The following is a 72,089-nucleotide window of genomic DNA, read 5'->3' as shown; positions in this document are numbered from 1 at the left end:
ATGAAACACGTATGAAGCCAAGATGTGTTCCATGGCCAAAACGGACACAACCGATAAAACAAAATGGAAATGGAAGAAAGGTTATCATGTGGGTACAGTTGTCTGGGTTTACATGAACCGCGAAGAAGTTCAAGACATCACGTTCACTTCGTGGCATAGTAAATCCGATTGTATTCCACTAAGGAAGGTTCAAAGCCAAAAGCCACCTCTCCTGATGTGATAATTTTTCGTATATACTCTCTCTTATGCATCACGAGCAATCATGCATTAATTTCATTCATGTGGGGGATTGTTGGAAAATTTTGATGCTTAATGAATGAAAATTAAGCAAATAAATCAATGTGTTTGATTGGAAAAATTCGAAACGAAAAACGAAGCTTAATGAACGAATATTAAGGTCGGTGGTTCTGAATAAAACTCGCAAAGAGGTCATCAAATGTTGAAAGAAACTCAAACGAGTAGTCGGAACATGTAAGGGACGAATATGAAAAAAAAAAAAATTCGGCCGTGAACAGTGGCAGGCGACGCGCGCTTGCCAGTGGCAGGTGCACATGCGCGCGGACCTGCGCACATGTGCGCGCGCCTGCCGAGAGCTCTCGGCAGGCGCTCGGCAGCGCGCGCGCGCGCGCAGGCGCTAGCGGGCACCCCTGCAGGCCTTCGTGTCCCTTCGAATTTTTCTTGAATTTTTTCATTTTTTTGGCATTGTTTGATGATTGTGATCAGTTACAATGGCCAAGGGACATCCCTATGAATGAAAGATCATGTCTCTTCATTTGAAAAACATTAAATATTTGATTTATTGTAAATCAAAAACACATTTTTTTACATCTTTTTCATCTCCTTCTTCCTTCTTCTAAAAGAGAGAGTTTTATTCATTTCCTTGTGATAGAACTTGAATATTTGAGTGCTCATTATTCAAGTGTTGTAGTTGTATCTTGGGAGAAGATTGCCACAAACTCTAGCACATTGTGAGTGCAAATTCTTCTTAAGGAGAAAGTGTTCAACACTTGCCTCTACAAAACCATTTTCATTGTTTTCTTCTTGCTTTCTCTCATATTTGAATACCCCAAACAACAACAACAACAACATGTTTTTTGGAAAGTGATTGAAAACATGAATATTTAATTATTTATCAATATATACCAGGTTTAAAGAAAATCAGCAAAAGAAACAATCGCTACAAGAGGGCATGAAAGTCCAACCAATGTTTTTAAAATAAGACAGGTTCGACTGGATCGATCGGTTCGATCAGAAATCGATCATGTGTCAAGTCCTGAAGAATCCTATAAACCATTAAAATGGTCAAACAGGTATGAACGGTAAAAAATCGGTTCATTGGTTCAAGACTAGTCCAATTGATTCTCCCATTTTTATAAATTTTAAAATTTAAGTTTTTTATTTTCTTTTTCAAAAAATTTTTCTTATATTTAAAATTTCAATTATTTTTGTTATATATATAATTATTTGGATTTTGAAATTTTTTTTAAAAAGACTTTGAACTTTAATAAAAATATTATTTTAGTAACATTATACATTTTATTTATTTATTTTTTAAAAATATAGATATGATCATAGGTTTATTTTTTATATTTTAAACTTGAATAAATATATTTTTTATTATTTATTTTTACATTTAATATATTTAAAATTTAAAACTAAATATTTACTATATTATATTATTATTTTATATGATATAATAATTTTCCAATCCGATTAATCGATTTGTTTTTAAAATAAATCAATTCGATTATAAAAACATTGAATCCAAATTGAACCAGAAAATAGTCCACATGAATTTCGACAATATAAATTACACAAAAACTCTTATGAGACGATCTCACAGATGAATTTCGTGGATGAAATATCTTATTTGGATCATCCATGAAAAAATATTACTTTTTATGCTAATATTACTTTTTATGCTAAGAATATTACTTTTTATTGTGAATATCGGTAAAATTGAACCATCTCACAAATAAAAATTCGTGAAACCGCCTCACAAAAAACTTACTCTATAAATTAAAACTTGCTCTATAAATTAAATGTACCCTCCCGAATCTCCTTATTCATCGTTACCCATGCGAAAAATAAAATAAAGATATAACGATAAAAACTTAAGTATTTACAAGAGTTAATTCCTAACTTTGATCATCAGTTTCCCGAGGATGTATTTGATAACCATTCCATTCTGAACCCCGAAATCATAATATTTAGATGTGTATACTAATATTCAAGATATCACAATAAATGTTAGAATAATGGTCTAATCATCCTCTTAAAATAATCTTGAATGTGAAACTGCTGAGCACCATGTCAAACCTGTTATGGAATTGGACTTGATACGAATCAAAATATTTAGAATACTGAATCTTCAGCGAATTCCAAACGACCCTATAGTCAATAAAGCTAATTAAATATCTAATAATGCTACATATAATCAACACATTCATCCAGGATATTGGTAAAACCCTTCCAAAAAGAAAAGCTTTCAGATCAACGTCAACTGGCTGCTTCAATTAAAATTCTTCTCCATTCCGTACCCCTTCGACACCAGAAACTGCGGCACCTTCTGTTGCTCCTGCAGCTGCCATCACCTCTCCGGGAGGGGGGTGGTCAAACTTGCATGTTGCTCCGAATTTGCACGCTCCAGTCTTCATGTAATATGGGCAATGTATAGCACCCTATAAAAATGCTCGAAAGGCTATTGATTTCATAATAAAACGAGTAGCATTACGGGGAAGGAAATTATGAAAAACAAACAGAATTAAAAAAAAAAAATGTTAGAGATAAGAAGCAATACACGAGCCTGGAACTTTGGACTTTCAACCAGAAATACCTAATGAGGAATAAAACCATTCCCTCTAAGAATTGATAGCTACTACATTTAAATGTAAGAGAAGTAGAAGCAGTTATATTTGTTAGATCCTCAGCCTTAACTTCTTACGTTAATACAGACCAATAAAAAGATTCGTAGTGGCCTTTCAACATAGGTTAAAAAATACCTCTCTCCTCGGTAGCCCAGCAAGAGTGAACTTCATTGCTGTGCGATCAATAGGGTGGTGAAACTTGCAGCTATCTCCAAACTTGCATATCCCAGTTTTCATGTAGTACTTTTAACCAAAGAAATTAAATAAATAAATAAATAAGATGCAAAGCAGGAATAAACGTGCATAATTCCTTCTAAAGATATTATGGGATAAGCACAAAAAGGTTAAGAAGCAAGCCGGGTGTATATTTTAATCTAGAGGTTAAAAACCGTCACACGAATCATCAAGAGAAACCACACAACAAAAAGTCACACAACTTGTGCATAGCGACTAATCTTTGATGTTCAAGGGCTGTCGAATGACATGGAAGTGTTCCTCATAAGGGATATCAAGGTGAAAAATATGTATGGACAAGCTAGAATAAATGAACGAATGAAATAGTCATATTGGACGAAATATTTGATAACTAAAAACGCACATCACATTCCTGTTGTCCAGGTCGTTGAGGGTAAACAGACGCTCCAAATCCAAGCTGCAAAAAGCAAATGAATGAAAATTCATAAGACGACAAGAACAACTTAAAAAATATGTATGGGGAATTTGGTTGAGCAAAAAATAACACAAAACTCGGAGCAAGCAGAAGAAATATGAGCAATTGTAATATAGCTTCGCATGTGAAGTTTGATAGTCTCCATTCCAAAAAATTCAGGCACGTGATGATGTGAAGCATGAGAAAAGTTAAAAAAAGAAACAAAATCAGCGGTCTAAACAACATTAGAGTGAAACACAAAGATAGCCCCCAAACTAAGCACTCCTGGGCGTTCACACTAAAATTGCATGTGAAACCACCAAAAAACATAAAAGTTTTTCCAACTTACCATTGTTTGAGTCAGCCTTGGATCAAAAGCTGGCAGGAGGGATGCTGCCGAAGCAACAGCACCAATGTTGAAATGTGCTGAGGAAGAAGTTAGAAGACTAGGGGCTATGGCAGTAGAAAGTGGGTAGGCCGCTACATAAATTTTTATCGTTTTATAGTTAAAAATTTAATTAACCAAATTGACCTTGACCAAGGTGACTTTAACTCTCTTACCATTTCGCTCTGGATGATTGTAGCGGCAAGTGGCCCCATATTTGCAGCTGATTTAATGCAATGAGTAACAAAAGGTTATTTCTGGAATTATTCAGATGTACACATAAAGCAAAATGAGAGGTGTTTAATACATTTAAAAAATAATAATAATAAACTGACCTGCCAGTTTTTAGATAGAATGGGCAATCTTCTCCATCCTGTCAACAATGATAGGCGCACAAAAACCAATTTGTTTACCAAAGAGAAGGAATAAAAATTTGACAAGATCAAAGACAATAACATCTTACAAGACAATAAATGAATCAAATTCCTAGTTCAATAGAGCAGTAATGGAGGTAATCATAGTCAAGATAAAAAGGTCCGGTGGTCTGCAAGCCTCCTAATACACAATTTTGAGAGTCTTGTGAATGTCATCAATTCTTTCAGATTTGACTCTTGAGGTTTATTCATTTTGGCATTAAAGTTCGGGTATTAAATTGCTTTCCACTCCCGCCCCTTCCCAAAAAAAAGACTTAGGCCAATCACTATTTTGTAGACTGGGAATCCCAACATGAGCCATACATTAAGTAATAAAGCAAAGAATGATGACGTGCTGCAGAATTTTTACTAGCATGTGAACCAAAATATTCAGTAAAAGTCAACTACAATCATCAAAAATAGTTTATTCTTGTTACAATCTTCAAATGTTTACCCTAATCTGAAACCCAACTTGAGCCATAAAATTAAGTGATGGAGCAACAAATGATGACGTGCTGGAATTATAACTAACATGTGAATCTAAATATTCAGCACAAGTCAATTAAAATCATCAAACATAGTTTATTGTTGTTACAATCTTATAATGTTTACCTAATCTGAAATCCAAACATGAGTCATATATTAAGTGATAAAGCAAAGAATGATGACATGCTGCAGAATATTTATTAACAGATGAATCTAAATACTCAGCACAAATCAATTATAATCATCAAACATAGTTTATTCTTGTTACAATCTTACAGTGTTTACCCTAATCTGAAATCCATTCAATTAAATTAAAAAGGCAGAACAATTCAATCCCAGTTGCCCAATATTGGTTAATGAAATTCTAATCTTAAAATACACATACCGATCTTATTGGGAGGCCTTTGGAATTGTGTGACAATGCTGGTGTGAAAATCGGGGATTTTCCGTCTCCAGATATCTTTTGCTGCAACCCAGCACCAATTTCTTCTCCAGCTGATTGTATTTGCAAACCTTTGGGATGATGAAATTTGCAGGTCACACCAAATTTACAATTTCCAGTCTTCATATAGAACTGTTAAAAAGCATCAAATTAAATTACTAAATTGACATTATATCCACCAAGCGATCTTGTGTCAAAAATCTTACAGCACATGGAGGTTCTGATGGCCTTTCTGGTAAGACAGAGACATCAGTATCCCCTGGAGCCCCCTAAAATCAAGTTAACAAAGCAATAAGTTGAAAACACAAGACAAGAAATTGTCCCATTTAAAATGACTAGGAATAAACCTCGACAGAGAATTACCTGGAGTGCTTCTTTCGGATGGTTGAATTTGCATCTTACACCGAACTTGCATCGTTGAGTCTTGAGAAAGTACTGGAACAACAAACCAAAATAAGTGTAAGGATCCTAATAATCACCAAATGCTGTAATAAAAGTATATACATTAGCTTACAGGACAATTCAGTTCTCCTGGTCTTTCAGGAAGGGATTCACTTAGTACAAGTGGAACCTGAAAAGAAAATAAAGCAATTGTGATTAATCCTTCATGAATATGGGATAATATCTGCAACATTTCGTGAGAAAGGAACAAGCTCAAGTAAAACTGTCATGGGAAAGAAAAACTATTTCTATTTGTCCAAAAAAATGTCAGTTCAAGTTAATTGGCCATTGGAAGCCATAAACCATGTTAATTCATATTAAATAACTGAATTAATTGACAGGTTGAGAAGCGTTTCTTGACAAAACCCCTGCTGTATAGAGTAGAAAAACCCAACAAAATTTATTAATTAGGCCCTCGGAGAATTAGACCGTCAGAGTTCTCTAATTCTAATCATGCTCATGCATGCACATGGTAAAGAGATCCATGCATCATGAAAATGCACATGTAATTAAGTATTATGGTGCGCAGACCAACTCACACTAATTAAAGAAGTTAACTCTTTAACATAGGTAACTAGTCAAGTAACATAGTCTTATATTGCACAACTAGGTGCAAATAGGTAAAAGCAAAAGAAAACAATGTAGAATAAGGTTCCCTATTTTGCACGGGGAAGCCATCACCATGGAACAATATTTGGTTTCAAGATACTAATGTATCATGCTAGAAATATCGTATATATATGTTGTCCAAACATAGACACAATCTTACAGGCGTAGCATTACTGCAGTACCAATAAGGATGGTAACACAAACAGACCTATTGTAGACAAAAAGTTCCGAGTTTCAGGATAGAGAAAGTACTGAGTGGTCGAAGTTCACCAGAACTTATGTGATAACCATGTACCGTATTCCACTCACTCACTTACTATGACCCCCCCAAAAATAAATCATAACAATAAGCTCAAGAAAAATTCGAAGAGAAAAGAGAGAGAGTTGAATAAATTGGACCGAAGTATCAACATTAGCATCTCTCTAATCCCATTGATGAAATAAAATAGCATCAAACAATACAAAAGGCAGACGTGAAAATAATGAACCTAATAAAACTAATATTGTCTTGAGCGTAGTGCAAGCCGAAAAAGTAACGGCATTTGTGTGTTGCATGGACCTCTAAATTAAGAAGCGTGATAATAGGATATTTATCATATAGTTTTACTAAATAGTACCATAAACATATTGTAGTAAGGTAAACTAAATTAACAAATAACCAGGTAAAACACCAGGGAATCGAGATAGATTTAAAAATAATTGATATATGATAACTAAGTAATGGAGCACTGCTAGATAGTATCAAAGCGGCAAAAAGGATCACCTCTTTCCAATCTGGGATCCCCCTTTCCGGAACCCAAATAGGATGATCAAACTTGCAGCTCTCTCCAAACTTACATGCTCTCGTTTGCATGTAAAATGCACAGTCCTTTTCTCCAGGCCTCTGGGGATAAATGGGCAAATTGCTTGTGCTCTCAAATCTAGAGCGCTTGGCTAAAAGGTCTGCTGAATACCAAGCTTCGGTCTGCCCAATCGTGTAATGGGCACCCAACTGATGATAGAGTGCTAAGTAGATAGTAGACATATAAAAATAAACCAATTACATGCATTACTTTACAAATAAGAGTATGTATATATAATAGAAAAATATGAAGGCAAATATTATTGACCGATAATATTATTGAATTCAAATCTCTACTTAATAGTATTCTCAAAATATAAGTTTGAAACAACTAGTTATTAATATAAATTGATACACTTCATATTTTCATATTAACATTGACAATAGATTAAAGTTTTCAGAAGGGCAATTAAAACTTAACAAAGTCCCCGTGAAACCAGCAACTCACTGAAGAGCGAACTTTTGTACACCCGACACTAACATCTAGCTTTTTCTTTAAACTTTCACTAAGTATATGTTTATTCAAATATACGATATATTATGAAACATAGAAACATCATTTGAGTAGTAATTAGATCCCGAATAAAATCTCGACACACTTGCTCTTGTTCCACTCTCTTATAGTCAAGTGATGTCATGCACCATGCACTTGGTTGTAGAGGATCTCATCTGTTGATGCTTCTGGAAGATAGAAGAAGTGTCTTCTGTTTTACTGTTATAACAGATTGGAGCTTATCTCATTATTATTCATTTATTTTATTCTTATCAATTGTATATAAATACCTCTGTATTGTTTCATTCGGTAATCAATGGAATACAAGATTTCTCACATCTTATTTCTCTAAACTATCATCCCCTTCATTTTCTAACTCTTATCAAGTATCCTTGGATTATGTTTTGATTGACCACATAACATTAATAAGCTATCTAGTTCATTAGTGTAAACCCTTGGATATAGCATCACAAGCAGGTCGATAAGCGAGATATTGCCTTTGCATTTGTTGGATGTTAAGAAGTAATCATTGAAGCAAATGTACTAAGTATATGTGCGAAATTTGGTCCTCAACACAACCTGGCTCTCTTCTTCTATTTATCACAAAATTTGTAGAATCAACCAATAGCTTAGCATAATAACAAAAAAAAAAAAAATAGAACCATTAGTCTAGCACAGCTGAAGTTAAAACACTAAATATATCCTTGTCGGAGCATTCAAGAAAAGTACCCTAGCACGAGTAAATAGGAAGTAGCTAAACAAGTACTGCATTATATATTCAGTAATTTGAAACTCAATGAAACAGATTGGTACAACTAGAGTATGACACTTCATTGTCAATAAAATTAGGTAATCACAACACAAGAATTAAGTAATCCAGAACAAACAAAATATCAACGAAAATAAATCAAGTAGAGAGAAAAAATTACTTACAGTCAGAGGAGGCGCGCTTCAATCCAGCGTAAAGTGAGTCAGTGGACGTAATAGTAGACCCCAGATCGACGCCAGGAGGGGCATACGAACTCGTCGAAGTGGTGACGGATACGCCAGGAATCTTAGTGGAGTAGCTGTCCGGGTTGTAGAGCATTGAAGAAGAGATGGCGGCAGCGGCGGCGGAAAGTGAGTCGGCGCTTAAGAATCTGAAAGCACTGCCGCGCAATGAAGTGTCAGTGGGGAGGTAGGAGTCGGCGATGGATCTAGAGCTGTACATAGAGGTGGTGGCGCCGCCGTAGCTGCTAGGGTTGTAGCCGTAGAGTTGATTCGCCATCTTGAACCACTGTGTTTTCCTGGGCCGACACGATTAATAAGAAGTGGTGATACATTATTATTTGGAATGTGATTTGAGTTTTTCTATGCAATCGTCTATTACCCTTGAGACTTCATTTGTATGCTTTAAAATCAAAATCAAAATCAAAACCAGGAATTGTATTTTTTGTTTTTTGGGTTGGTCAAAATTGGTTTCAATTTTGATTAGATTAAAAATACGTTAAACTTTATCAACCAATTATTTTCTAAAAAGTAAACGCACTTGAATTAATATTTGGTAAATAATTTATAGTCTTCATAAATTTTAATTATTAGATAAAATATAATTATATATGTTAGAATCAGTGGAGGTGTTTAGTAAAAATGAATAAATAGCTTACAAATTTTTCTTCTTCTTTGAGCTAAATAGATCTTGCATTGTTAAAATAGGTTCGACTGACAATTAGAATAATCGGTGCGAAAAAGTTCGGCCGAACTTAGTGAACCAAACACTCATCAAATCAGTAGACCAAAAATCAGTGAACAACTATGGAATAAGATTGCAGCTGAATAAATGACACATGAGATTGTTTATGAAAGTTCGACGAACAAATCTTTTCTACGTCTTCTCTTCTTTTGTTTTCAGAAAAATTTCAGTAAAAGATTTTGATAGCTATAAAAAGTAGAATTACCCCTTTCAATAGGACTTATCATCCTAACTGAAACTCTTATTATCAACTTTACATCACTAAAATGAGATTTTCAGTTACAAAAACTTACACTTGAAACAATAGAAATTTGATACACTCGTGAGTAAAAAGTTCAGTACAAATGATCCTTAAAATATATCGTATATAACTTTAAGAGTGTGCTTGTAAATATTAGCAGAGCTTGAAAATCTCATACAATAGATGAAGCATATTATTGAATGCAGAGAGTTTTTTGAATCTTGAGATGAGCTTACATAGAGAGTTTGCAACGTTCACATTTAAAGGCCATAATCTGGTCTTACTGAGACCATAACAGGAATAGTACTAGATATCACTTGTCATTTATTTTTTTACCAAAAATAGCATGGGGAAATTAATGCCTGCGGAAAATAATATTTAGAGTGCTGATATTAAACGACCACAATATTTTTGTCTTTATTCCCAAGACATTATCTGATAATCGGATTTATTGATTATTTGTTTTCACCATTTAAGAAAACAAATCAGAGAAAATGATTCAGTAGACAGTAGAGAATTTAGATTAATGAGTAATCGCTTCCTTTCTCTTAATTCAATAGACCGAAAAAAACTTAGAAAAGATATTCTAAAATATGCACGAGATTCTTCTAAAATATAGTCCATTGAATTTCTTGTTTATTGAATTTTAACATTTACCTACTTTTACGATTTGTGAGACACCACCAAAACTTATAAATACCCAAAAATTTCTCTTTTTTGTGATACCAAAATTCAGCACAATATGAGTTCCTAATGTGATTTATATAGAAAATCAAAAGATGAGATGATTACACATTATAATAAAAAAAAAAATGAAAGGGTTCTGGTGTAAGATGAATATCCATGGATTAAGCAGGCACCTTTATCTTCTTATCTAGAATTTCTAGTTTTTGAACTCTCGATTCTTTCCCTTTTTTGGCATCAGCCTCTTTGACATATTCGAACAGTCAGAAATCTAAGTAGTGAAAGGGATTTGCATCTGATCCATTTTTTCGACAGTTCTTTATGACTCTCTGCTAATTTTCATCCAATTTGTTCTGATTTTCTGTCAGCTTGGTTTGATTTGTAATCAACCTCTTTGATCAATTGTTCCATAGTCGGCCCATGATGCTCGAGGTCAACCAATTTGGATTCAATAAGAGGAATAAATCGAATTCTGGAGAAAAGATTTATGATGGATATCTTATTCTGTGAAGTACTAGAGCAACCTGAGTTGCATTGGTTTCGATAGTTTCATCAGGATGAATGAAAATGGGGTCGGGATCAGCAATAACTTAAGGAGCAGAGTTGGTAATAAGAGTAAACTCAGCTGATGGCTGAATAATTTCCGCTGAAGTAATCAGTTTTTGAACATGGGATGTTTGCTGAACATCGTCTTCTATAATAGTAGTTGTAGGATTAGATTTTGCAAGGGCAACAACCATAGAAATAACCAAATCTTGTGGTTCATTTTGGGAGAGGATGAAAGAGAGGCGATTCTAAATATCTTTAATTTTTTGCTGATGAGATTCAAAAAAGATACTTAGATCTGGAAGAGAAGAGGTTTGTAACTGAAGTTCAAGAGGAAGAGGAAGAGGAGGAGGAGGAGGAATAGCTTGTTCTTCCAAAACTGTGGTTTGCTAAAGATCAACCATGGGTTCATCAACAGTAAGAGCCACTTTGGTTAGTAGAATTAACTACATCATCCACGTTGGACAATGCTAAATCCTTTGTAGAAAATAAAGAGGAGGACTGTTGGGGCTAAGATTGGATTCACCATCGGAGAAGGTTCAGGAGTACTGAATGCGGTATCTCTAGGAGGAGACTTAGTGATGTGATATATAGGTTGAAGTGTTTATTAGAGACGTTGAATAAACACTTCTTAAATTTTTTTTATCAAAAGTTAATTCAGTCTCGTTCGAAATTGAACTTGATATACTCGATTGTCAATGTTAGTTGGCTAACAAAATATGTACGGAACGAAGCCAAATTGACGTATTAGAACACTTTAAAAAAATGTATTGTCTAAGTAAATTGAATCTGAAAGTAAAATGTACGCAAGTTTATTCTTGGATGTTCAAAGAACTTAAGCTCATACGTCATCCTTTTTTTTCCTTTTGGGAAGGGTCACACTTGAAAGCTTTGATCTTTACAAGAAATTTGCAAAAACTCAATTCAGTTTGAACTTAACACCGTCAAAACTGAAACTCTTAGTATACTCAATTGAACGAAAAAAAAAATATATGAACTATTCTCAAATATAATGAATTACAAAGGAATCCTATAACTTAATGATCCTCAATTATCAGATACAATATTTTGTAAATTTTTCCTTAGTGTATGATAAGTTTTGCTTTAGCTTTGAGACTTGGTAAGTGTTCTTGAAACTTGATAATTTTGTAACTTGGTAATCTCTGCTCAACTGAACTGCATTTTTTTTTATAGATTCCAAATTGCAACGGTATCAAATTTCAAAAAATATATGTTCGATATAATGAAGTCGTTGTTGCGTCTTTTGTCCATATCATCATTCCGGACATCCATACAAAATGTGATGTGGTTGATTCTGGCTGTATCAGCAAGGTACAAAAAAATTTATCCAAAAATCAGTTTAGCTGTCTTTTGTAAACTGATGTCTTTGAGCCTGAATGATGATAAACCAATAAGAGTGTTAAGATCCATTTCAATTTAGGTCCGAGTCGGTTCTGTTTTGACTTGTCCAATTTATGTAAATCAGTTTAGCTTAGCCAGTTCTGTTTGATTTGGAGTTTAGTTCATCTTAGATCAATTTTGCCTTAATTATTTGTTAACACATAAACATAAAAGTTATATTCCAACAATTTCTCTTTTTTTGGTGTTTGACAAAATTAAGTAATTTGTCCGATTTAGTCAATAATAAATTTGATAATCAATTCTTTGAAACTGATAAATTGAAATAAATTGCCCAACAATTTAGACTTTTCAGACTTTTCTTCCCCATTTTTCAGAACCAAGAACAGCCACATATATTTTTATAATGTGCACAACTGAAGTCATCTGGGCTGACATAGTGTCTAACTTTGCTAAAAGTTGAGCGAGAAAGAATCAATCTTGGAATTCAAATTTTCATGAATTAGATCCATCTTCTAAGTAAGAGCATCATGAGAGCTTGATAATTGCAACGTTGAAGCACAATTCTTTTTCATGAAATCTAGTTGGATAAACATGGAGTGGACATCTTTTGATAGATTCTTGATACCATTGACCATTTTTCTTTGAAGTTTTCAATATCAGTATCAGTGAGTTTTTGACATGTCTTTACTTGTGACAAAAGATCATTTATACGATTCGGATTTGAGAGGATGTTGTCCATGGGAAGATCATCTTTTATCTCCAAATTTGGTGATTCAGCAATGATATTCGCCTTGGGATCAAGAAATTTGATCAACTGGCTGCTCGGTCCAACAACATCAACTAACTAAACTATTTCAACAACTCCAGTTTCACTATCCTAAATTACCATTTGTTTCGCTACTGCAACTGACTCTTCAACTATTGGAGGGTTCGGAGAGCCAACTGGTTCCTCACAGATGCAAACATGAAAAATGTTTCAGGAACATCCACTGAAGGAATTTGAATTTCTACTGACTTCACCACTTCAGTTTCATCTTCAATATGTTTCTCAATTTCCATTTTTGATGAAACGTCCATCTCAATCTCTTCATCATGGACCTCTTCAATGTCCTGGTTGACTGTTCTCAAGATCTCATCAACATTAACAAGAGATATCTCCTCAACTGGTTTTGTCGACTTTTGAATTTCTGGTGTTTTAGTAATTGAAGGTTCAGTTTGGTTTAAAATTTGTTTAACTAAATTGGTTGAGGATCTCGCTTTGCTTGATTCTTGTTTAGTTTGATCAATATTTTCCTTCAACACTTGATCTGAAGAGTCCTTCTCGTGTTGTTCCTCTTCAGGCTTTTCCTCTTGTGCAGATTTTTCTTTGGTGAAGTCCTTGGTGGATTTCTTGCTCTTTTGATCCATTGGAATGTATAATTGTTGATCAATTTCCCAGAACTTCACCTTGATTTGAAGAGAACTCAAATATGTATCCAACTGAGTGAAAATTGCTCTGTCATCATGAGTAGTTGGGCACGTAGGATCATAATTTTTCTTCAGTTCTTCACATAACAGTGTTAGATTTTTAATTCTCATAAGATCAAAGAATTATTCCCTTCTCTCCATAGCGTGAGCCACTGTTACTGTTTTAAAAGCCTTCAAGACAGACTTTTCAAGAGCGATGAATTTCTTCAATGTCTCTTTATTTTTCAGTTTTCTTGCAAAAGTAAATGTTCGAAATCAATAGCATTCATCGTGGAATTCAGTTTTGGTATCTGCGTATTCATTTACCTAGTCTATCAAGAAGTCAATTTGGATTTGTACGACAGACATGGGTATGAACTTCTCAGCTTTCCCCATCTTCTATTTGCCTTTCCCCTCTATCTCTTTTGAAATATATTTTGAGACCAGTCCAAATCTGGTATATTCAATGGGATCTCTGATTACTACACATTTTGGCCACCTTGCTAGTATAATGGTCGGTGGAGCAAATTTTTGAATGGGAACAACTATTCCAATCAGAGTCAAATTCTTTGCAGGCTTAGTAAAAACTTCTTTGTCAATTGCCTTAGCATTATTTGTCTTGGCATCAATTTTGGTCAGTTTAGTTTGCTTCGCCTCAATCTTTTTCTCTTCCTTCTTATCTTTGTCTTTTCAACAGGCAGAGGTGCAAACTTACTTAGGGGTGGAAACTGGTTTCGTCTTTGTTGTTTTGGGCTTCTTGATAGGTGAAATAGGTACTTTGTCAGAATCACTTTAATACGTGATTAACTTTCTCTTGCCTATTGGCTTGGGAACTAGACTAATTTTGCTTGTTACAGTCTTAGACTTCTTGGCTAGAGCCATCTATTCTCTTATTTCCTTCTTTACCTTCAACAGATCGTCAGGTGAGAGAGTTGAGGCTTGACTCTTTGGCTTCAAAGCGGAAATGCTTTGTGCATTAAGCATCCTGTGAAACATCTACTACTCGTTTTTCTTTAAAATATACTAGAAATTTTTTTCCATCTCTCTGCCGAACACATGTATATATATATAAATATTTTGCACCATTTTAAAAATAAACCAATCGATTATTGTTTGAAAATCCAAAGAAAGTAATTCAACGCATAAAATCGTAAAACATCAACCAACCTAAACTAACATTAGTTCAAAATAAACTTAACTTTAACATCCTCCCAATATCTCTCAAAATCATCATAAGTCATAAAAATCTTTAAGTAATCATAAATCATAATTTTATTTGCGGAAAATAAGCGCCGGTCCTCGGGTTGTGTGCTCCTTCAGTCCAGCTAGTTCAACCATCAATTCCTCCATTAACATCGACATCATGCTCACCTGCATCGATCACACCTAGTGAGTCTATTGACTCAACAAACCTTAACCATGATTGCAATTAATACATATACAATCACACGCAACAGTGAAAATACTTTTAATAAAATAGATTTTCATGTCTATGCATAAACTTAAACATTTTTTCTTTCAACATATCATATCATATTTTCTCTTATCATATCATATCATATTTCCTTTCATCATATATGTATACGTGTCTCTTTCATTGAATTCAGATCATTAATTGTGACTTTTCACATCAACTGTTAGTCGATGGATCCATCTACTTATACCATGGTACTAGGCGGAGGGGACATCAGCGACACTCTCACCCGTCAACTGAGCCTTGGCCTTACATATCATCATATCATCGTGTCATCGTATTAGTCACAATCAATCCACCTCCTTCAACTTTTCATATTTTCATCACTTATAAAAAATTATGCATATATAAATAATTTTTCTTTTAAACCAAGCATGCAACATGTCTTTTAGCATTAACGTTTCATCATAAAATTCCCTAAACATATAAAATAAACGTTTTACCATATATTATAGCATTCGGAGCACTGTCAGGATGCCTAACCATTTTAGGTGTAAAATGACCGTTTTAACACTAGACGCAAAATTTTCCCTAATTATCCCTAGACCTTGAAACGACGTCCCATGTCATTCCAACTTAACTTATTACCTTAAAACACGCCCTTAAATATCCCTTGGGCTTAAAACTTAGCTTTTCGATAATTTCTTTGATTCGTTCCTAAACTTAGACGTACATCCCGGTTTTGACTCGTATTGATTCGAAACTAAACCAAACTTTACCCAACTTGAACCAAAGCTTAATAACACCTAACTATACCATATTCAACTCAATTCAAGCCCATTAAAGCCTTTGAACACCCTAGGACGGCTACTACCCTTGCCCATATTTTTCGAAACCCTAGTTCCTATGGCCATGCAAGCTTCGACCCTAGCCCTTATCCACAAAGATCAACCCCTAGACCACCCTCATAGGACCATAACCGTGACCCTAGACAACCACAAAACCGAACCTGATGGACCTAGAAGCCCCAGCCCCTCAACCCGATCGCATGGCATGCGCTCGGCTCCCTCACGCCAAGCGATCGTCTTTGCCCTTCGAGCCAACCCTCGTGCAGCCATCTTAGGACTATCATGCAGCCCTCTTTGATCTCCTAGTCATGCTCTAATAGTAGCTAGAAATTGAAACAACCAAGGACTCCTAGCCGAGGACCCTTATCCGCTAGGATTCTACTTTTTTTCCCATGCACGTGTTCGCCCCATGCGGTTGCAGCCCTCGCCTTGCCTTCCATGGACCCTAAACACGTTAGAAAAACGACCCTCCAAGTAACCCTACCATGGCAGCCCCTTTGTGCATAATTAACTTAAGTTTTGAATCACAAACCATTAGTCAGCACTTAAGAATGGCACTACAAATTTTGCAAGATAAAAAATTATTTGCTAAGTTCAGCAAGTGCGGGTTTTGGCTCCAGAGAGTGGCATTTTTAGGCCACATTATTTCTAGAGATGGAGTTGAGGTCGATCCCAACAAAGTCGAGGCAGTTAGAGAATGGCCAGTACCTAAAAGTGTAACCGAGATCCGTAGCTTCTTGGGTCTATCTGACTACTACCGAAATTTTATTCAGAGTTTCTCATCTATTGCGGTACCTTTGACTGCCTTGACAAAGAAGAATGCAACGTTTATTTGGGGATCAGAATGCCAAGAGAATTTTGAGAAACTGAAGCAAGCTTTGACTTCAGCGCCATTTCTATCAATGCCATCGGGCAAGGAGAGTATGTTCTCTACACAGATGCTTCGAAGCTTGGTTTAGGCGCAGTCCTGATGCGGAATGATCGAGTGATAGCTTATGCATTTAGACAGTTGAAGGTTCATGAGAAGAATTACCCGACTCATGACCTCGAGCTTGCAACAGTGGTATTTATATTGAAAATTTGGATACATTACTTATATGGGGAGAAGTGCAAGATTTTCACTGATCATAAAAGCTTGAAGTACTTCTTCACCCAGAAAGAGTTAAATATGATACAACGAAGATGGTTAGAGCTAGTGAAGGATTACGACTGCGATATTAGCTACCATCCGGGAAAGGCTAACGTAGTCGCGAATGTTTTGAGTAGAAATACAGTAGTTATTACTCAATTGACAGTTCAAAGACCATTGAAAGCAGAGATTCAAAGATTTGAGCTTGTATTGTATGCTAGATGTGAGGCCCCTAATCTTTCTACTATGACAATATAGTCGACTCTGAGGGATAAAATCCGTGAAGGTCAGTCTTCTGATGAGCAGTTGCAAAAATGAAGACTGAGAGATGAATATAAAGGTCGGAAGCTGTATTCCGAGGAGGATGACATAGTTCGATATCGAGATCGAATATGTGTTCCTTGTGGCGATTCATTAAGAGAGGTTGTTATGAAGAAAGCTCATAATACTCCGTATTCCATTCATCCTGGAATTATGAAGATGTATAAGGATTTGCAATCATTATATTGGTGGCCAGGCATGAAGCGAGTATTTTGTGTTTTGTGTCCGAGTGTTTGACATACCGGCAAGTTAAGGCAGAGCATCAAAGGCCAGCCGAGAAGCTTATGCGACTTCCTATTCGCGAGTGGAAATAGAAAAACATTACTATGGATTTTTTTGTGGGATTGCTAAGGATTATCAGGGGATTCAATGTCATTTGGGTGATAGTTGATCGTCTTACGAAATCAGCACACTTTCTACCTATCAAGGCGATATTCATCATGACACAGTACGCATAGCTGTACATCCGACAGATAGTCCGACTGCATGGAATTCCAGTATCTATTGTTTTTGACAGAGATCCGAGGTTCACATCATTTTTCTGGAAGAGTCTGCATTCAACGATGAGAATGAAGTTGTTTTTCAGTACAATGTTTCATCATCAAACCGATGGTCAGTCCGAAAGGGTGATTCAAAATTTGGAGGATCTACTCCGAGCTTGTGCGATCGATTTCTAAGTAATTTGAAAATCGAAATTACCTCTAGTGGAGTTTAACTATAACAATAGTTATCAATCGTCCATAGGTAGGACTCCTTAAGAGGCTTTTTATGAGAGAAATTGTAGATCGCCGATACATTGGGACGAGGTTGGTGAAAGACGGGAATTTGGTCCGGACTTGATCAAGCAGACATAAGAGCTAGTAGTCAAAATCTGAGATAGGTTGAAGACTGCTCAAAGCCGCCAGAAAAGCTACGCAGATAAGCGACGAAGGCAGCTAGAGTTTGCAGTGGGTGACTACGTATTTGTGAAAGTAGCACCTATGAAGAGTGTTATGAGATTTTGCAAGAAAGGCAAACTCAGTCCGAGGTTCATAAGACCATTTGAGATTTTGGAAAAGATTGGAACATTAGCTTATAGAGTGGCGTTGCCACCGACGCTAGCTGGAGTGCATAATGTGTTCCATATCTTGATGCTTCAAAAGTACATATCGAATTCTTCACATGTACTGAAGTATGAACCTCTGTAGTTGACTCCAAATATGTTTTACGAGGAAATGTCTATACAAATCTTGAATAGGCAAGAAAGGAAGCTCCGAAATAAAGTTATTCAAATGGTCAAAGTCAAGTGGCAAAATCATTCGGAGGAGGAAACTACTTGGGAGACCGAGACTGACATGAGGAGTTGCTACCCGGAGTTATTCGGCAAGTCTAAATTTCGAGGACAAAGTTTCATTTAAGAGAAGGAGGAGTTATAAGGTCCAAAATGCGATAACGTAATCCAATTGCATTCAAATCTAGGAAAAATAGAAAATGCCTAATTTAAATTATTTTAATTACATTAATTAAATGTAGTAAGCATGTTTACATGCTTAAAATATGGTTTTCTAGTAGAATTGTAACATCCAAATGCCATCCCACGTAAACCACAATCATGCAAATCAATTAAATTGCATAATTATTTTATTTAAGTGATTTTAAATGCTTACATGATGCATATTATATGATTAATGGTCTAATTGCATGATTTTATGAAAATTGTAGATTTTACTCGAATATTCGATAATAGGCTGGGGAAAAGAGACCGGGGATGACCAAGATAAAATAAATATTTTCAAGGCTTATTAATATAATTAAATATGATTAATTTTTTTTTTAAAAATGATAGAGTTCAAATTATTTTACGAGACAAGCTTGATTTTATCCAGAGAAGTCGGTTTTGGCAAACAAGGGAATTTAAAAGATCAAAATTATTATTTTTGAAAGCTAATTTTTATAAAATTTTATTTTTCAATTAAATAGATATTATCGAGCCTAATTTATCTAAGATTAGTAGGCTCAATTGCTCCTAAACTCAAAGTACCAAAACCTAAGCCCATTAATATGCAAATTAAAATATATAAAATAAAAAATCCTATTTTCGATGCCATTCAGCTGAAATCACACACACACAACACACACCAATTTTCAAAAAATTGGAGAGGAAGAAACAAGGATTCGTCGTCTCCCGTTCGTCTTTTTTCGCGCCCTACGCCAACTATTGTATATTCGAGCATTCTAAAACACAAAGGCACGTTCCTAAACTCCTTTGACGCATCATTCAAACCATATTATGCATGTTTTGTTTATTTTAGCATGAAAAATAATTTAGTAAAGTACGTATTGACGAATATTTTCAAAGTTTTGATGGTTTTATACGTGTATAAGTTGTGTTATGATTCCCAAGGGTGATGATGCCAATATAATAGGTTAAAGGGCTAGGAAAAGTGCCGTTCAAAAGACAACACAAGGGCTACACTCGAACAATAAGGGGCCGTGAATGGTAAGGGGTAGAGTCCTAGTGAAAGGATCGGTTAATAAGTGAAATGTGTTTAGAAGGGGGGGTTGAATAAACACTCACAGATTATGTTCGTTTTTCAAAGGTTGAGTTCAGTTTAATGACAAACTGAAACTAAATATCTCGTAAGTCAATGACAATCAGTTTAACTGAGAAAACAGTTGCGGAAGCAAACCGAATGAAAGATAGAATAACTAAAATAAAAGGTAACTGAAGTAAGAAGCACGCGATTTGTTTCTGGATGTTCGAAGAATGGAATAACTCCTACGTCACCCCTTCTATCACGAAGATAGGATTTCTACTAAAAGACTTTGATCGAATACAATGTTTGTACTGACCCACTTCAGTTTGGTCTTATCAATGCCACAACTGAAACTCTTAGTTACAACAGGCTATTTCAGTTCGTGACTGATTTTAGCACAACTTAATAATATAGCAAAGATTACAGTGTGCTAACAAGCTTAAAGATGGTAGCCATGAATGCTACAGATAAAACTTAGTAAGAGATTGAGCTTTTGATTTCAGCAGAGTAACAGCTTGAGTAAAAATGGTAGTTCTTGTGTGTTTTCTTCAGCTGCTCTGTTCGCCTATTTATAGGCTTCTCTTCCAACGGTAACTTGATATAACATTTGAATTTTATATCCGTTGATTTGCCACGTCGATATTCTTTTGACAATGGTACACTGTAGACTCTGAAATGCGGCGTTCCACTACAAGTTGCAGTCTGCTTGTACTGATGTCGGTTGAACATCCCTTTCATTTGATGACGTGTTAAGGCTGAGCGATCAGCTGATGAAAGTAGCTGATAAGCTTGCGCTGAGTGAATCAACTGATCAGTTTCCAACTGATCAGTCAGCTGTCTTCAAGAATCCAGTTAGGTTCAACTGATCAGTTTCTAACTGATCAGTCAGTTAACTTCGAAAGTTCAGTTCAGCTGGATTCGGTTGCCTTGATACTTCACGTGATACTTCAGTTCCTTAATACGAATATTTGATCAATTGGTTCCGTAGATAAATGATTTTTCAAACAGCCAAAATTAAGTTTCCAACACCTAGGGTTTTCATGGAATTTTGGCATGTAAGGGTTCGGCTAGGGGAAGGAGGGCATGTGGCTCGACCTGGGCTTGGCAGGGGTCGTGCTGGATGTGGCTTGATGTTAGCAATGAGTCCTAGAGGAGTCCATCAGTTTGATCATCCTGCTGAACGGGCTCTTCAGTTAGGATAGGTGCCTCTACAAATGCTTGATCAGTCGAGTGATCAACTGATTCAGAAATGAGCTCCTCTGGTTGAGATTCATGTACTACTGACTGAATAATTTCATCAATATTTGCAAGTGTTAAGTCAATTTCTGAGAACAGTGGTGGATCAGCAACAGAGGTTTCAGGCACATCCTGAGCTTGCTCTTTATTTGGTGATGAGGGTCCTTCCTCTTCATCTGAAGACCCTCCATAAATAACTAATTCCTGATCTTGTTCCCAAAATCGTATCTGTACATGCAGGGAAGTAAGATCTGAATCCAACTGAGTAAGTACAGCTCGATCATTGTAGGCAGTTGGATTCGTCGGAATATAGTTGGCTTTCAATTTTTCAACTAATTGAGCCAACTTCTTGGCTCTCATCAAATCAAAGGAATAATCTTTTCTTCCCAAAGCCTGCACAATGGTAGCAGCTTTGAGTATCCTTAAAACGATGGTTTCCAATCTGATAAACCTTTTCAGCTGAGACTTCTTCTTTAATTGTTTGGCAAATGTGTGAGTTCTGTATGTGATCCAAGCCTCATAGGTTTTCATTTGGGATGCTGCATAAGCATTGACCTGTTCCCAAATTAGGTCAATGTGGGTTTGAATAGCATTTGTTGGCCTGGGCTTTTCAATCATCTTGCCCTTGCCTTTCTCATCAGAAAGAATATGTGGAATGTTTAGACCCGAGCGAGTCGTTTCCACCAGTTCTCGAATAGTGACCCCTTTGGGTCGAGCCTGAGCAAAAATTGTAGGGCGATTGACCGTTTGTAGAGAAGATACTGCCCTGACAGACTCTCGTTCAGTTGAATGAGGCAACTGATCTCTTGCTGAAACTTCAGCTGGGATGGCCTTCAGAGGAATGGCCTGAATAGGCTGTTGAGCGTCGAAGGATTTCAGCCTTTCAGTTGATTCCAGCGAGACTAAATGCTTTGTTTTCTGAGTTCTAGGCTTTTTGGTGACTTTGGGAGATGGGTTTTCTCTGTTTTTGATTCACTAACAATCAGCTTCCTTTTGGAGGACTTCAGCTGTGCTAGAGTTTTTGCCCTTTTTACAGACTTGGGAGCAGCCTGCTGTGCTCCAATCTCCTTTTTGATGTTGACAAATTTATCAGGAGATATATCCAGTTTGGCTCTGGGCGGCAAAATATTTTTAGCATTGAAAACTTTGAATTTCGATGATCGTTCAGAATCATCAGCCACCAGCCCTTTGACTTTCAGCAAGTAGCTCAACTGGACAGCAAACCCTTTGGCCTGTTTGGTAGATTGAAGCATGTTCTTCAGTATGTTGAAGGTGAGACGCCTCCAGTTGAGTCTCCGGCCTGCCATGATAATGGTATCGGTCTGAAATTTTTCCAGTGTAAGAGCAGCAAAGGATCCTGCCTTTGCCAATAACCCCTTCGCCACAATGTCAGCCAACAACTGAATCTTATGTTTGAGTTCCTTCTTTGGGTCGGAAAATTTGATTTTCCGTCCATCAGCGGAGAGTAGAGACTGCATCTCTTCAATATCTGATGCTTTAACATCAGCAAGGTGTGCCAATCCATCAGACGGCAACAAAAATACCTCACCAAAGGAGTCCTCTGATATGGTAAATAACTGACCATTAACAGTAGATGAGATGCTCCCATCCTGATTGATAGATCCACTGTAGTAGAAATCGAAGAGCTCTTTTGGATAGATCTCCTAGGAAGATTGTCCCAAGAAAGTTCGGAGACCTGTTGATTGAAGCTTCTGGAAAACATCTTTGACCTCGGCTTCCTTAATCGATAGGACTGAATCAAAATTGATTGCCATAGCATTCAACATATGCGCTGGGATCTGACTTGCCATTTGATCTGAAAAATTTTCTGCGAAAAAGAAGGCGTAATTTTGCTTTTGCTCTGAAGAATTTGGATAAGCGTAAGAAGAAGAACTGAAATGAAGCGGGAATGAGTACTTTTGTAAGTGACTATTCGTATTATTGGACACGTGTCAGTCCATGAAAATTTTGCAGTAAAAAAACGTGTGTTAGTGTGGTAAAGACGTGTGTAGAAAGCATGTGGATTATATGAGTCCACGATTCAACTTGTCATTTGCTGAAAGACGGCATTAAATGCTTGATAGACAGTCACGTCACTTAATTTTGAATAAAAAAATGGTTAATTGGTTAACGTATGTGAGAAGATTAGTGAAATATTCGACTGAATCATCAGTTGTAACACTGTGTCCTTTCAGCTGAAGATTGACTAATTTCTGTCTTCTCAGTTAACCTCTTAAAACCAATATTCCCCCTTAATAAATACATATAAATATTAATCGAACTTAAGCAAGGTTAATTAATTAAAATCCTATGCTTGGAAGATTAATCGTCTGCTGTAGTGACTGAGCCCTTTCATCTTCCTTGACCCTGCGCTATAAATAGAAGTGTCTCAGTTAGTATAAAACATATCAGTTACGAATATTCAGCAGATAATATGGCAGGTGCAAGTAGCTCAAGACTTCCGGATATGGCTGAAGAGTTTATGACCGCAGCTCAGGAGAAACAAAAAGTCGATATAGAGGACGAAGTTTTTCAGAAAATTCTTCGTTTTTGGTAGAAGCTGCAGGGACTTCAGTTCCTCTATGAGTGTGGAGAGGCGAACACTCGTAAATTGTTGGCGAAGCTGAACAAATATAGAGAGCGTTTGCACGTCGCCGAGACGGTGAACCTCTTTGAGGATAGCTATCTCTACCAGCTGATGCTCTACAAGGAGAGGACTATTCTGGAGCGAATAGCTGTTTCTAATAGTTTTATGAAGATTGCAACTGGTGATGTATCCGGTTGGATGAAAAAATGAAGAGCTTTTGTTGAGGAAGAATACTTTGATGTAATCCGCAACAATTTCTTTAAATGAAGATTTATTTTGTTTCAGTGTTTTCTTTTATTTTTCTGCAATGGTTATTCTCAAAAAAAATGACTAACTGAATCATAATAACAAACTGACAAGCTAACATCAGTTAAAAATAGCACAAATATATCAACATCTGAGATATAAGCAAGGATAACTAATTAAGATAAGTCTATTAAACCACGTATGTTGCGAAAGTGAGAAAACTTAGTCTCGGGTAGTGGTTTGGTGAAGATATCCGCTGCTTGCTGCTCAGTTGAGACGTATTCCAGCCTGATGTCCTTCTTCAGGGCATGATCTCTGATGAAGTGATGCCTGACATCGATGTGCTTGGTCCTTGAGTGAAGAACTGGATTATACGTGATAGCGATTGTGCTTGTATTATCGCAAAAAATAGGCGATTCCTTGGCGATAACTCCATAGTCTTTCAGTTGTTGCTGAATCCAGAAAAGTTGAGCGCAACAACTTCTAGCAGCAAGATATTCTGCTTCAGTCGTGGAAGTAGCTATGGATGTTTGCTTCTCGCTGAACCAAGAGATCAGTCTGTCTCCTAGAAACTGACACGATCCACTTGTACTTTTTCGATCAAGCTGACATCCTGCATAATCTGCATCTGAATATCCAACTAAATTGAAAGATGAGTCTTTAGAATACCACAGCCAAACATTTTGTGTGCCCTTAAGATATTTTAAAATCCTTTTGGCGGCTGAGAAATGTGATTGTTTAGGATTTGCTTGAAATCGAGCACACATGCATACAACAAATACAATATCAGGACGACTAGCAGTTAGGGACAATAATGAACCTATTAAACCTCTGTATAATGTCGCCTCAACTGATATTCCCACTTGATCATTGTCTAGTTTGACTGATGAACTCATGGGAGTGCTTGCTGTTGAGCATGATTCCATGCCAAATTTCTTAAGCAGTTCCTTCGTATATTTGGTCTAACTGATAAAGATACCAGTTTCCAGTTGCTTCACTTGCAGCCCAAGGAAAAATGTCAGTTCACCCATCATGCTCATTTCGAATTTGTCCTGCATCAACTTAGCAAACTTCTCGCATAATTTGGTGTTAGTTGACCCAAATATAATATCATCAACGTAAATTTGAACAAGTAGAATATGATCATTCTTAGAAAATTTGAACAAGGTCTTATCAACTGATCCTACTGAAAATCATGATCAGTTAGGAATTTTGAAAGCGTTTTATACCAAGCTCTTGGAGCTTGTTTCAGACCATATAAGCCTTTGTTCAAATGATAGACATGATCAGGAAAAGTATGATTGATGAAACCTGGAGGTTGCTCTACGTAGACTTCTTCCTGCAGCTGACCATTTAAAAATGCGCTCTTCACATCCATCTGATAGACTTTGAAGTTCTTGAATGATGCATAAGCAAGAAATATTCGGATGGCTTCCAGTCTTGCAACTGGGGCATATACTTCAGCATAGTCAATTCCTTCTTCCTGCCTATATCCTTGTGCTACCAGTTTGTTCTTGTATACCCATTTTGTACCTATAACAGTTTTTGAAAGTAGTCTTGGAACTAAGTTCCAGACATTGTTATGGGTAAACTGATTCAGTTCCTCTTGCATTGCATTTATCCAGTTTGGATCAGCAAGAGCCTCATCAGTTTTCTTTGGTTCAAATTGTGATACGAAAGCTGAATGAATAAATAAATTAAGCATCTGATTTCTTGTTCTTACCGGATCAGATGGATTACCTATCACCAATTTTGGAGGGTGTGATTTCTTCCATCTGAGTTCAGTGGTTGTTGTATCCAAGTTGGTAACTGCTTCTGCATCAGTTGGAGCTTCATCAGTTGGCGGTTGAATATTCTCAATAGGCTCCTCCAACTGAACATCAGGAATAGCTTCCTGTTCAACTTGTTGTTCTAATACTTCTGGCTCTGGTGTTTGGAGGTTGTTGTGATTGATATGATTGTCTTCTTCATCTTCATCCTCCAGACTGATCTCTGTAAGTCTATCAGTTAGCTCAACTGGATCAGTTGGCTTATCAGTTAGAGCGTTTTCCTCAAAAACAACATGGATAGATTCTTCAACATTCAAAGAATTTTTATTGAAAACTCTATACGCTTTGCTAATTGAAGAATATCCAAGAAATATTCCCTCTGCAGATTTTACATCAAAGGTTTTTAAATGATTTTTACCATTATCGAGAATAAAACATCTACAGCCGAATATTTTAAAGTAGGAGACCACACTTTTTCTTCCATGCCAGATTTCATATGGTGTTTTCATATGATTCTTATTAATCATCGATCTGTTCTGAGTATAGCACGCAGTGTTTACTGCCTCTGCCCAAAACCTTTGAGAAATGCCTGAATCAGCAAGCATTGTTCTAGCAGTTTCTTTAAGCGTCCGGTTTCTCCTTTCAGCTACACCATTTTGCTGAGGAGTTCTAGCTGCTGAGAACTCATGCTTAATTTCAGCATTTTCTAAAAACTTTGAAAGAATTTTATTGATGAATTCAGTTCCTCGATCAGATCTGATTCTATCAATTCCAACTGATTTTTCATTTAATAATCTTTTGAAAAGCTTATCAGTTGTGCAGCGGTTTGGTCTTTGGATTTGAGAAAAATAACCCAAGTAAATCTTGAAAAATCATCCACAATCACCAAGGTGTATTTCACTCCCCCTAAGCTCATGATTGGTATTGGACCAAAAAGATCCATATGTAACAGTTCTAAGCATCGGGAAGAAGATTTACGGCCCTTGTTTTTAAAAGAAGATTTTACTTGTTTACCAAACTGACATGCTGAACAGATTTTATCTTTGACAAAGTCCATTTTGGTCAAACCAGTTACAAGATCGTGGTTACTCAGATATGCAATAGATTTAAAGTTCAGGTGGTTCAATCTCTTATGCCACAACCAGTTTTTGGAAATTTTTGAAGCAAAGAAACATACTGGTGCATAAGGTTGATTATTCCAACTGACTTTGTAAGTGTTTCCACACCGTTTGCCAGTTAGAATAACCTCATCAGTTAAGTCTTTGACTGAACAAGAGTGTTTGTCAAACTGAACTGAGAATCCGTTATCGCATAACTGACTGATACTAATCAGATTATACTTGAGATTCTCAACTAATAAAACATCATTAATCGTAAAGTTACCATGAATAAGCTTATCCTTACCCACAGTTTTACCTTTGGAATTATCTCCAAAACTGATGTTTGGTCCAGTGTACTTGATCAGTTGAGATAATAGATCTGCATTTCCTGTCATGTGTCGTAAGCATCCACTATCCAAGTACCAGATTGATTCCTTAATTGTACCTGTTACCTGCAATCACACACAAGATATAATCTTTGGTACCCTTTTCTATTTGGGTCCTAAACTGATTAGTCCTTTAGGAACCCAGACTTGGATTAGTCTGACTGACTGTCTAGTTGTTGTATTCTAGATGGTCTTTCTCGATTTGTGTGTGTTTGGTGTGTAGTGTGCAGATGATACAATATGTGATTTAGCTTTATTCGACTGATTGTTCAACCGATATCTTTTCTGAACCGGCTTGCTGTTATAGTAATTGGAGTAGCCATTTGAATATTTCCTGCTGAATCTTTTTGATGACTGACTTTGTGAATAAGTTGAAACTTTTGGGCTATAAACAATACCATATCTTCTAGCCTTGTTCGTACTTTCAGTAGGCTGTTCAACCAGTTTACTTGGCTCAGCTTGTTCTTGTACCATAACTGATTTGAAAAAGTGAATGTATTTCCCTTTATTCATATTCAGTTTTGGTCGAGTATCATTGAGAATCATTTCATCTTGGGTGCTGAACCCTAAACCAGTTTTATCAGTAACTGATTTATATGAGTTCTGCATTTCAGTTAATGCAACAGATGATTTGTTCCACGCCTGTATGAGCTTAGTTTGCTTTGAATTTTCAAGCGTCAACTTTTGAATCATTGATTGATTCCTGCTCTTTTCAGCATTGAGCTCAGCAATCTCCCTTTTCAGACTCAACACATCAACTGATTCATCAGTTTTAGTTTTATTGTCTATGGGATCAGTTTGCTTTGCTCTGGCCTTTTCAAATGATAAGGCAAGCTTCTGATACTCATTAACCATGTCATGAAGAGTTGAAATAAGTTCATCTCTAGTGAAATCAATTGAGCTGAAGTCAAATATCTATTGACTGCTTGACTCCTCTTCTGTATCACCAGTCATTAGACACTTCACTTCCTTTTCACCGTCACTGGAACTGCATGAGGTTTCTGGTTCTGACTCCTCGCTGTCAGTTTCTGCCCATTTAGATTTGCTTTCTTTAGCTAGGAGTACCTCATGCTTCTTCCTGGAAAATTTCTTATCATCCTTGGATCTCTTTCTATGCTCATATGACTTCTTTCTTCTTTCAGTCAAGCCCTGACTGTCTTTCTTGGGTTTTGGACAGTCAACAATGAAGTGACCGGGTTTGCCACAGTTGTAGCAGTCATTTGATTCCTCTTTAGAATTATTTCTCTGATAATTCTTCTGGAAGTTCCCTTGATTTCTTCTCATGAATTTTCCGAATTTTTTAATAAACAATGACATAGCATCATTACTCAATTGATCAGCAAACTTCTCGACTGAACCAGTTGGTTTTGTTCTGACAGCAGCTAATGCAGTTGTGACTGCTGGAGTGGAAGGCTCTCCTTCTCGAGTTCGAAGCTCAAACTCATAGGATTTCATATCAGCGAATAGATCATGAAGCTCAACTCTGTTCAGATCCTTGGATTCCCTCATTGCCATGGTCTTTACGTCCCACTCATTGGGAAGAGCTCTGATTACCTTTAATGCAACTTCTTTGTTGGTATATACTTTTCCAAGTGCATTGAGTTCATTGATGATGCAGCTGACTCTTTCATCATACTCATGCATCGATTCTCCAGTTCTCATCTTGATGTTGTCAAACTTCTGCACAGCAACAGAAAGTTTATTCTCTTTGGTTTGTTCGTTTCATTCACATAGCTGGATCAACTTTTTCCAAATCTCTTTATCTGTCTTACACATCTTGATCTTGCTGAAGGTTACTTTGTCCAATGTTTTGTACAGTATATCCTTTGCCCATTATCCAGATTTGCTTTTCTTTTGTCTTCTGTTGTCCATTCATCTCTGGGTTTTTCAATGCGGTGAGGTGCCCCTTCAGTAATAGCCACTGCTGTATAGGCTTTCAAAATCTTCATTGGTCCGTCAGTGATAACGTACCACATGTCATTATCTTGTGCAACTAAGTGAGCCTGCATTCTTATTTTCCAATCATCGAAGTCCTCTCTGGAAAACATAGGGATCTTGTTGAAGGAAGACATAATGATCAGTTTGAGAGTGTAGATATTCTGAGACGAGATATAACTGTGCTCTGATACCACTTGAAAGGATCGGTTAATAAGTGAAATGTATTTAGAAGGGGGGTTGAATAAACACTCACAGATTTTGTTTGTTTTTCGAAGGTTGAGTTCAGTTTAATGACAAACTGAAACTAAATATCTCGTAAGTCAATGACAATCAGTTTAACTGAGAAAACAGTTGCGGAAGTAAACTGAATGAAAGATAGAATAACTAAAATAAAAGGTAACTGAAGTAAGAAGCACACGATTTGTTTCTGGATGTTCGGATAATGGAATAACTCCTACGTCACCCTTTCTATCAAGAAGATAGGATTTCTACTAAAAGACTTTGATCGAATACAATGTTTGTACTGACCCACTTCAGTTTGGTCATATCAATGCCACAACTGAAACTCTTAGTTACAACAGGCTATTTCAGTTCGTGACTGATTTTAGCACAACTTAATAATATAGCAAAGATTACAGTGTGCTAACAAGCTTAAAGATGGTAGCCATGAATGCTACAGATAAAACTTAGTAAGAGATTGAGCTTTTGATTTTAGCAGAGTAACAGCTTGAGTAAAAATGGTAGTTCTTGTGTGTTTTCTTCAGCTGCTCTGTTCGCCTATTTATAGGCTTCTCTTCCAACGGTAACTTGATATAACATTTGAATTTTATATCCGTTGATTTGCCACGTCGATATTCTTTTGACAATGGTACACTGTAGACTCTGAAATGCGGCGTTCCACTACAAGTTGCAGTCTGCTTGTACTGATGTCGGTTGAACATCCCTTTCATTTGATGACGTGTTAAGGCTGAGCGATCAGCTGATGAAAGTAGCTGATAAGCTTGCGCTGAGTGAATCAACTGATCAGTTTCCAACTGATCAGTCAGCTGTCTTCAAGAATCCAGTTAGGTTCAACTGATCAGTTTCTAACTGATCAGTCAGTTAACTTCGAAAGTTCAGTTCAGCTGGATTCGGTTGCCTTGATACTTCACGTGATACTTCAGTTGCTTAATACGAATATTTGATCAGTTGGTTCCGTAGATAAATGGTTTGTCAAACAGCCGAAATTAAGTTTCCAACACCTAGGGTTTTCATGGAATTTTGGCATGTAAGGGTTCGGCTAGGGGAAGGAGGGCATGTGGCTCGACCTGGGCTTGGCAGGGGTCGTGCTGGATGTGGCTTGATGTTAGCAATGAGTCCTAGAGGAGTCCAATAGGGCTAGGACTCCTCCCATGCGTGAGCAGGGCTGGCCTCGCGTGCCTGCAGGCGGTTCGACGCTAGCTTAGGCTGGCAAGCAGGGTTTGGAACATGGTCCAGGGATGGCTAGGGTGCGAGAGGGTTGGTAGTTTAGTAGATGGAAGAATCCTAGTCTAGGTAGGATCCTAATTAATCGAGGAGGCGACCGAGGCTCTTGTTCATATGCGCAAAGGGTTGTTGCATGGGCTAGGGGCTGGTCAGCTAGGCTAGAAGTGGTCAGTAGGGTCCCTAGGGGGTTTGGTCAGGGGTTGGGCCATGGCTCGAGGAAATCGGGGGTTGGCTCTGTGCAAACGAGCAAGGGTTCGAGCTTATGGTTTAGGAGAAAAGGGTTCGAACCATGGTCCACGAGGATCAGTTCATGGTTCACAAGGGTATTTTAGGAACAAAAAGTTTATGTTTAAAGTTTGGGAGGAAAATATTAAAGTTAGGATTAATTCAGGATTAAAACACTTTACAAATTAGTAATTAAGAAATTAAATCGAAATCCTCGAGTTTACGTTAAATAAAAATCATAAAAATTAAATTTAAGCTCAAATAATTATTTGAGATAAGCTCAAGCCAATAAAAATAATAAAAAGTCAAAATCGAGAAATTTTAAGTCAAGGAGCAAAACGATCATTTTACACCTGGATAGTACTAAAAGGGATAGCAGCGTCCCGAGTCCTAGGCTTGATCATGGGTCTTAATGGGCTGGAATTGGTTAGAAAAAGTTTTAGTTAGGTGTTATTAGGCCTCGGTGCAAATTTGGTAAGTTTTGGCTAAGTTTCGAATTAATACGAGTCAAAATTGAGATGTACGTCTAAGTTTAAAAAAACGAATGAATATTTAAGGAAGTGTTTTAAGATAATAGGTTAAGTTTGGAATGATTTGGGACGTCGTTACGAAGGCTAGGGAAAATTATGAGTTTAGGGGCAAAACGGTCATTTTACACCTAAAAATGGTTAGACGTCCTGGTAGTGCACTAAATGCTATAATATATGTTAAAACGTATCTTTTATATGTTTATGAAATTTTATGATGAAACATTAATACTAAAAGACATGTTGCGTGCTTGGTTTAAAAGAAAAATTATTTATATATGCATGAATTTTTATAAGTGATGAAAATATGAAAAATTGAAGGAAGTGAATTGATTGTGACTAATACGATGGCACGATGATACGATGATATGTAAGACCAATGCTCAGTTGACGGGTGAGAGTGTCGTTGATGTCTTCGCCACCTGGTACTATGGTTATACGTAGATGGATCCATCGACTAACAGCTGATATGAAAGTCACAATTAAGGGATCTGAATTCAATGAAAAGGACACGTATACGTATATGATGAAAGAAAATATGATATTATATGAAGAAAGGAAATATGATATGATATGTGGAAAGGAAATTGTTTAAGTTTACGCATATTCATGAAAACTATTTTATTAAAAGTATTTTCACTGTTGCGTGTGATTGTATATGTATTACTTGTTATCATAGTTAAGGTTTGCTGAGCTAATAGACTTACTAGGTGTAATCGATGCAGGTGATCATGATGTTGAGGTTAATGGAGGACTTTATAGTTGAACTAGCTGGACTGAATGTGCACACAACCCGAAGATCGTCGCTAATTTTCCGCAAATAAAATAAGTTTATGATTTATGATTACTTTAAAGATTTTATGACTTATGATGCTTTTGAGAGGATGTTAGAGTTAAGCTTATTTTTGAAATAATGTTCGTTTAGGTTGGATGACGTTTACGAGTTTATGCTTTGAATTACGTTCTTTTGGATTTTCAAACAATAGTTGGTTGGTTAATTTTAAATGGTGCAAAAGTATTTTAAAAATTTATACATAATGTATAGTGGAAGAAAAAAAAATTTCCTAATATATTTTAAAAAAAAACGAGTAGTGGACGTTTCAAATACAGTATGGGTGGGGTGCTACGAGATAGACAAGGAAGGCTCCTATTGATATTTGGTAAGCATATAAACAAATCCCTTTCGGTCGTTCATGGGGAATTACTGGCTATCCAGGAAGGGGTCGACCTTTTCTACAATAAGAATTTCCAGGATGTCCAAGTTGCATCAGATTCTTTACTGGAAGTGCAAGCAGTAACAGCCCATCATAAAGATTTTAGCTACATTGGAGTGTGTGCATCAGAAATCTAAAATCGTTTGAAGACTACTAGTGATTATAGATGTTGTTAGTCAAAGTACACTATTTCAGTTTATTTTTTATGACTTTCGAGCTTGGAAATCGCCCCATTTTTCCTTTATTTTGACTCTGATTTCACTCAAAATCGGGAGAAAAAATTAAGCTTTACAACTAGTTAGTTCAGGTTTTCAAAATCCATCGAAAATTTTCAATTTTAAGGAGATTTGGAGCATTTTATTTTTTTGTACATATTTGGATGAAAAATTCAGGAGAATATTGCTACGTTTGGTACGTGTGATGAGATAATTAAATGATTATTAATTCAAGTGATTATAAAATGAGATGCATGGATTATTAGTACTATGGGATAAATAATATGGTTTTTGGTATGAATTTAAAATGATGTACTAATTTTGTACTTTTTTAGTGTAAAGACAAAAATGCCCCAGACGACATATAAATGAGCTAATTGTCCTTCTTGTTTGGTTCAATTTTTCAGACATGTATAAGTAGTAGGTTTAAGTATATATGTTAAAAAATACCCTTCCAAGTTAGAAACTGTAGTACAAAGACGAAGAACTTGATTTTCTTCCTGAACCAAATTTCAAACCCTTACGTCCTCTCTTGGTGGAACAATATCTTTCCGTATTTTGATTTCCTCACCTTCGTTCGCACAATTGAATGGATTGATTCGAATGTTGTCAAGGTATTGACCGATTTTGAAACAGACGTCTGTGAAGATTACCAGTTACTTGTACAACCTATTTAATCGAAGAGATGGTGATGTCTTCTGAATCTTTATGCTTGGAATTTTTTTATATAAATTAATCTTGAAGAATTGCGGAATGGCATTTCAGAGCTTCTTGTTGTTTTTGTTGCAATTTTTGTGTATTATCTTACGTATGTTAAAGCTTATTACCAATCCAACTGATATTTTGATTCTATTTAAATACATTGCTGTAGTTGAGAAGAGATTTTTGTACTTATATATACTATTAACTCTTCCCGTGTTTCTTAAGAAACATCTTTGAATGCAGCCTAAAACTTATGTTGTTTTTGTGGGAAGAAAAACTGGCGTATATGAGCATTGGTCTGAAGCAAACTCCGAAGTTTGTAGATTTCCTGGGGTTTGTTTCAAAGAGTACGAAACTAAGAAACAGGCCGAGGAGGCATTTCTGAGTTTTTTTTTAAAAAAAGTCTGATGAAACATCTTTAAGAACATCATGAAAATGAGCACTAACTGTCTGTCCACTACGTATGTAATCATGCCCAGCAACCCGATTCTTTTTATGATGCGCCAATATAGACAAGAACATGGCTACTTTCTCTTCGACTCGTGCGTATCTTGACTCAACTAAACCTCCTAAGTTTGTTAACAAATAACATAGTCGTCCAAACGCGCTTCGATTCATCCTTAAGTTATTCACACATTGGGTATCTCCGACTTCAATAATCCTATGCAAATTGCTCAATTGAGCATTTACTCTTTGAATCATGCTATACGAAGCAGCTTGTCTTCGACGGGCACGACGAGTAATTGAGACCATTCGTGTATGCTCTCGTATTAGGAGGCATAACATCAAAAAAGAGCGACATAACATATGGTTGACCAGCAGAAGGATAACAATTTTTCTACGTTGCTCCATGTTGTCAGTAAACTCAACCGAAAACTGGAAATTTATGTGTGATTACCAATAATATGACAGGGACATTGTAAACAAACACATGTGATTTAATATATTCGAGAGCAACGGACATGGATATTAACAAAAATGCAGAATGCAAATATGTATTTCAATTATAAGCTCTAAAAAATTCAATACAATAAAGACAAAGAAATTTGTTTACAAATTAAATGGTAATTAAGAAAACCGAAGAATGATGCATTAACAATTACGTAGAGAATGCTGAAGAAAAGAATGACAATTAATTTTCCACTGCCAATAAAAAAAAGCAAGAAAAGTGGTTTGAAATAAATTGGGTGAACTTGACAACTAACCAAAGCTCACTTCGACTGCATAGCACAAGCTTTCCCAGGCTCGCAATACAAATAAATGACACCAAAACTGAGCATAAATCATTATTTTCAAGAATATGACATGGGAGAATGAAATACTGAACAATACAAAATCCATTTGAACAACTACACAAATTACCTCGAGTAACGAAAGCTTAAAAGCCGGCTGCACACAACAGAAAACTACGTCACACTTCAATGGGACTATGCCTTCACAGAAACGAGAAGCAAGCCATGGAAGAGAGATAAAATGAGGTTCGTAATTTAGGTCGGTGGGATAAAGGGTAATTTGGGGAGGGTAAACCTAAAGATCTACTACTGTTCATGTCAGGATTGAGTATATCACCAAATAGTTGGGATTACTCTCTTCTTTTCATGACTACACAGTAGAATTATCACGGGCCGGAAGTTATCAGTGCGTACCTAAAAAACCAGTCAAAAAAAGGATAGTTCAATATTTCTTCCTTAATCCTCCGGTAATAAATCATACCAAACGTGGCCTATATGTATTACAGAAGAAGACAAACATTGGGTCTATTAGAAATCTTTTTGTGGGAACCGATTCACAACAAAACATAGTCCAGATGAATTTTTATGGAAAACCCCAAGAATTTATAGTATTAAATTAAATTAAAATCTGGAAATAAGCACAAAACAAAATTGATTACACAAGAAATTCAAGGGACACGACTCACCAGGCGTGAAATTGCAGGAAGTTTGGCTCAAGAAGCTGAAAACAGTCGAATTCCTCTTCCAACCAAGAAAAAGGACCAAAAACTCCTAAAACCATTTGCTCTCAGACACACTATAAATTATATCTCCTTTCTTGATTCGATTTTGGTGCATTCTCAACATAATCAGGGATCGGCATGGATGAGCTGCATATATCTCCGGCCGATCCGCGAGGAAGTCCGGCGAAAGAGCAGCAGGCGGCCGGAGTTGGGATTCTTCTGCAAATCATGATGCTCGTTCTTTCATTTGTTCTTGGCCATGTCCTTCGACGTCACCGGTTCTATTATCTTCCAGAAGCCAGTGCCTCACTTTTAATCGGTTACGCCATCGTTCATTTAGCTTTTCATCGGTCCTTGACTCCCACTTAAGCGCATCAAAATCACTGTAGAATCTGATCATGATTTTGAGTGTTGTTGTGGTCTGATGAATTTGTGAATTGGGAACCAGGTTTAATTGTTGGTGGGCTAGCTAATATTTCCAATACGGAAAACAGCAGCAGGTCTTATTGCGATCTTCAGTTTCTCGTGCTTGACCCTTTTGTAGAACCCTAGTTTTAAACTTCAGGAGGCAAGGGTGACTTTTTGATGTCTTCGTTTATTTTGATTTTGCAGGGCATGGTTCAACTTCCACGAAGAGTTTTTCTTCTTGTTTCTGCTGCCCCCGATCATATTATATCCTTGCTACATGAACTTTATTTTTTGGTGTAAAACTACACAAGATGAGTGCCATTTATTACGTGACCTTCCTTTTGTTGACTAGATGAAGTAATTTCCTTAATTTATTTATGTGATTACTCAGTCCGGGTTCAGTCTACAACCGGTGAGTCTTTGGCTTTAAGTTTCTGTTTCCTTTTCTTTAGAATGTAATCATGGAACTAAAGAAGGGAAAGTTATATGTATATGATATGCATTCTGAACTCAATTTGCAGAAACCGTTCTTTTCCAACTTTGGTGCCATTGTCACATTTGCTATATTTGGAACTTTTATAGCTTCTGTTGTCACGGGCATTTTAGTGTGAGTTTAATTTATATTTGTTGCCTCAAGATATATATACACATATATAAATATACATACATTTTTATAAATCAGCAGTTATTGAAGATATGCCTTATTGGACTAATGCCCCTTATTGAATGCTATAACCTGTCATATTACAGATATCTTGGTGGAGTGACATTTCTAATGTACAAACTTCCATTTGTGGAATGTCTGATGTTTAGTGCTCTCATCTCAGCTACTGATCCTGTCACTGTTTTGTCTATATTTCAGGTGATCCGGTGTTTTAGGCACATAGCATCCAAGATTTGTTTGCTGTTAGCTTGTTTTTTCACCATTAAAGACAACTCTTTAAATAGTCGAGAATTTTATGAATTGGCAGCATGAGACTCATCATGAAACAACTCTGTAGTATAGGCTGCAGTATCTCTCGTGCATCTTTGAGTTAAATGATCAAATTTTAGCAGTTGATAAGTTTTGCATTAGAAAATGTTAAAATGATTGTTGATTTGCTGGCTTCGGTGAAATTGTTTGAGAATAAATGCAAAAGAACTGTCAATACTTATTAAGGGAAATTTTTGTGATCTTACTCTTGTATATCATGGAGAACACGCCATCCTGTGCGTTATTTGAAAACATTGTGGGTTTCATGCTTCATTCTAATGTTTCCTTGAGTTATTTACTAACATGTTGGCTTATATGACTTGTCATTGTTATTATACATGCTTGAAAATACATTTGCTAGAATTTAGTAAATCATGTTTTAAGTTGAATGAGTTTTTCCATTTTAGCAGCTTCAAGTTGTTTTCGAATTCTTACATTTTCAATCGATTAAAGTAGCTTGTTGTTCACGTTTCTTTGTCTAATGAGACCATGGCATTGATTTACCCCTTCAAATTTCACTTAAATCAGTGGACCAATAAAAACATTTTATAGTCAACATATTGATTTTATTCCTGATATTGTAATTTTTATATGACATTTTCCACACTGTCACAAACAATTGATGGAAATTGTTGGAACTCTTTGGTATCCTTCCTCCAAAAAGGATAGATGAGAAGATTATCATAGATCATTACAGCCATAGCCAAAACCTTCTGATGGTTGAATTTTAGTGATCACTTTTAATTCTAGGTTGGAGTTAAGTTTGATACGTCACCTTCAACTATGAGATCTGGAGTCGGAGACGATTGTAACTTGCTCATCCCTGTGTTGACACTCACTAATTTGGTCATATTTATCTTTGTTAAACAAATGATCGGTTATTTTTCTGTCATTTACTAATTTTAGAGATGGAAGGCATACCATCTGCTTCTTCAAATTCAAATCAAAATTATTGCATTATGATACATTTGTTATTGACATCTATTTCATATGACATTTTTAGGAGCTTGGTACAGATGTAAATCTATATGCTTTGGTTTTTGGCGAATCTGTGCTAAATGACGCGGTAAGTCTATGTTTTATAATTTGTTTCATAATGAGGAGCTTCTGTGGAAATATGATATTTTCATTGGGTAATTATCTATAAACTGATTTGTTTTCTGGAACTTGCATATTTAACCTTTTGAAGATGGCAATTTCTCTGTACAGGTCAGTTAAATATTCCATCATATTGTGAAATAATCTTACATAAGATATTGATTTGAATCTACATATCCAGGACAATGTCATTGGTAAGGAGCCATGAGTCATCGGGACAAAATTTTTTCATGGTCGTGGTCAGATTTCTTGAGACCTTTGTTGGTTCAATGTCAGCAGGTTCATATTTGCTTGACCCTTGTCATAATTGAAACTGTTCTAATATTATTCATAATTTCATAAAATTTTTCATTAAATGGCGGGAAATTCTGAAGATTTTTTCATTAATTCATTTATTTACATAACAAAATCTCATACTTCATTATTCTCCCTTTAATTTCCTTTTTTCTTTGCTGTGGTGACAAAAGTTTCTGGACTGTTCAGTTATTGTGTTGTTAAAAGATACTCAATTCTGCCTGTCATGTTTTTACTGATTTGGAAGCAATCGACACACACACACACTCTAACTAAAAATTTATACTTCTATGCACTCTGTTGAAGATGCACATTCATTGCTGCTAATTGTAATTTGTTTCTATATCTACAGGGGTTGGAGTTGGATTCACTTCTGCTTTGATATCCTTTTTTCAAATTTTTTCTCCACCTTCTTGCTATGATCTTTTCTTCATAACCTATTTTGCAAATCTTTAACTCCTCAGAACCTTTTCAAGTATGCTGGTTTGGATATTGACAAGTAAGTACATTTTTTTGATAGCATCAAGTTCAAGTTTCAGGTCTAATTAAACCCGGTACTTACTGCAATCATGATATTTACAGTCTTCAGAACTTGGAGTGCTGTTTATTTGTCCTTTTTCCATATTTCTCGTAAGTCACTTCGACATTCTGCAATATAGTTTTACAAAATCAGTGTTCTTAGGACTCAGTTTCATCTGGCGCGGATTCCTTATCCGCTCTATGTAACCACTCATTAACATTAATAAAATTTGTTTCCTATAAAATTTTTTTTTTTTCTTTCTAGGTATATGCTAGCTGAAGGACTTGGCCTCTCAGGAATTGTGTCTATATTGTTCACCGGAATAGTAAGTGAAACTAAGTAGTTTTGCCTTATTGGTCTTTAATTTGATTCGATTTTTACTTGTTTCTTTGTTTTGGTAGATGACCTTAGTTCATGAACTTTTTATGTTTTAGGTCATGAAGCACTACAGTTTCTCAAACTTGTCAGACAGTTCTCAGAAATTTGTATCTGCTTTTTTCCATCTGATATCGTCATTGGCTGAAACTTTTATGTAAGAAATGTGCGAGTTCATTTAACTTTTCTCTGAGTTCGTTTGTTGTTTTGGCTTGTTTCTACTGTTGGGCCTGCTTTTTTGGTCTGTTTTGCAGATTTATATACATGGGATTTGATATCGCGATGGAAAAACATAGCTGGTCACATGTTGGATTTATCTCTTTCTCAATTGTATCCACATGTGTATTTTTTCTAAGCTGCTAATTTGGTATTTACTGTGCTGAATCACTGTTATTTTCCTTAGCTTGATCTAACATAAATCAGCTATTCATTGGAATTGCAAGGTATACTTGCTTTGCCTTCTAAACTTGAAACGAGCATATTGCTGCTATCAACTTTACCAATATGAACTACCATTATGTTCATATTGGCAGCCAATATTTTCCTATGCAGTTTATGAGATATGGATAATGTAGTGTTGGAATGTTTATCACCTGCTGAACCTTCTTATACTTGTTTCATGAAGAGCTACAAATGTTTTCTCGTGCGCTTATTTGGTGAACTTGATTAGACCTGCACATCGGAAAATACCAATGAAACATCAAAAAGCTCTTTTATATAGTGGTGAGTGGCTGAAAAACCATTGGTGGTGTGCAAACTGCTTTCTCTTGCATATCCAACACTTTGCTAAAACACTTTTTTCAGTTACTCCCTGTCTAACAATTAAATGATCATGTAGATACCTTCTGACTGCTCAAACTCATGATATTTCTTTTATCACAGGTCTCCGAGGGGCTATGTCTTTTGCCCTGGCTCTTCAATCGGTTCATGATCTTCCAGATGGCCATGGTCAGACAATCTTTACTGCCACAACAGCAATAGTTGTTTTGACGGTGAGTACTGAGTACAGTGATCTGTTCTAAATGCTAGTTTATGGTGGACCTTGGCTGCATTCATGAAGCATAATGGTTGCATGTTTTTTGTATGATAATCCAACCTTTTTTATGCGTAGTTTCCTCAAACGTAATCTGACCAATTGGTTATAGAAGCTTAACATGAAAGCATTAGTGTCTTGTTTGTCTCTTAACTTTTAGGCAAGGTCTTACTTGATCAGATCAACACTGCCCTTGTTTATTCGATATTAAACTCAAAGAGAGTTCTATTTCCATAAATTTCTTGCAAATGGTATGTTTGTATATTAATAAATTTAATTGATTTAGCTAGCAGATTTCCCTAGCAAACTTTCAGTTTTGCACATAGATATACAGAGGCATTTTATGTCCTATAATGTTCTTGGATAGAATTTTGATTTAGCTTGTAGATGGGGCTCACCACTTTCAGTTTTGCTCATAAATATAAAGAGCATTTTATGTCTTAATATTCTTGGGTGGTTTTCCAGGTCTTGCTGATAGGAGGATCTACAGGGACCATGCTGGAAGCTTTAGAAGTTGTGGGTGACAGCCATGATGACGCATTGGGAGAAGTAAGTCAAAAATGTCAATTTAAACTGTGAGCTGTCCCTCCCCAACTTTTTAGGTGAAAAGTTAGTGCATGTGTTTCAATGAAAATTGTACACACTCAAGTAGATTTGGTTTCGGCTCAATGTACTGTCTTTCTGCCCATCATTTTCACTGTCATTTTTGTCTCCTTGATTGGAAAGATGTGGCTTGAGGAAACCGAGGTGTGCAATATGCTTATTTTAGGGAAGAGTGGGACCCTCCTGCTGAATCCATTTAAAGGAGCCTACTAGAACTTTTATATTATTTTTAACATAGTGGAATATGGCATGTGCTGAATTGCCGAAAGCATAATAGTTATCATAGGTGCAAACTAGAAGCACATCTCTTGAATTCATTCCTTGCTGTTATACCAAGTTTTTCACATGATTTCCAAATGGTTTTTGTTAGAACCATTTTTTAAAAATTGAGCCGGAATTATTATCCTCTATTATTTTTATCTTTATTTTCAGAGCTTTGAGAAGAACAGTAGCTACCGAGCCCCTTCTTACGAGGGGGAATCCTCATCTGGAAACAGGTTTAAGACGAGACTCAAGGAGTTTCACAACAGGTTAGCTACAAGTGATTTCCAACTTTTGCCTATATTATTTTCTTCAATTCGTCCGTACTCTCAAATTCTTGCAGCACTACTTCTTTTACTGCGATAGATCGGAACTATCTCACTCCTTTCTTTACAACTCAAAGTGGTGATGAAGATGAGCATGGTAAGATGCATTCTGGATTATCTTCACCTTTCTTATTGTAATTTAAGTACTAATAAACACGAATCTTGTTATCTTCTTGTTGAATGACTGCATCTGCTGCTGGCTTCTATTGGCACTTAGCAACCACTGACATTGATCCGTCCTGCTTATCATTTTTCTCACCATTGATGCATTCAGGGGTTGTACATGACAGCTTAGAGCCAGATTTTTTTATAAACAGTCAAGTGTTGCATGTGTAGTTACACAAGCACAACATAATTGATTCGATTAAGTGAGATCATGCTCAGGGACCAGTAGTATACCCATTTGGATCAAGTGGACACGAGTTTGTTTACTCTTCATCACATTTTTTTTTGCCTCTTCCCTTTACCTTGACCTGTTATTTTCCAATGTTGTGCAGATGATTTTTTGGGTGATTCTGGCAGAGGACCGTATCGTTGACTCGACTAATCCTGATTTCACGTACTCTGCTAGATAGATGACTCATGAAGACGTTGCATGTGACGTCCCGGAGACTAATCCCCATCTCATCCATTCTACAAGATAGAAATAACTACAGTACGTAGTAGTTGCGTGTGGCGTCCCAGGTTAAAGCAACGACAACGGCGTACTAGAACCTTCTTACAGACAACGGCGTACTAGAACCTTCTTACTGTTTGAAGTATACTTCCCATACAATTATTGATTAGGAAATTTTAGTACCGAAAAGATAGTCCTAGCTAGGAGCGCTGAGCTGCACTCGAGGTCTCTATGATGCAAACATAATTTCTGTAACATTGTGTATTGAGCTTCACGTTGGGTCAGGTGTTGAGATGGTGGTGGTGATGATTAAATGTCCATTTTCATTTGAATTTTGTTTGGCATTTATCTTTTGTTCCGTCTTGATAATTTCTTGAAAAAAAATTCATTTGCTTATCCGTCTAACTTGTTATGTATAGATAGTAATCCATGTTCATACTTTTTTTTTACAAAATAAAACAAAACTGAACATAAAATTGGGCAAGTGAGGATACCAAATTAATAATACTCGGGCCTATAGAAGAATCTTGGAACTTTTCAAGAAAGAGTAGGTATCTTGTGAGACAGTCTTACGAATCTTTATATGTGAGACGAGTTAACTCTATCGATATTCACAATAAAAAGTAATATTTTTAACATAAAAAGTAATATTTTTTCATCAATGACCCAAATAAGAGATCCGTCTCACAAAATACGACCTGTGAGATCGTCTCACACAAGTTTTTGTCTTCAAAAAATTGGTACATTATGTCATCTTTCATGTACTTTTGTATGTTGTAAACATCGGATGAAATCCTCTATTACATACTAATCACCTCAATAAATTTAGAAAAGTAGGCATCTCATCTCCACTAATCACCTCCATCATTGCACTTCCCTTATTATGGATAATTTGACTAAAGATATTCTATTCATCCTTGTTGAAATATTGATTAAAATTATTTTCAAAAAATGTTGCTCTAAATATTTTTAAAATTTTATTTGTGATTGAACATGTAAAATCAAGTGAATACTTAAAATCAATTAGAAAATGATTAAATATTATAATTATAATATTGTAGTGTTATTTGTATGAAAACTACTACAAATAAAGCATTTTAATATATAATCTCTATCGTAAATAATTCATAATAATATAATTTTATTTTATTTTTACGTCTTTAAAATAGTATGAATTATTACAATATTATATGTAAGTATTGACTCTATAATTCAAAAGATATTATTTGTATTTGAATATATTAGAATCATTCATGTATTTACCAAATTAGTATGGTTAAAAAAACTCAATGGTTGGATTTACAATATTCATTTACTTTGATTTTTTATTTTTCACAAAAAGTGTTGACACAGACAAAAAAAAAAAGTAAGTTTATTTAATCTACTCTAGAGGACTGTATTTAAGTGTATCGTTCCAGATTTATCGAATGTCCCAAAGGGAGGGTTCTTTTTCTCCAGCTAGCTCAACAGAGATTATTTGATATGTTTAAAATATTATTCTATTATTTATACGTATAATAGTCTTTCAATCTAGATCCAATTATTATCATTGATCCTAACATGTATGGTTCATGTTTGATCTCACATAAAAATATTTTTTAATGCAATGGTGGTCATTGAATTTACTATGAAAGTAATATCTTTAAAGAAAGATGAACTAAACGATACATATAATTAAAAATAGAAACTCGTTATAAAAGATAACATGTCGATAACAAATAATAAAATATAAAAGGTTCACTAATACACACACTAGTAGAATTTTTTGTTTTTTCTTCGCTACTGGTTACTTCAGCGATTATTAATTACAGTGTTCTAAAAAGCCCGCTTAAGCGCGAAGCTCGGCAAAAACGTCCCGCTTGAGAGAAAGCAGAAAAAAGCGGTGCTTAAGCACAATTAATCACATCTATTTATTTTTAATTTTTTTTATTTTGAAGGTATGTCTTTTTATTTTAAAATAATAAATTAGGTTTATAGTTTAGATGTTTATTTTTTAATTTTAATTATGATTAAGCGTGTTTGATAATGATTTGACAAATATTTAACATTTTTAATGTGGTCTAGTTGCAAAAACAAATAAAGATTGTAGTTTTGATATTTTTATGATTTTATAAATATGAGAATTAATGCATCAGACTTAAATTTATCATATTTATGTATTATTTTATCTATTTATTGGTTTGAGATAATTACAATTACACTAAAGGTAAAAAAACGTTTTTTGACGCTTAAGCCTGTGCTAATCTCGCTTAAGCTTGAAAAGCTTGGAGCTCGACATCCGCGCTTCGAGGCGCTTCACGCTTTTTAGAACCTTGATTAATTATGAAGTAGTATATACCTATCAACTTCGGTAATAACACCAGCGAAGTAAAACATTACTTTTTGTTTCAAAATTTAAAAAACACGGACTTCACTTTTAATTTTTTGTAACCTTTTACTTCGACAGAGTAGTTTTGATGAAATAAAAAGTTAAAAAAAATTAAAATTTATATTTAGTGAAGTAAAAAAATGAATCATACTTAACTTTTAATTTCCTTTAATTACTTTGTAAAAGATGAACCGATAATTAACTTTTAATACAACTCAATAACTGTGAAGTCATCTTTTATAAATTACTTCACTATAATCTACCAGTGACAACATACTAGCAATCAACTAGTGTAACACACACACAAAAACACACACGTGCTCTTGTTTTCAAATGTTCCGGCAAACGAGATATTGACGTGTTTTTAAGCATCTGATTAAATTTTGTGATACCAGGAAACATGAAATAAGAATTCAACCTTTTGATTGGTCTCTTTTCTGGAGCAGCAAAATCGGACATGTTTGTTGCAGAAAAATGCATCAAAACTGCACCCATAAACTTCAAATGCTAAAATATATATAATTTTTGCAATTACAGCGAAATTAATGGTAATAGTGATACATGAATGTGCAGAAACAAATTTCGTTCTTGATGTTAAACCATCTTTCATTACAGATTGAGATAAATTAGCTCTCATTTGTTTCTATTAAACAACAGGAAGAGGTGACCAAAAAGCTTGAATCAGATCACAAATGGAAACACGGCCAAGATTAAGACGATTTTATGGACCACACCCAGTGATCCCACGAGAATCAACATGTTTCACAATATGCAAATCCGGGGTATAGGCATCTGAGTCACCTCAAATAAATGATGCATCTGTTGTGTCCTTATTTGGCATTTCTCGCTTTCCCCCGGATGAAGACCTTTCTATCCGCATTCCCACAGGACTCCCGTGAGATGTAAGGCAGCTTTCTGTGGAGCAATCAGCATGTTGCTGATGAAACTTGGGAGACATATGAGCTTGAAACACATCTGCAGATTGTAATGGATATGGTTCATCATGAAGTGGATTTATGGGAGCCGGGTTTGCTCCGTTTCCAACGCAACCATTTCCATCATCGTTTGTTGCTGCAGATCCAAGAATTTGATCTGCGAGCATTTTGCAGGCTCTTTCTAACATAGCCATGTACCTTTTCTCCGCGTCTTGACGAATTTGCAGATGTTTTTTAGCCTGCACAAAATTTGACTTTCAGAAGGGTTTTTGTGTTGAATTTCAGATATGAAATGGTGTCAAACGAATTTTTGGGAAATAAGTTGAAATCAAGGTGAAAACCATTTTATGTAATTTTCCAAGACATAAAATTAATTTTCTAAGACGAAAAAAACCAGAGCCTAAAATGTTTTGCAAGTTCACTTGCCCATGTATCATGAGGGCCTGAGGCAGATTGAGATATGAGCTTACTTCTACTTGCAAGTGCAGTTTGCTTTGAACTTCCATTTGTGCCCTTAACGCCTCCTTGACTTCATAACCCCTAAAACAAAGCCAATATTTGACCCAATAACTAATTGAAGCAAAATGCGCATTTTACAATCTGCCCAAGCAAGAACACAAACCCTTACTCATTCATGCCAGATGCTTGCATGTTTTGAGGAGAATCGGTGGCACGAGGGCTATCCAGATCGTATAAACCTGAAAGCCCCACCATTTGATAGATAAGAAATCAGTTCACTATTTCGATATCGTAATCAAATAAATCTTACTCAAAACGTAAATAATACAATCTCTTTAGATACAAATATCAAAATGACTTGTTCCTTTTTTACCCAATACAGATGTGTTCGAAATTTTCCATTCACTATATCCGCTTTGCTTGGGGACTCGGGAGGTCAGGATCGAACAGGGCCAGAACAAATTGAGTTTACATGGCTTATCCTTTTTGGCTGAACAAATTGAGTCTACTTATTCAGGGATAGGGGTGACTAAACAGAATGGAATGATACTATGTATTCTATATATCCTATTGATTTTATAATTTGACTTCAAAGACCGTTCCAACAAATAAACAAAAAGCTTTACCTACCATCTTTAGAAGCCTCGCCGAATTCTTTCCCTGATTGCTTCCCTAATCGATATTTCTGTAATGATGTATGAATATCTGTTAAAAAACCTGGAAAAGAAATCGCAACAATGCAACCACCACGGGGAACAAAAAAGGCAAGCTCCATCTGCTGGATAATTAAGATACATAACTAAATAGAAAGAAAAATAAAACCTGGAGATGGCTTTTCAAATGAAACAGCGTCAATCCCTTGACACCCATAGTACGCATTATAGCTTTCGGAGTAGCCTCTGAAAACAGTCAATTTCTAGCAATCACTGGACTGAAACCCATATTGAGAAACAACTTATCTGTGACAATTCAAATCCGCATACTCATAAAGACTGTATAAAACAGAAAGCAGAAAATATTTGGCATGGCATTTAAGTTCCTCTGAACAGGTAACATTGAACATTTAAGTTCCCCTGGACCAGTTTGATTTTTATTTTTTTTTTAAAAAAATCATCGACTCCCGACAAGTGTTTCATCTTTGAAAAACAGAATGAAAGGAGAGATCACTGCCAAACTGCTATTGCTTAATAAACAGAACCAAGTAAATTATCTCAGCCACCGGCTGAAGTCTTAGCTTTCAATACAACCAAGCCCACTAACGGATAGCTTACTAGCACATTCTCAATCCAATAGAGAAACCAAACTAACCAATGATAATCAAATCACTCCATTTCATTTGCGTGCATCAAGCTTCATGAAAAAACACTAATAGATGAAGCAACCGATTTTCCAAATGGAATAATGCACTGAGAGAACTGACAAACATAAGATTATTACCAAGATCACATTAATAAGTTCAAGTTAATTTAACAATCCCGTAGAGTATAAGAAAAATTTGTTGACTAATCAAGTAACATACAGATCCTTTGGTGCCAATTAACTTGGGGAAAACAAAAAAAGAGAGGGGGAAAGGTCGCTAACTGCCGGGGCCACCAAGTTGAGTAACGGCGTCGACAAAGCGCTCGTGGAGATCAGTGGTCCATCGTAGACGAGGTTTGGGGTCGGATGTAAGGACCAGACAGGGGTCCACACCTACCCGTTGACCATAACATAAATTGCTCGACACCTGAATGTTGTCCTGATTCAAAATAGCTTCACGAGATTGAATCAGACTCGGAAACATGGAGGAGAATTGCAAGGAAGACTTGTTGCCAAAAGATCTTGGAAGAACAAGAAGAAGAAGGTGGTGAGTAAAGAACAGGACAGAGAACAGAACTAAAATCACATTTCAACGAATTGACTCGACTTTTCTGTATTCAGTGTGACAATTCATTATAGGGTAAAGGACGAAATAGAGTGGGAGTGAAAAAGTGAAGAGGGAACACCGTAAAAAGAGAGAACCTTGCTAGAATCTCTTGAACACCTGGGAAAGTGGAACTCGTGTTATCCATTTATCTATGAAAATTTATCCTATTTGCTTCAATTATGGAGATTTTAGGTTGAATATTCAACCAAAACTACATCAACCTTCTCCATAACATGGGTTAACTTATTTGAAGGATAACATGAAATTAAAGCTTAAATTTCATCCAAGTGCGTGTAGATCATTCCCACATTTGAATTTATATAAGAGGCCAACCATAGAAAATATTGTTCTCCCAAAATCAGACAAATCTCGGATATTTGTTTTACCAAAAAAAAAAAAAAAACTTAGCATGGTCGAATAGAGGACTTTCTTATAATCTTTAAGGGAAATTGATTATTCTAATCTATTTCAAAGTCATAATTTTAAAAATGACCTTTTTTTATGTACATAATTTGCATTATGTGTTATATAATTTAAAAAAAAAAATCCTAAAATACCTTTTTTCTGGGACCACACATGTTCCATTTTTGTAATATATTTATTAAATTATGTATTATTTCTTTTTAAGAGTTGATTAAACATTTCTTTTGTTTTATTTAATTTATAATATATTAATTTTTTAATAATACTTACTTATATCAATAAACATATTTTAATAAAATTATGAATTGTTAGTTTGAATTAGTGTATACGAAAGCACCAAAGTTATAATATTTTAATTACGATTGTTGCTCATGCAAAATAATATAAACAAAAAATCCGATGGTCTCAATTAAGTCTTTACTTTATTCCATGCTAACAGTTTATGAGTATGCACAATAAATCTTCAAAAAAATAAAATGCATAAAAATGCAACATGTCAAAAGAATTATCTCAAATTATCACCACTCTATGTCCAAATGCATGGAATTCATAAGATTCTTCGAGAAATTGCGAAAATTAAATAAAAACAAACCAAATCCTAGTGAATCAATAATCCCATTCGAAAAAAATTCTAAACATAATCAAGTCAAGTCAAAATCGGAGCGTCCAGTGGAACCAAATGTAGAGCAATGACTCATACGAGATATTTCACCCGTGGATCGTATCCTTCTCGTTCGTGGTCTTCCACATGATCTCCTCACACATGGAGGTAGAATAACCTTTCTTTCAACTTCTTCTGGAATCAACCAATCTGTTTGGTTATCTACAGGATGAATTGGCTCGGCATAGGAGATTGTCCAACATGTAGTTCTATAATATTCAGAGCACAAACTATAAATTATAATCCCTCTTGAAATTGCAGCAACAAGGGCGTGTCTACATGGAATTTCTAATATGTCAAATTTTTTACATGAACATGTAAGTTGTGCAATATTCACAACATCCATGTTAGTCTTATCCAAACCAACCTGAAACTCGTGTGCTGCTATAGGATTCACTATGAGAATTGAAGAAGCATCAAGTGTCTTGCGTAAGATTTCTTCAAGCTTTGGAGTCAATTGTGTTCTGCATGCTTCCGCTTCTACACTACGCTCATAAAACCATTTTTGCATAACTGATCGTATGTGTTCAATCAACGCACTGATCGGATAATCCCTTTGAGATTCTAACATAGAATTCATAGACTCGGAATTATTTGATGTCATAATATTACAGTGGTTCCCTTTAAAATGAACTCGTGACCAAGAATCATAACCTGCATCCTCCAAATATTTTCCAAGTTTCTCATTCTTTCCGTATATTTCTGTCATGTAATTTTCAAACTCGGACATTCGACAAGCTTCTACTGCAGATTTGAACAAAGGTATGAGACCCTTTGTATGAAATTTTACCTTAATATTATGCTCCATGTGCCAAATGCAATAGCCATGATGATATTGTGGAAATATCACTCTGATTCGCTTTAGTAATACTCTTGTGTCAATCGGATATAAATATCAATCGGTTGGAGTCACCAATTTGTTCTTTCAATTTTGACATAAACCACGACCATGATGAATCATTCTCAGAATCCATAATTCCTCAAGCAATTGGATAAATTTGTCCATTGGCATCTTGACATGTTGCGACTATCAATGTCCCTTTGTATTTACATTTAAGAAAAGTACCATCTACACATATAACTGGTCTCATGGAAGAATGGAAACCACATATACTTGGTCCTAAAGACAAGAAGTACAAAAAACGATTACCTTTGTCTGTTTGAATACACGTAGTTGTTCTGGGATTATTCTTTTCCAAGACATTCCCATAACTGTCTTCAGGTGACCCCCTAATAAACTCAAATGCACGCTCTTTGACCTTCCATGCCTTTCGATAACTCAAGTTTATACCAAATTCTCTACGTATATCACCAATTATGGTAGATGGCTTATACGATTGGTTAAGATCTTGAAATCTCGACTTGATGTGCTGACCGATTGCCCAACTACTTGCTTGCTTGTGTCCATTATGCCGGAAATCCAATGAACATGTAAGCTTAAATGTATATTTACGAACCTGAAAGTAGTCTGAATCTTCTAGCTTTGTTGCTCTCATACTCCATTTGCAGTTATCATTAACACATACAACTGAAATGACAGACTTGTTAGATTTTTTAACTTTGAATTCAAATTTCTTCCTCAAGGCAAGCATGTGTAACTTTGATTGTAACTCTATTTTGTTTCGAAACAACTGATCAACTTGAACATCAAATTCATCATCAAATGATTCAGATGATCCCCACTTTCTCTAACCTTCTATACTTTTTTGAGGGACTTGATGAAGTTCCAAAAATGTTCTCATGCATTGCCATTGGTACAAACACGTGTGCTTCATTCTCACTGCTATTTTGAAATAAATCATCAATGTCTTTTTCATTTCTTGAATTCGGTACAGAAGCATAAGTGGAATTTTGGTGGGCATCTGAAACAATCACATCATCAGTAAAATAAATGTCTGCATTACCATTGTTAATATCTCCATCTTCCAATTCGTCATAATTCTGTTGTATTACAACAATTTGATCAATATCTAAAATATGATTTGACACCCCTCTTCCTTCAACATCCAAACATTGCACAACATTTTCAATTCCAGAATTTTGTAATGTATCATTAACACAAGGGGAATGATTATTATACCAACAGTAATTGGTTCAACATTTGGAGTTAAATCAATTGATGTTTTCTCTTCAAGAGATATACAAATAAGAACTTGTTCATGAATAGAAATAAACCCATGTAGATCATCATCATATAAGATTTCAACTGGAGAAATTGAAACGTGTATCATACCCGAGATGACAAATTGCATCACGATCTTATGAGTCAAACAATTAACATTCAGAAAATCTTGAACCTTATCGTACAACTCTGTGTACAAAATTGTAGTTGTTACTAGCAGAGACTTTGTATCTTTTCCATTCCAAACTCAACTACCAGTCGCATTTTTTGTAAATTGTCCAAAATAAGAAATAACGAGTTTTTGACTGAATCCATACCTGCATAATTTTGTGAAAACATTATATAATAACACATAAATCACATATTTATACTCCTCAAAAAAATAAATAAATTACATTTTTATACATAAATCACATCTTTATACTCCTCAAAAAAATAAATAAATCCATCTCAGTCACGTACTCCAATGTTATTTTTTGTTGATAAATATTACTTCATTCTATAAATGTTTAATCTATACATATTTTATATATTTGGAGTAACAAGTCAATGTCATACTGAGCCAATTGTATTGACTCACCACACATTTGACCACATATTATGAATCAAATTTTTTTATTTTGATTTTTTTATATCTGATATCAAATTTACCAGGTGCAATGTTTGGATTTTGATTCAAGCAATTGGCTCAATACCGTGCTTATCAAATTCACATGGTAAAACAATGCTTATTTTTATTTTTATTTTTTATATCTCATATCAAATTGGTATTCTAAAACTCTCATCCGAGTACCCCTAAAGCACAAATCCGGCCACACCCCTATTCTGCCGCCACTCACTCCGCCACCATCCCACCGACTCATCACTACTCCTCGGACAAACTCTTCCCATAAAAAAAACTGAAGAATTCCAATTTTTCTAACTCGATTCTTTCAAAATATTCATAATTAAAAAAATTAAACCTACAAATTATCAAAAAATCATGAAAATAATCAAGTCAAATATATAAAAAAAATTTAAAATCAAAATTAGAGCAATGAATTCTAAGCAATATATTATAATGATTTGACATGAACAAAATTGGTAAAAAAAAATGGGTTTGTCATAACCCATATATCTACTCACACAGTAATATCAATATAAAATCAATTTTTTTGCTTAAAAGGTAAGTGGAAAAAAAGAAATTCATACTTGTTTAAAGAAATAGGATTGATGTGTTTCACGATCGCCTCTATACGCACGAAATTGATGAAATAATAAAATAAAGAGTTTGAGATGAAGAAATTGATGATGAATAGGATTTAAAAGATAGAGGATGATATATCTTTGTAATTTGATATGATAAAAAGATTATTTTGGTAAATTAATTTAACTGAAGACTAAAATTGATTATAGCAATTGTGTAAAGTCTATTTAAGAAAATATCTCTAATTTCAAACACCCACAATGTTAATTTGTTCAAAATTATTTTTTTAAAAAATAATGAGCATATCAGAGAATAGGAAATGAGCCGTACATGGCCAGATACCATGGCCATATTTAACCAGTTATTTACATATCTTGTGCTATATTTACATATATATGATCAATTTATTGGATATATAAAATTTCAATAAATTGATTCCACAATAGACACCAAATCATCCTTCATTAAAACTACTCTCTTGGCACTGATCGAACAAAATTCATTTTTGAGCGATCAAAGTGTGGATGGAATAATGTTTCCACTATGCGTAGCACAATAAATGACAAAACCATTGTCAATATGCACAACTTTGATACATATCAGTGTTGCACTTAGCACAGATGATATACAGATATAGACAGATTTTTATTTTATACCAAGAAGTAGAACTTCTGCCTCTTCATTAGTTGGTTTGATATTATGGTGATGGTACTAAAAATTTCCCAAGACCACATGCTTGCCACCTTAGCCAAATTTGGGTGATTTATCTTGGACTGGGTGGACGTCTGCTTGCATCTAAGGAGAACTGTGAGTGAATGAGTCAAAAGTTAAGGGTTTTGGTTTCACATGAACGAGAAGTCGAGTTAAGTATCCGAAGAAGAAGAAGGTGGTGAGTAAAGAACAGGATAGAGAACAGAACTAAAATCGCATGTCAACAAATTGACGACTTTTCGATGTTTCCAGTGTGACAACTATACGGTAAAGGACGAAAGAGAGTGGGAGTGAAAAAGTGAAGAGGGAACACTGTAAAAAGGGAGAACCATACCAGAATCTCCTGAACACCTGGGAAAGTTGAACTTGTTTTATCCATTCGTCTATGAAAATTTGTCTTTACCTGCTTCAATCGTGGAGATTTTATGTTGAATATTCAACCAAAACTACACCAACATGCTCCATAACATGGGGTAATGTATTTGAAGGATAACATGAGATTAAAGCTTAAATTTCATCCAAGTGCTTGTAGGTCATTCCCACATCTGAATTTACCAAGAAGCCAAATATGGAAAATATCGTTATCCCAAAATCAGACAAAGCCCATATATCTATTTTACCGAAAAAAAACAACTTAGCATGGTCGAATAGAGGACTTGCTTATAATTTTAAACACCCACAATGTTAATTTGTTCAAAATTATTTTTTTTTTAAAAATTAATAAGCATATCAGAGAATAGGAAAAGAGCCGTAGATGGCCGACTAGTTTTCAAATCAGTTGTCCATGGCCATATTTAACCAGTTATTTACATATCTTGTGCTATATTTACATATGATCAATTTATTGGATATAAAAAATTTCAATAAATTGACTCCACAACAAACACCAAATCATCCCTCATTAAAACTACTCTCTTAGCAGTGATCGAACAAAATTCAAGTTTGAGCGATTAAAGTGTAGATGGAATAATGTTTCCACTGTGCGTAGCACAATAAATGACAAAACCATTGTCATTACACGCAACTTTGATACATATCAGTGTTGCACTTAGCACATATGATATACAGATATAGACAGATTTTTATTTTATACCAAGATATGGAACTTCTGCCTCTTCATTAGTTGGTTTGATATTATGGGGATGGTACTGAAAATTTCCCAAGACCACATGCTTGCCACCTTAGCAAAATTTGGGCGATTTCTCCTAGACTGGGTGGACGTCTGCTTGCATCTAAGGAGAACTGTGAGTGACTGAGTCAAAAGTTAAGGGTTTTGGTTTCACGTGAACGAGAAGTCGAGTTAAGTATCTGAAGAAGAAGGTGGTGAGTAAAAAACATGATAGAGAACATAACTAAAATCACATTTCAACGAATTGACGACTTTTCGACGTTTCCAGTGTGACAACTATATGGTAAAGGACGAAAGAGAGTGGGAGTGAAAAAGTGAAGAGGGAACACTGTAAAAATGGAGAACCGTAACAGAATCTCTTGAACACCTGGGAAAGTGGAACTCGTTTTATCCATTCGTCCATGAAAATTTGTCTTTACCTGCTTTAATCATGGAGATTTTATGTGGAATATTCAACAAAAACTACACCAACCTGCTCCATAACATGGGGTAATGTATTTGAAGGATAACATGAGATTAAAGCTTAAATTTCATCCAAGTGGGTGTAGGCCATTCCAACATCTGAAATTACTAAGAGGCCAACCATGGAAAATATCGTTCTCTCAAAATCAGACAAAGCCCGGATATCTGTTTTACCGAAAAAAACAACAACTTAGGATGGTCGAATATAGGACTTGCTTATAATTTTAAACACCCACAATGTTAATTTGTTCAAAATTATTTTTTTTAAAAATAATAAGCATATCAGAGAATTAGAAATGAGCCGTACATGGCCAGCTACCATGGCCATATTTAACCAGTTATTTACATATCTTGTGCTATATTTACATATGATCAATTTATTGGATATAAAAAATTTCAATAAATTGATTCCACAACAGACACCAAATCATCCCTCATTAAAACTACTCTCTTGGCACTGATCGAACAAAATTCAAGTTTGAGCGATCAAAGTGTGGATGGAATAATGTTTCCACTATGCGTAGCAAAATAAATGACAAAACCATTGTCAATACGCACAACTTTGATACATATCAGTGTTGCACTTAGCACAGACGATATACGGATATAGACAGATTTTTATTTTATATCAAGAAGTGGAACTTTTGCCTCTTCATTAGTTGGTTTGATATTATGGGGATGGTACTAAAAATTTCCCAAGACCACATGCTTGCCACTTTAGCAAAATTGGGGCGATTTCTCCTGGATTGGGTGGACGTCTGCTTTCATCTAAGGAACACTGGGAGTGAGTGAGTCAAAAGTTAAGGGTTTTGGTTTCACGTGAACGAGAAGTCGAGTTAAGTATCCGAAGAAGAAGAAGGTGGTGAGTAAAGAACAAGATAGGGAACACAACTAAAATCGCATTTCAATGAATTGACGACTTTTCGCTGTTTCCAGTGTGACAACTATACGGGAAAGGACCAAAGAGAGTGGAAGTGAAAAAGTGAAGAGGGAACACTCTAAAAAAAGAGAACCGTACCAGAATCTCATGAACACCTGGGAAAGTGGAACTAGTTTTATCCATTCGTCTATGAAAATTTGTCTTTACCTGCTTCAATCATGGAGATTTTATGTTGAATATTCAACCAAAACTACACCAACCTCCTCCATAACATGGGGTAATGTATTTGAATGATGACATGATATTAAAGCTTAAATTTCATCCAAGTGCGTGTAGGCCATTTCCCACATCTGAATTTACTAAGAGGCCAACCATGGAAAATATCGTTATCCCAAAATCAGACAAAGCCCGAATATCTGTTTTACCGAAAAAAAACAACTTATCATGGTCGAATAGAAGACTTGCTTATAATTTGAAACATCAACAATGTTACTTTGTTCAAAATTATTTTTTTAAAAAAATAATAAGCATATAAGAGAATCGAAAATGAGCCGTACATGACCAATTAGTTTCCAAATCAAGTGTCCATGGCCATATTTAACAAGTTATTTATATATCTCGTGCTAAATTTACATATGATCAATTTATTGAATATATAAAATTTTAATAAATTGACTCCACGACAAACACCAAATCATCCTCATTAAAACTACTCTCTTGGCACTAATCGAACAAAATTCAAGTTTGAGCGATCAAAGTGTGGATGGAATAATGTTTCCACTATGCGTAGCACAATAAATGACAAAACCATTGTCATTACGCACAACTTTGATACATATCAGTGTTGCACTTAGCACAAATGATATACGGATATAGACAAAATTTTATTTTATACCAAGAAGTGGAACTTCTGCCTCTTCATTAGTTGGAATGATATTATGGGGATGGTACTAAAAATTTCCCAAGACCACATGCTTGCCACCTTAGCAAAATTTGGGCGATTTCTCTTGGACTGGGTGTACGTCTGCTTGCATCTAAGGAGAACTGTGAGTGAGTGAGTCAAAAGTTAAGGGTTTTGGTTTCACGTGAACGAGAAGTCGAGTTAAGTATCCGGCTTCACAATGCCAAGAAGCTTCCACCCACCAAATCCTGCTAGCGAAAATGCCTGAATATGAAAGAGTTAGATGAGCAGTAAATACACGAGATATAAAAAGAAACGAAGCATGCATTTCAATGCCACCAAAAACAGGCTTCCTTGAGCCATAATCCACTCACGTAAATTCGAGGAGTTGCAAGATTAACATTAAAGTTGTAGAAAAAAGGACTAGAGAATGATGTTAACAAATTAAAGCAAAAAGGGATGTGAACTTCAGAAATTCTTGCAGAAACTATATAGCTCAACAGCATTTACACATGAAAGTGAAGGTCAAATCAAATTCTTAAACCCAAATAGATATCTCGTTGTTGCACATTGTTGAGCCATTGTACATTCAACAAATTCAATAAAAAAAAAATATCATACAGCCATATACCAACATAGTCTTCAATATTGTTTCACAACTAAAATCTTCAATCTTCTTTGCAGGCTCCATTATTTTGTGAGTTAACAAGTACGGAAAGACTTCGTGTCAAAAGCTACATGACAAATCACGTGTCACTCTAAAGAATCCATACACCTAACTGCTCCAACTAAGGTGGATATCAACTTAAACAAACGTGTTCATTTAAAACCAACTGCTAACCTAGCACTAGAATGTAATGCGTAGACCATTACGAAGCTTATGGAAAACTTCTGAAAACTCGTAACCCCTTTCTTAAGAGCATGGAGACACACAATGTTGCGACTGCATGAAGGTGTACAGACAATGTCGTCGATCCACGGCCACACAAACAGTATTGTAAATAAATTATGTTACTAGTGATTTTAGTGTTTTAAATGGTGCATCCACAAATTCTAGTGAGACATTAAAGTTTATATTCAAATGTCACAAACCAAAAGTCAACTTTTCCTCTTTGAAAAGCTGTTGCCATTCGTGAGATAGCCTTTACTATGGCTTTGTAAGCAACTTAATATACTTGAAGTAGAAGAGGAAAAAAATACAGAACTTTATAAGGATGGGATCCAAGAAGTAGGCATAACCTCTTCCCATGATTTTCCAGTTGCTTCCAGCAGCGCAGCATTGCAAGCCTTCAGAGTTATGGAGGAACCTGAAAACACAGACGCAGCTTCTTCCCAACCCTTATTATGACCCATACACCTGCACAATATATTTGAATCAAATGGAAAAAAAACTTTTCAATAAATTATACTTTTCCTTTTTGCAATAGCCACAAGTTCAGTTTCATTTTACTGGAATTTGGTGCACTAGCGAGAAGAGTAGTAAAAGACATAAAGTTAATATATACAATGCCAAAGAAGTTACAATCAACAGAGCTCACATTACTGTAAGGATCTCATCTCCCGAATATCTACAAATAGCCTGCTGCAGATGCTCGGCAGTTTGCCCATCCATTGCAGCAACTGAGTAAAAGCTTGAAATAAAATGTACTTTAGCTTCCAAGAAGCCTTGCACTTGCTCCTGCATAATTTTTAATGTCTCCCGAGTCCTCTGTGCATCACTGCTCGAATCCACAAAAACTGAATGAAGTACTGAAATGAGGTTCCATTTGTCCATTTCCATAGATTAAATTGAGAGGCAAACCCAACCTGGACAATATTAGTTCAGGAACCCAGCCTATTTCTTTAAGTTTCTGTGAAAGTTTCACGGCATCAGCTCGTCCGGATTTACTCAAAGGGCGATCGTGATCTATTCAACAAGTAAGAATTTTTTTTACAATTGAATTGTTGTATAACTTTCTAAGCATAGCACTTAGAATTTGTACCTTCAATTTTATTATTATCTCAAATAGAAGATGCAAAAGTAGTAAATTCTGAAAAATTATGGAGAACAAGCCCTGTTTCTCTTGAACGTTTTGCAACCTCTTCCCCGAAACCATGATCAAGATGGAATATAGAAATAGAAATAATTTTTTTCCCCATAAAAATGCAAGTGTTACTGCCGAACTAGATTGAACCTCCCCTGCTGATTAAGTTATATAAGCAAATAAAATGGAGGTTCCACTGCTGCCGTGCACTATCCACAAGATCATAACTCAAATTTCTATATGTTAAACTATTCATCATCTACTGATTCCATTTCTGTGATATAAGTACCTCGGAGGGACCTATTCTCCCAGGAACTCTTAGCGTGGCGGAGCAATATCAGACGTCGAGCGACAGCATCCGGCGGAGTCTCCGTCGAGATTTGTCCTTCCGTCGTACCGACTGCCATTGAATTCCTTACAAAAACCGATGATTGGAATCTTCTGCCTTTATCCAAGCAGCTGAATTGCAATGCACCGGTGCTACTGAGCGGCATCAGCACAGCCACAGCGGCACTCATGGCGGACAAAATTAGCAAATGTTTTGCTTAACCAGATATTTCTGCCGATGATCTCACGATTTCACAAATCGCATCCCAAACAACCGACTTTAGTGGAGCTGAAACAAACAGGAACAAAATATAATAAAAATAAAAGAAATCCCAAATTAACGAAGTATAAATAAATAATTTGTAAAATCTGCTAACGGATACTACAACTTTGTTTTTTTAAATGTTTTAATTTATAATAGTGTGGACCGGATACTTGAGAAACGGTCAAACCGGCAAAAAACAAATAAATGGAGCCAGGCTTTCACTAATTTTTTTGGGTAAAATCTATCTCCCTTTATTTTAATAAAGATCCAGACTAGGTGAACGATTGATCAAGAGTTGTATTATCCATGTCAACACTTTATCGGATGAGCCTGCCTGTCGCACATGGTTTTTCCAGTGCGGTTTACCTCTCTAACGTGATTTGCAAGATATTTCATTAATATGAGATTTAATTAATATACATCGAAAATTAGTTGTTACGAGTTCTCACGTCATAAAAAAATATTCAATCCATTTGTAATAAATTTTATGAATTAGTATCTATCTAACACCTCAACTGCAGTTTCAACTCCATGTAAGGCCAATATTACGTTATTGCCTTCTGATAATATATATACATTTATTAAAATATATCTTCCACACCAAAATCATTTGCCCCTTCCCCAACCAAATCCATCGACCAATTCATAGTACTCCCTTTTGGCTTCTAAAAAGGAAATTCAAAATCAAATTCAGCAGTATAAGTTGACTGTCATCTTTGTTTTTTCAGTAATTTCGAAAGTCATAACTGAAAAATCGAATACATTTGGACGATTTTCCGTATCAACATTTTTTAAATATGTACTGTCTATTTCGATTTTCTAGTTCACTCTTGACATGTTCACATGCCATGTTTTTTTTTTAGTTATGTATTTGATGATTTGATTTAATTACCAGTTGATCGATGTTTTCTTTATTTTGAGGTTATTTCTAGCTTTAGTTTATTTGAATAATCTTATGTTTTTTTTATTCTCAATTGATTTCAGTTATTCACATTTTTTTGTGGCTTCTCTCACCTTTTATCAATTATTTTCGAAAATTACTACTGAAATATTTGAATGTTTTGCTGAAAACAATTTTGAAAATAACTACCGAAATATTGTCTNTTTTTTTTTTTTTTTTTTTTTTTTTTAATACTTACATTGTTGAATTTTCATGTTTTTTCCCCCAAAAATATGATATTGAATATAACTTTTATGTAGATAAAAAAGAATTAAAATTGGGAAGACAATTCCTTCTTTACATGTCCATTGTTATTGACCAAATCGATAAATTCTTTATTTATCGTTATTTGTGGTAAACAAGTTGTTGAGAAATGAATATGTATGTGGATGGCAAGTCTCGTGCTAACATATTACGTTCATATTGGCAAAACTGGCATAAAGGATATTTGATTATGATTTTTTGAGGTTCAATGCTTGTTTGCTGAATGACGACGTAGAAAACATCATAATTTTTTATTTTTCAGATATTCCAAATCTTTGTATTGATAGAAGCCGGATCTGGAAGTACAAATTTTTCTTGAATAGTGTAGTTAATCTCGGCCCTTTCTGAGGTGCGACAGACAAAATAAAATGGCTGATGAACTGATCCTTCTTTTCTGACCAAGACCAAGCTAGTGGCTTGTGCCGTGACTGCTAGGTAAACAAATAATTCTTCTCCCGAGTAGGTTTATTGAGATGTAAATCCACCCCGATAAGATTTTTATTCTTGAAAATCGTGTTCTCTTTTTTCGAAATTTGAGACTTTTCAAAGAATTAATTGCATCTTTTTCTAGCTCAAAGTGCCTCATTTTCTGAACAAGTGTTCAGAAATCATTCAACACATCAACATGTGCTCCATATCTTCTCGTCAGACCCTTGTGAGATCAGAGGTCAACCATGCAAAGACATCCTTATTTTTCTTCAAACACTAGAGCGGCCAACCTTGCCGTGGCTCGGCCATGGTTTTGGCTATCATGACCACGTCAGACGGGGGAGATATGAAAACTTTCTCGCATTCTTCTTTGGTGGTGACTTGGGTGTCTCCCCAATAAAATTCAAGTGATCATGCTCTCAACGCGTGGGCTGGCTCGGGTGCTCGATTTTAACTACCTTTTGCTCTACTCGGACTTCTTCAACATAGCATTTTTAGCTGCTTTTTGATCATCTCTAACTTCTCCAATTGCTCTTCCCATTGCAAAATTTATCTCTGATAAAGGGTATAATCCACTTGAAGGTGGTCGTGGAAGGTCTAGCCAAAATTGCATTATAAGTGGAAGGTGTCTCCCCTATGATGAAGCTGGCAATCCGGGTCTTCCTAGTATCTCCTTCGCCTAGAAAGAGAGGAGAATTTATCATTTCAACGGGATTAACATGTCCTATGAATCCAAATAAGGAAGTGACAACGAGCTCCATCTTGAATTTACCCATGTCCACGTGATCCATATGTTTGATTTTCTTGCTCTGTTGGAGTCCTTTTCAGTAGATCCTCCAGAGGTTATATTTGTAACCCCTCAGGTGGAGGTTGATCTCGGGTTTGCTGCCCCATGATTGTTTTGGTTGACACCTAGAGGACCTCTCTTACATAGCTCTGGTGTCCTTCTTCTCCAATTGTCTTGACCTTTTTCTTCTCAAGCCCGCTTACAGGGCCTACTACTTTATTCTGCATAGGCCAAGATGGCTTTTATGCTTGAATCATGTTGCGGAAGGGACATCCACTACCATAGTATTGAACGTGTGTATATAAAAAGGATTAACATAGTTAGTGGTTGCTTTTTGCTGCTAGAAAATATATGCAAGAAGATTCTGTTAAAATCTTGAAACTTTTGGATGCTTCATGGCTCGATCAAATTAAATTAATGTTGAGCGGCCCTAGCTAGGGTGTTGAGGAAAACCAGACGCTTAATGGGGTCGACGTACTGTTGTAACAGTGCAGCGTTCTCAAATCGAGAGAAGTGCTCTTCTGTATCTCCTTTTTCCATTATACTCTCTTATATTGGGGAACTTGAAGTGTTGAGGGAGATCGGTTGTTAGGACTTCTGTAGAGAATTGGAAAGCTTGGAGTGGAGAAGAATAAGGGGCCACCCAATTTCTCCGGCAAGAGTTGTAAGGTCCAAAATGCGATAACGTAATTCAACTGCATTCAAATTTAGGAAAAATGGAAAATGACTAATCGAATTATTTTAATTGCATTTATTGAATGTGATATGTATGTTTACATGTTTAAAATAAGATTTTATATTAGAATGTCTAAAACTGTGTTTTAAATATTATTCGAGACGCGATCGAGAAACGGAGACCAGAGGACCACAAAGAGAAAATATTTTTATTAAATGATTATTTTTAATTATTTAACATATGGTATGTTTTCAATGAGAATCTCGAAAATGATGCTTTTTGACATGTTTTTACACGTCGAGTCGTATTTTAAACTGGTAATCGATTTTTGAAGAAAACCTGAACTTTTGGGAGACTTGGTTAATATTTTCGAAAATTTTCCTAAACGAAATATTTTACCCACACTATAATGAGCCTGTTATAATAAGGTCATTGGGCCTAAACTCCTATCCAATTATTTATATCAAATTATAGAGTTTCTAAATCACAAAACACTTCATATCACTCAAAAAACCTAGTGTTTTCTCCATCTGCACACAAACACACACCACACGTTTTTTTGAAAGCTATTCACATGAGTTGAAGGGCAAAAAAACGCTGCAAGTTTCCTCCCCCGTCTCTTTGTCAACGTCCCTTGCATCAAGGATTGTTTTTCATACGTGAAACACACAAAGACACGCCTTAATCTTCTTTCACTCATCGTTCATACTATATTATGGGTGTTTAATCATGTTTGCATGAAAAATATAAAAACATCCTTTTATTTTAGTTTTTGAGGCATGTACATGATAAAACTTTGATTTTTATGCTTCTAAATTCATGATTATGATGCACAAAGGGATTGCCTTGATAAGGCTATTAGGAGGGACGTTTGTCAACATGTTTAAGGATCCATAGATGCATGTTTAAGGACTGGACAGTAGGGATGCAAGAGTTGCACGTTTCTTTGGGTTTAAAGAGACTAGGGTTTTCGTTTTTGGTCCTAGGAGGGAGCGGCTGCTAGCTGCTGTTTGGGATGTGTTCAAGAGTCCTAAGGAGGTCTAGTCATGGTTCTAGATAGACTAAGGGAAGGCTGGTGCAAGGGCCTAGACTGTAGGCGTGAATAAGGGGGCGTCGCGCAAGGCTTTATGCGCACGGATGAGGCTGTGCTTGCATGGGCTGTAGGTCTGGTCCAGTAGCTTTTTAAGGGCTCGAGTATGGTCCTAGGATGATTGCATAGGGGCTGGACATGTTGGTTGAAGGCTAGGGACGAAGGGACATAGGGTTTGTTAGAGCTAGGGTTTCGAAAAAGAAAAGAAAAGAGTGCATAATTTATCAAGGGTTTTAAATGGATTGATTTGGTTTGCATAGGGCATGGTTAGGTGTTAATAAGCTATGGTTCAAGTTTGGTAAAGTTTGGTTATGTTTCGAGTTGATTCGGGTTAAAACCGAGATGTAGGTTCAAGTTTTAAAACGAATTGGGAAATTATTCGAGGAGCTTAATTTTACGTCTAAGAAATGTTTATGGGTGTATTTTAAGGTGTTATGTTAAGTTTGGATGGATTCGGGTCGTCGTTTTAAGGTTTAAGGGTAAATTGAGAAAATTAGGGTTTCAGTGAAAAAACATTCATTTTACACCTGAAAATGTTAGACGTCCTGGCAGTGCTCTGAATGCTGTAATGAATGTTAAAATGTTTATTTTGAAAGATTATGAAATTTTATGATGGAAAGCGATAAATGCTAAAAGATGTGTTACATGCTTGGTTTAAAAGAAATTGATATTATTGCATGTATTTTTATAAAGTGATGGAAACGAGGAAAAATGTTTTGAAAAAAGTGATTTAATTGTGACGGTAAGGAAATGAGAATTCGTGAGGGACGAGGCCCCAGTGGAACCCGTTTATGGGACAAAGCCCCGTGGGAAGCCAACGACCGAATTTCCATTGAAAGGATATGATGATATGTAAGGCCAAGGCTTAGTTGACAGGTGAGAATGTCGCTGATGTCCCCGTACACTAGGCCAAGGCACATAACGAAAAAGTGGTTAATGTTTCATCGCCGCCTGGCACAATGGTTACAATTGAGATTGATCAATCGACCGAAAGATGATCACAATTAATGAACAGAATTCTCCTTAAAAGGAATGTATATGTATATGTTTATGATGAAAGGAAAAAAGATATGATGAAAGGAAAAAGGTTTAAAGTTTATGCATGTTCATGAAAAGTTATTTTTATTAAAAGTATTTTCACTGTCGCATGTGAATATATATGTATTAACTTGCTATCTTGGTTAAGGTTTGCTGAGCCATTAGTTTCACTAGGTGTGATCGATGCAGGTGGGCATGATTTTGATGATGTTGGAGGACTTGATGGTTGAACTAGCTGGACTGATGGTGCATGTAACCCAAGGGTATTTGCTAATTTTTCTGCATTAGTATGATTTTAAAGATTTTATGATGTTTATGACTTTTGAAGCTTTTGAGTGGTTTTAAGATGCTTATACTTTATTTTGAAAAATACTAGTTTTAGGTTTGGTTGACATCCTACGATTTTATGTTTTGCATTGTGTTTTGAATTTTCAAATAATTAGTAGGTGAGTTTATTTTAAATGGTGCAAAGTATTTGTATATAAATGTAAGTATATTCGGCCGAAAGTATTTTAAGAAAAGAAAGAAACACAATTCTCTAGTATATTTTAAATAAAACGAGCAGTAGACGTTTCTGTTGGTATCAAGTGTTGGGTAAGGTGAAAGAAACCACTTTACAGGGGTGGGATATTCAATGAGTGGTGATGAATTGCCCATGCTGGATCATCATAAGGACCCATGACCAGTAGTGGTGCATGGATATGGGCCAAGGTCCATGTTGGTACAGCCCAATTTCCCATGGTCGTTACATGTATGATCAGTTCAGGAGGCTGTGTCAGAAGAAAATAGGTTGCATGCTCTATTTTAGTTGAATTTAAGGGACAACCTTGAGAATTGTAGAAATTCGGCATAAAACATAAGCTTTAAGAATGTAGAAGAATGAATTTAACCAAATAAGGATTTTAAGGCTTAACAATGAAGAAAACGAAAGTATGAGGCTTACATTGCATAAATCGAGAATTATAGGGGCTGCTAAAGTGCAAAAAACCGAGAATTAAAGGGTTAAATTGCACTTGACCGAGATTTCAAGGGGTAATCCGTAATTTTTAAGAAGTCCAGGGACTGAAATTGAGATAACCGAAAATTCTAAGCTGAAATCTGGAATTTTAGAATATTCAAGGACTAAATTGCAAAGTCGAGAATTTCAGGGGCTATTTTGTGAATTCTAAAAACCAGGGCTGTTTCTGTAACTTCTAGAATTTTAGGGATCAAAACGATGAATTTAGGGAAGTTAGGGCCTGAATTGATTAAATTCAAAATTTATTAGGCAAATGATGCAATTATCGAAATTTTAAAGGGCCAAATTGGAGAATTTCGAAATCTTAAGGGGTTGAAATGCAATTTTCGAAACCTATTTTGGGTGAATTGGGTAATTGCAAGACTTACTAAGGGCTAAGAGAAATAATTTTCGAGAATTTTGTGTGATTAACGATAAAAATTCCTTATGTTTTCGACTCGATTGGATTTGATGGTATAATTTTCGCATGAAGGATAATCATTTTATGTGCAGCTACATATGCATTGATGGATTCGGAAGCTACACACTCATTCATATTCGAGACGTTCATCAAGCGACTAAAGATTATACCCTAGGATTTGGATTTGGGCTTTATAGTTTCTATTCCTTCTAGTGATCAAATGGCTGCATCGAGTTGTAAGGAATTTGGAGCTTCGTTTGCAAAAAGATGTGGTTCGGGCAGATCTTATCGTACTCCCGATGCCTGAGTTCGACATCATTCTTGGCATGCATTGGCTATCTTCGAATGGAGCTTCGATAGATTTTTGACAGAGGTCAGTATCTATTCGACCACCCAGTGGGAAATATTTTGTCTTTGAGGCAGCAATGAACAAGCAAATGCCGCACATTATCTCCTGCATCTGTGCAAGGAAGCTTATAAAGCGAGGTTGCCAAGCTTTTCTAGCATGTATTATTGCAGCACCTGTTCCTGTCAGTCAGAAGCTATAAGATGTTGAGGTTGTCGGAGACTTTCCTAGCGTATTTTCGGAGGACGTTTCTGGCATTCCATCGGACCGAGAGGTGAAAATTTCTATTGAGTTGATACCGGGTACAGTGCCAATATCTAAGGCACCCTATCGTCTAGCACCAGTTGAGATGAAAGAGCTGAAATACCCATTTCAAGAATTGCTGGACAAGGGTTTTATTCGCCTGGGTTGTTCTTCGTGGGGCGCACCAGTATTATTCGTAAAAAAGAAGGATGACAATATGTGACTCTGTATTGATTATAGAGAGCTGAAAAGAGTTATCATCAAGAATATCCCTTACCTAAATCGATGACTTGTTTGATCAGTTGCAAGGAGCGTCGATTTTCTCGAAGACAGATCTTAGTTCGGGATATCATCAGCTGAAGGTGAAGGAGTCCGATGTTCATAAGACGGCTTTTAGGACTCGATATAGGCACTACGAGTTTATGGTGTTTCTATTTGGGTTGACCAATGCACCAGCGATCTTCATGAATCGCGTATTTAAGTCGTATCTAGATCAGTTTATCTTAATCTTTATAGAAGATATTCTGATTTACTCGAAGAGCAAAGAAGAGCACAGTCAGTACTTAAGAATGGCACTACAAATATTGCAAGATAGAAAATTATTTGCTAAGTTCAGCAAGTACGAGTTTTGGCTCAAGAGAGTGGCGTTCTTAGGCCACATCATTTCCAGAGATGGAGTTGAAGTCGATCCCAGCGAAGTCAAGGCAGTTAGAGAATGGGCAATATCTAAGAGCGTAATCGAGATCCGTAGTTTCTTGGGTCTAGCTGGCTACTACTAGAAGTTTATTCAATGTTTCTCTACTACTGCGGTACCCTAGACCGCCTTGACAAAGAAGAATGCAAAATTTATTTGGGGATTAGACTGTCAAGAGAGTTTTGAGAATCTGAAGCAAACTTTGACTTCAGCACCAGTTCTATGGATTCCCTTAAGGCAAGGAGAGTATGCTCTCTATACAGACGCTTCGAAGCTTGGTTTAGGCGCAATACTGATGCAGAATGATCGAATGATAGCATATGCATCTAGACAGTTACAGGTTCATGAGAAGAATTACCCGAATCATGACCTTGAGCTTGCAGTGATAGTATTTGCTTTGAAAATTTGGAGACATTACCTATATGGTAGAAGTGCAAGATTTCACTGACCCTAAAATCTTGAAGTGCTTCTTCACCCATAAAGAGTTGAATATGAGGCAACGAAGATGTTTAGAGTTGGTGAAGGATTAGAATTGCGATAATAACTACCATCCGAGAAAAGCTACTGTAGTTGCAGATGTTTTGAGTAGAAAGACAGTTTTTATCGCTCAATTGACAGTTCAAAGACCATCGCAAGAAGAGATTCAACGATTCGAGCTTGCAGTGTATGCTAGGAGTGAGGCTCCTAATCTTTCTACTATGACAGTACAGTCGACTCTGAGGGATATAATCCATGAAAGTCAGTCTTCTGATGAGCATTTGCGAAAATAGAGACTGAGAGATGAATCTAAAGGCCCGAAGTTGTATTCCGAGGCGGATGGCATAATTCGATATCAAGATTCAAGATCTACTTTGGGTTCCTAGTGGCGATTCACTGAGAGAGATTATTATGAAGGAAGATCATAATACTCCGTACTCCATTCATCCTGGAAGTACGAAGATGTACAAGGATTTGCAGTCATTATATTGGTGGCTGGCCATGAAGCAAGACATCCTACGTTTTGTGTCCGAATGTTTGACATGCTAGCAAGTTAAGGCAGAGCATCAGAGGCCAACCGGGAAGCTTAAGTCACCTCCTATTCCCGAGTGAAAATGGGAAAATATTACTATGAATTTTGATATGGGATTGCCAAGGACTATTAGGGGATTCAATGCCATTTGGGTGATAGTTGATCGTTTTACGAAATCAGCGTGCTTTCTACCTATTAAGACGACATTCACCATGACACATTATGCAGAGCTGTATATCCGAGAGATAGTCTGACTAGATGGAGCTCCAGTATCTATTATTTGGGACAGAGATCCAAGGTTCACATCGTCCTTATAGAAGAGTCTGCATGCAGCGATGGTGAAATGTCCACTACTTTTTAACTTTAAAATCCTACTAAATTTTTTTTACATATATAAAAGTCGAAACTTGCTAACTCAACATTTCCAAAATCCAAAAATTATTTTGGTGCTAAAAAATCCATAAGTCGTCAATTAACAAAAATCTTACGTCAATATTTAACATGATCAAAACTAAACTTGAAAATAAAGCATAAAAATCTCTAAATCAATCGTTCTCAAAATCTTTATTTCAAAACTTCAACTATCAAGCTAATGCGGAAAATAAAGTACCTCGGCAGTGTATGCTGGACTCGATCCACTCAAGCGTCAGCGCCTCCCTTAATATCATCCTCACCTGCAACCATCCAAACCTAGTGAGTCTAATGGCTCAGTACGTTCTAACTATGAGTAACAAATAATACATATACATGCAAATGCATAAAATCATAATTTTATTGAAAATAAGCTTGTAATCATAAATCATTTAATCGTAAAGCTTTCCATCATCATATATCATTTTTGACTGAAGTTTGATCCTTAAAAGTGACTAGCTGTAATCATATCATGTGGTCGACTGATCAGTCTTAGCTCACCATTACGCATGGGGACGGGCACTAGGCACTGTCGTAAATGGAAATACGATCGTCGGGATCTCTCTGGAGTCTTCTCCTGTAAATGTGAAACGTCTACTAGTTTTAAAAAGTGCGGATTTTTTTTAAAGCTCGCATTTTCGAAATATCATTTAAATGTTTCGCATGCATGCGTCCTATAGAAAAATATAAGATTTAAAAATGATCTTAAATATTTGACAGTAAAAATAGCGCATTTTAAAATAACCAAACTCGTCCAAAATCATACATAAACATAAACGTATAAAAATCTTAAAATCATCAACGTAGGAAAATGTTCGTATGCTCTCAAAACTCGTAAATCATAATGCGGAAAACATGCGGTCCTCTGGTCATGTCACCGCACCAGAGCTGCCTACTCAGAGTTCAGCACCTCCAGTCTCTTCAGCATCAATCTCACCTACATCACACACGTCTAGTGAGTCTAAAGACTCAACACACATGTACCAGTAATAACAAATAGATATATGTAGCACACAGCAGTGAAAAATAGCATAATTAACATACATTTCGTGTCTGCAGTAAAAATCGTATAAGTAAACGTGTCCTTTCAAAACATGGTAATAATCATAACATGTATCATCGTATCAGCATATATGTGTTAAATCATGTCATCTCATGTCATCATAAACGTATACATTTTCTTTTAATTGAATTCAGTTCATTAGTTGTGACTTTCGTATCAGCTCTATTCGATGGATCCATCTATAAAACCATGGTACCCGGCGGCGGGGACATCAACGGCAGCATTACCCGTCCACTGAGCCTTAGCATCATCTCATCATATCTCATGTCATCGTATACATATACATCGTCAGTCACAACCAACTCTCATCCTTCAAAAACATCATCATATTCACCACTTCATAAAAACATGCATATATGCAATTTTTCCTTTAAACCAAACATGCAACGTATTTATCGTAATTTCATATTTTTAACATTTTCTTAATTCCATTGAATCCAACATGTCCCAAATAAGCCAACATGAATTTTATCATATTTTTATTTGGCTTAAATCGATGACTTTTAAATTAATCTTTAAATATAACATATTAATGCGTTTTAATCCCGAATTAAACCAAACCTTAGCATAAAATTCTCAAATTAAAAGCTTATAATTCTAATAATTATTTGAGTTTAAATATAATTTTTCATAATTTTATTAAGCTTAAATCTATGCGTTTCAATTAATTCTTTAATTAACGTTTCGTGCGGCGATTAAATCCCGGATAAATTCAAAACTCATTATTTTGTCCCGAAGCTTACCAATCTCCTTAAAATGTCCCAAAATATATTTAAAAGCATACTTTGACGTAAACTCGAGTCTGTTTCAAAACTTAATCGATTCGTTTTAAAACTTGGACCGGGGTCTCAATTTTAATCCGAATCGACTCGAAACTTAACCAAAATTTTCCCGGGGTCCCAATTTTAATCCGAATCGACTCGAAACTTAACAAAAATTTCATAACTTTTTACCATACCTTAACAACACCTATACTTCCTAAAACCCAATAATTTAGACACCTAAACTCACGAAAACAAGCTCCCCACAGTTGCTGAAAAATCTGAAATATCTCTCCTCAAACCCACAAGGCACCATTCGCCCTTTAGCACCTCTAGGCTCGCACCAACTCGCACCAACCACGAACCAAACCATCTAGGACCTAGACCAGACCCTAAGGGACCTACACGCACCACGGAACTGGTCCCATGCACACTAGGAACCACGATCCCATGCTAGCACCCCAAGAATGCCACTCGCGGCCCCTCCTCCTTGCCACGCTCGATATGCTCTATGGACGGCACCAACAGCACTCAGGCCTTCCTCAGCCACGTCTCAAACCCCACATGGTCTGGTCCAGGCCTTGGTTTGGCCCTTGCACCACCAGCCCCGATCCCGAGCACAATACCTTCTCCAACACCTTAGCCACCTAGCAAACCCCTCTCGATCCTCAACCTTGTACTGTCCTCCATCAGTTCCAGCTTAGCGGCAATGCCACTCACAGCCCTCACACCCTACAGCAACACCTCAAAACAGACCCCTTGCAAACACATCAAGAACCGTGAGCCACAAACAAAGATGAAAGAAACATAACAAAAAAAATCGAAAGCCTTTCCTCTTCATGGCTGGATCGAAAATTTAAATGCAAGAACACAATCATCAGCATGTATATGACGTAAATGATGCAAAAATAAGAGTACGGGGCGTGCCTTTAAATATATTGAATCAAAACTTTGAACGATCGCGCGAGGGAGGGCACCAGAGAGATTTTCTTTGCAAAAATGAAGCTTGGTCGCAGAGGCGGAGGGAGAGTACTTTTCACCCGGGCTGGTCCAAAAAAATTTTACAAAATTTATATGTAAATTTTTGTATAATTTTGGATAAATTTGATATTAGACAGGGTAGATCAATTTAAAATATTAAAAGATTTTAGAGTTTAAAATTCTAGCTCAGACACAATCGGATTCCTTGGTCCGCCACTGCTTGGTCGAAGCTTGGCTGTTGAGAAGCTGCTGAAATAAAGAGAGACTGATAGGGGAAGGGGTGTGTCGGTTGTTGAAGAATAATAGGTGTAGGGTAACACTAATAAAATATTTAAATGATTAATTAGTAGATAATGGGTCCTAATTGTTTAATTAAAAGTTTAAAAAGATATTTAAGACCAATAAGCTTAAAATTTGTCCCATTAATTCCAAATACACTCTCGAAATATATTTCGTGTTGAAAATTTTTTAAAAATATTAGCCGAACCCTCAAAAAGTCCACCGATATTAAATAAAATTTGTGCACCGTAAAAATTTAAAATCCTGCGGATAAAATACCCCAAAAATTCCCATTTTTTGAAAAATACCTTTAAAACATCTTATATTAATTAATAAAAATTACTCATGTAATAAAATAATTTTCCTGAAAATTCTCTGGTCTCTAATCCTCGTTTGAGCGCGAAATGAAACTAGAAGCCCTAATGCATGAACTTTTAAAATTTTGTGAAATAATCACTACCATGCATGAATTATGCATAAATTGCATAAAAATAATTAACACATAATTTAAATAAAAATTCTATATTGCATGCATTTTGGTTACGTGAATTAAATTTCTGGACCTTACAAAATGGGTTCCATCTGGGTCTTTTCCCGCATGCGGGCTACCTCTGGGGCCTTCTCCCATAGACAAGAACTCTCTGGGACTTTCTCCATCACGATATTCCATCATATCATATCATATCATATCATGTATGTCACAGTCAATTCACATTCTTCAAAATATTTTCTTTCTTTTTTATTTATAAAATATCATGTCCTTTCCAATTTCGTAAAATAACATTTTAACAGGAAAGATCGTACAACTTTAGCGTAAATCATAAAATTCTATATTTTCATCATAAACGTTTTAAAATATCATTTATCATGTAATATGATTCTTCCGGACACTGCCAGACCTTTCGAACTACCCGTGACGTAAAATGACCATTTTACCCTTGAACCCCAAAATCCTCGATTTTGACT

The 72,089-nt window shown here is 35.8% G+C and overlaps 4 protein-coding genes across 6 annotated transcripts; 1 reads left to right on the top strand and 3 right to left on the bottom strand.

Moving 5' to 3' along the window:
• Window positions 1–2,322: 2,322 nt before the first annotated feature.
• Window positions 2,323–8,982, bottom strand: LOC140980803 (zinc finger CCCH domain-containing protein 37-like). 2 transcript variants are annotated; one of them, XM_073446857.1, is made up of 12 exons: window positions 8,560–8,980; window positions 7,056–7,297; window positions 5,757–5,813; window positions 5,606–5,677; window positions 5,449–5,511; window positions 5,186–5,374; window positions 4,237–4,274; window positions 4,078–4,124; window positions 3,866–3,996; window positions 3,466–3,519; window positions 3,003–3,110; window positions 2,323–2,681 (listed from the first exon to the last, which is right to left on the bottom strand). In XM_073446857.1, the coding sequence occupies exons 1-12, from the start codon at window positions 8,891–8,893 to the stop codon at window positions 2,517–2,519; spliced, it is 1,500 nt and encodes a 499-aa protein (XP_073302958.1). In that variant the 5' UTR covers window positions 8,894–8,980; the 3' UTR covers window positions 2,323–2,516. The 2 variants fall into 2 exon arrangements, with proteins under 2 accessions (XP_073302958.1, XP_073302967.1); XM_073446866.1 differs by lacking the exon at window positions 2,323–2,681 and adding an exon at window positions 2,703–2,836 and having other exon boundaries at window positions 8,560–8,982.
• Window positions 8,983–35,306: 26,324 nt separating this feature from the next.
• Window positions 35,307–42,054, top strand: LOC140980794 (sodium/hydrogen exchanger 6-like). 2 transcript variants are annotated; one of them, XM_073446847.1, is made up of 22 exons: window positions 35,307–35,747; window positions 35,877–35,928; window positions 36,041–36,100; window positions 36,224–36,248; window positions 36,358–36,443; window positions 36,587–36,698; window positions 37,813–37,875; window positions 37,999–38,018; window positions 38,089–38,186; window positions 38,554–38,582; window positions 38,669–38,700; window positions 38,784–38,831; window positions 38,986–39,046; window positions 39,156–39,253; window positions 39,351–39,426; window positions 39,520–39,539; window positions 39,722–39,819; window positions 39,979–40,088; window positions 40,595–40,678; window positions 41,165–41,262; window positions 41,337–41,416; window positions 41,656–42,033. In XM_073446847.1, the coding sequence occupies exons 1-22, from the start codon at window positions 35,567–35,569 to the stop codon at window positions 41,676–41,678; spliced, it is 1,554 nt and encodes a 517-aa protein (XP_073302948.1). In that variant the 5' UTR covers window positions 35,307–35,566; the 3' UTR covers window positions 41,679–42,033. The 2 variants fall into 2 exon arrangements, with proteins under 2 accessions (XP_073302948.1, XP_073302943.1); XM_073446842.1 differs by having other exon boundaries at window positions 35,310–35,747; window positions 41,817–42,054.
• Window positions 42,055–44,825: 2,771 nt separating this feature from the next.
• Window positions 44,826–47,590, bottom strand: LOC140980788 (protein PHR1-LIKE 2-like). The gene is made up of 6 exons (XM_073446830.1): window positions 47,279–47,590; window positions 46,520–46,596; window positions 46,328–46,382; window positions 45,867–45,936; window positions 45,709–45,778; window positions 44,826–45,477 (listed from the first exon to the last, which is right to left on the bottom strand). The coding sequence occupies exons 1-6, from the start codon at window positions 47,478–47,480 to the stop codon at window positions 45,106–45,108; spliced, it is 846 nt and encodes a 281-aa protein (XP_073302931.1). The 5' UTR covers window positions 47,481–47,590; the 3' UTR covers window positions 44,826–45,105.
• Window positions 47,591–55,976: 8,386 nt separating this feature from the next.
• On the bottom strand, window positions 55,977–58,691 carry LOC140980778 (uncharacterized protein At3g52155, chloroplastic-like). Its single transcript, XM_073446820.1, has 5 exons — window positions 58,392–58,691; window positions 57,885–57,984; window positions 57,617–57,796; window positions 57,318–57,435; window positions 55,977–56,342 (listed from the first exon to the last, which is right to left on the bottom strand). Exons 1-5 carry the CDS (start codon window positions 58,618–58,620, stop codon window positions 56,280–56,282), a joined length of 690 nt encoding a protein of 229 aa, XP_073302921.1. The 5' UTR covers window positions 58,621–58,691; the 3' UTR covers window positions 55,977–56,279.
• Between the last annotated feature and the right edge of the window lie 13,398 nt (window positions 58,692–72,089).

Source organism: Primulina huaijiensis, chromosome 1 (assembly GCF_012295235.1).
Source record: "Primulina huaijiensis isolate GDHJ02 chromosome 1, ASM1229523v2, whole genome shotgun sequence".
In the NCBI taxonomy this organism is placed as follows: domain Eukaryota; kingdom Viridiplantae; phylum Streptophyta; class Magnoliopsida; order Lamiales; family Gesneriaceae; genus Primulina; species Primulina huaijiensis.
Note: the sequence above shows the minus strand (reverse complement) of the source record. Positions and strands in the feature narration are given on the sequence as shown.

Bases quoted from the DNA above. Each gene is read 5' to 3' on its own strand.
- LOC140980778 (XM_073446820.1), bottom strand. From the start codon at position 58,620: ATGAGTGCCGCTGTGGCTGTGCTGATGCCGCTCAGTAGCACCGGTGCA. The intron at 57,985-58,391 runs GTACTTATATCA...CTTGTTGAATAG, and splicing joins GGAGAATAGGTCCCTCCGAG to ATCACGATCGCCCTTTGAGT. The intron at 57,797-57,884 runs GTTGGGTTTGCC...GGATTCGAGCAG, and splicing joins CCTGAACTAATATTGTCCAG to TGATGCACAGAGGACTCGGG.
- LOC140980788 (XM_073446830.1), bottom strand. From the start codon at position 47,480: ATGTTTCCGAGTCTGATTCAATCTCGTGAAGCTATTTTGAATCAGGAC. The intron at 46,383-46,519 runs GTTTTATTTTTC...ACATCATTACAG, and splicing joins ATTTGAAAAGCCATCTCCAG to AAATATCGATTAGGGAAGCA. The intron at 45,779-45,866 runs GTAAGGGTTTGT...GCTTTGTTTTAG, and splicing joins CAAGCATCTGGCATGAATGA to GGGTTATGAAGTCAAGGAGG.
- LOC140980794 (XM_073446842.1), top strand. From the start codon at position 35,567: ATGGATGAGCTGCATATATCTCCGGCCGATCCGCGAGGAAGTCCGGCG. The intron at 38,583-38,668 runs ATATCCTTTTTT...ACTCCTCAGAAC, and splicing joins TTGGATTCACTTCTGCTTTG to CTTTTCAAGTATGCTGGTTT. The intron at 39,540-39,721 runs GTATACTTGCTT...TGTTTCATGAAG, and splicing joins CTATTCATTGGAATTGCAAG to AGCTACAAATGTTTTCTCGT.
- LOC140980803 (XM_073446857.1), bottom strand. From the start codon at position 8,893: ATGGCGAATCAACTCTACGGCTACAACCCTAGCAGCTACGGCGGCGCC. The intron at 3,520-3,865 runs GTAAGTTGGAAA...TGCTTTTTGCAG, and splicing joins CAAGGCTGACTCAAACAATG to CTTGGATTTGGAGCGTCTGT. The intron at 3,111-3,465 runs GTGCGTTTTTAG...TTTGGTTAAAAG, and splicing joins CTGGACAACAGGAATGTGAT to TACTACATGAAAACTGGGAT.